Source organism: Lactuca virosa, chromosome 1, assembly GCF_052849685.1.
Source record: "Lactuca virosa cultivar CGN04683 chromosome 1, Lactuca_virosa_CGN04683_v6, whole genome shotgun sequence".
In the NCBI taxonomy this organism is placed as follows: Eukaryota; Viridiplantae; Streptophyta; class Magnoliopsida; order Asterales; family Asteraceae; genus Lactuca; species Lactuca virosa.
In genome coordinates, this window is record NC_136426.1 from 76717521 (window position 1) to 76789609 (window position 72089).

At 36.0% G+C, this 72089-nt stretch overlaps 2 protein-coding genes across 2 annotated transcripts; both read right to left on the minus strand.

Annotated features, from left to right (window-relative positions):
- Positions 1 to 17886: 17886 nt before the first annotated feature.
- Positions 17887 to 21971, minus strand: LOC145115366 (protein FAR-RED IMPAIRED RESPONSE 1-like). Its single transcript, XM_079051644.1, has 6 exons — positions 21833 to 21971; positions 20438 to 21245; positions 20102 to 20363; positions 18603 to 18830; positions 18315 to 18500; positions 17887 to 18198 (listed from the first exon to the last, which is right to left on the minus strand). Exons 1-6 carry the CDS (start codon positions 21969 to 21971, stop codon positions 17887 to 17889), a joined length of 1935 nt encoding a protein of 644 aa, XP_078907770.1.
- A 2114-nt stretch (positions 21972 to 24085) lies between these two features.
- On the minus strand, positions 24086 to 50154 carry LOC145115372 (protein FAR1-RELATED SEQUENCE 5-like). Its single transcript, XM_079051658.1, has 3 exons — positions 49915 to 50154; positions 24194 to 26461; positions 24086 to 24112 (listed from the first exon to the last, which is right to left on the minus strand). Exons 1-3 carry the CDS (start codon positions 50152 to 50154, stop codon positions 24086 to 24088), a joined length of 2535 nt encoding a protein of 844 aa, XP_078907784.1.
- Positions 50155 to 72089: the final 21935 nt, after the last annotated feature.

The window sequence follows — 72089 nt, forward strand, 5'->3', positions numbered from 1 at the left end:
AATTATCATGCAAAGTTGAATTCCAAGGTTATATTCCTATCTAGCATACATGGGGAACATTTTTAACTTGAATGAAAGATAGAATAACTTACCTTGTTGTTGATTATGATCCTTGAAACCTTGTGAGCCTAGCACCCCAAGTGTGATGCCTCAAATGCTTCACACAACACCAAATGCAAAGGATTAAACTTTGAGAGAATCTTACACTTGCAAAATCGGCTCTAGCCCTCTTGTTTCTTAGTGTCGCCGATTTTGGAGAGAACACCTTTGTTTATATAGTGTGTTGCATTAGGTAAACCCTAATGTAACATGACTCTTCATTTCATGATCCATGGGTTAACTCCATGGAGCATCCATGGAGCATCCTATGGGTGGAACCCAACTTGATAATCCATGGAGCCTCTTAGCCCACTATATAAGATATGGAAGATTTACATAATCTACCCATATATTTAATTAGTTATCTTTTGATCACTTAATTAATTCTAAATTAATTCTTGATCAAACTAATTAAATAATATTATTAATATATTAGAACTTATAATATATTAATAAACCATAAGTGTTATTTCTCTTATTTTAGTTTATCCAATTGCATGGTGTCATGCAACCCAAATGGACCATGTCGTGTCGGGTCAAGTACATACCAGAAATAGTTATGGACTTAGACACCTTATCCAACAGTCTCCCACTTGGATAAGTCTAATAACTATAACTGCAATACTTCAGGAACCGATCGGCAATCGTAGCTCTTTCAAGGTCTCTCGGAATTAAGAAGATAATGATACGCCATTTAAGATAAGTGATCATATAATCCTCTGTTCTAGATATCAGCCGGACAAATACATGGAACAATGTCTTACTTATTGTCCAGCAGTTTGTTTCCCGATTTCCGATTTGTTTGACAAAGAACTTAATTGAACACATCAACTTAGTTCTGACCGGGCCCGGTACATAGGTCAAAACAAAATCATCGAGGGGCCCAGATATCCGCTTCTAATCCAAGAAGGAACAGATAAACTTCGACATCGAGTTACCAATGCGTTTTCGTACAATCAATGCATAACCAACTCATAAGTAACAAATCATATATCTAGGTTTGAAGACTTATATGATATTACCGTCTCACGATCACTCGAGATAAATTCCATGAAGTGATTCCAGTGAGCGTGGGTTGAGTCCAATGCTCAGAACTTATGAGCACTCATGAGTGTTGTAGCCATGTCCAACAACTTAGAACTCTGCAACCAATCATAACAGTCTTGATTCATACCTACTTCCGACATATGACCGACTGTGGTGGTTCGAATAATATGATATACCAAACATAATTATTCTGGAAGTCAAAACATGCAAAAGAAATATAGTAAACGATCGACAAGAAATAGCAACACTTTACTCATAAATAAAACACCTTTATTCATCATCTGATGTCAATTACACTTTACAAATTTCAAGGGTATCTAACTACTAAATCTAATATCATCCTTCAGCCCTATGCTCCGAGCATGCTGGAGATGCTTAACACGAGTCAGTCCCTTCGTGAGGGGATCTACTGGATTCTCATCCGATGATACCCTCTTTGCCATGATGAGTCCTTCTTCTATTCGATGTCTGATGAAATGGTATTTTCTGTCGATGTGTCTGGATCTCCCGTGATCCCTTGGTTCCTTGGCTAAGGCAACTGCACTTTCACTATCACAGAAAATTTCCATTGGCTCTTTAATAGCTGGTACAACTCCAAGGTCTCCAATGAAGTTCTTCAGCCATATCGCCTCCTTTGCTGCCTCGCTAGCTGCTATATACTCTGATTCGCAAGTTGAATCAGCCACTGTCTCTTGCTTGGAACTCTTCCAAGAAATTGCTCCTCCGTTTAAGGTAAAGACCCAGCCTGACTGAGAGCAGAAATTATCCCTATCAGTCTGAAAGCTAGCATCACTATACCCTACAACTCTCAAGTCTTCACTCCCACCGAGGGTAAGGACCCAGTCCTTAGTCCTCCGTAGGTACTTGAGGATATTCTTTACCGCAGTCCAGTGTGCCTTGCCAGGGTTCCCCTGATACCTGTTAACCATGCTCAAAGCAAAGGCTACATCAGGTCGAGTACACGTCATAGCATACATGATCGATCCTACAGCCGAAGCATAAGGTATTCGACTCATTTCTGCTATCTCAGCCTCAGTACTAGGGCTTTGTGTCTTACTCAATCTGGCGTTACTCTGGATGGGTAACTCTCCTTTCTTGGAGTCCTGCATGCCGAATCTCTTCAGCACCTTATCCAAGTAGGTACTCTGACTAAGTCCAATTAGTCTTTTACTCCGGTCTCTCAAGATCCTTATCCCTAGAATATATGCAGCTTCTCCTAGGTCCTTCATAGAGAAACACTTCCCAAGCCAGGACTTAACTTTCTGCAGAGTTGGGATGTCATTTCCTATGAGTAGTATGTCATCCACATACAATACCAAAAAGCTAACTATACTCCCACTAGCCTTGACATATACACAAGATTCATCTTCACTCCTAGAAAAGCCAAATTCTTTGCCTTTCTCATCAAAGCAAAGATTCCATCTGCGAGGTGCTTGCTTTAACCCATAAATGGATTTCTCAAGCTTACACACTCTATTAGGGTACTCTGTATTGACAAAACCCTCTGGCTGACTCATGTAAACATCCTCAGCCAACTTTCCATTAAGGAAAGCGGTTTTGACATCCATTTGCCATATTTCATAGTCATGAAATGCGGCTATGGCTAACAGAACCCTAATAGACTTAATCTTGGCCACTGGAGAAAAGGTCTCATCATAATCAACTCCCAGAGTTTGTGAGAAGCCCTTTGCAACCAGTCGTGCCTTATAAGTGTGTACATTACCATCCATGTCGGTCTTCTTCTTGAAGATCCATTTGCTCCCTACAGTCTTACGACCCGGTACATTCTCAACCAAGTTCCAAACTTGATTGTCATACATGGACTGTATCTCGCTGTCCATTGCCTCTTTCCACTTGGCTGACTCAGGGCCTGCCATGGCTTCCGCGTAACTGTTAGGTTCATCCAGACCTATCAGTGTCTCATCACTGATAAGTGTATCACCTTCCGCAGTAATATGGAATCCATAGTAATGCTCAGGTGCATTCCTAACCCTTGTGGAACGCCTCAGAGGTACATACTTGTCAATTGGCTCAACAGGAGTTTCCTCCTCAAGTTGAGTGCTAGGGTTTGAAGTTCCTTCACCACTTGACTCTTGAATTTCTTCAAGGTCAACTTGCCTCCCACTGTCTCCTTGGCTTATGAACTCTCTCTCTCGAAAGACAGCCGTCCTAGCTACAAAGACCACATTCTCACTAGGTCTGTAGAAGAGGTAACCAAAGGATTTCTGTGGGTAGCCGATGAAAATACACCTCTCGCTTCGAGGTTCGAGCTTATCATGAGTCTCGCGTCTCACGAAAGCCTCGCAACCCCAAATCTTGATGTGGTCTAGTTTGGGTACTTTACCAGTCCACATCTCATGAGGATTTTTGACAACTTTCTTTGTGGGAACTAGATTAAGGATATGGGCGGCAGTCTCTAAGGCATACCCCCAAAATGAGATTGGTAGCGAAGCTCGACTCATCATGGAACGAACCATATCCAACAAGGTTCGATTACGCCTCTCAGCTACACCATTCAACTGCGGTGTCCTGGGGGGTGTCAATTGTGAGACAATCCTACATTCCCTAAGATAGTCGAGGAACTCTGAACTAAGATACTCACCACCTCGATCGGATCGAAGCATCTTAATGTTCCTGCCCAATTGATTCTCGATTTCCTGTTTAAATTCTTTAAACCTTTCAAAAGTCTCTGACTTATGCTTGATTAAGTAGACATATCCATATCTACTGTAATCATCAGTAAAAGTCAAATAATAACGATTAGCATCCCTTGTGGCATGTTTGAAGGGTCCACACACATCCGTGTGTATAAGATCCAACAAACCTTCACCCCTCTCACAAGAACCTGTGAAGGGTGACTTTGTCATTTTTCCAAGTAAGCATGATTCGCAACTATCATCTGACTTTAGGTCAAATGACTCCAAGACTCCATCCTTTTAGAGTTGGCCTATGTGTTTCTTGCTTATATGTCCAAGACGACAATGCCATAATGATGCTTTATCCAAGTTATTATTATTAACAGAATCAATACACAAAACATTATTTCCTAAGTTATCAACCACAGATACAGTTTCATACACGCCATCACAAGGTAATGCTTTAAAATAAAGAACATTATTAAAGAAAGCATTAATCGAACCAACTTCATTATCAAATGAAAAGGTGAAACCTTGTTTATACAATGCATGAAAGGAAATAATGTTTCTTGCCATTTCTGGCGAATAACAAAATTTATTCAAATCTAAACTAAACCCACTACTTAGCGATAAAGTATAAACTCCAATCTTGGTGACAGGTAAAGCTTTCCTATTCCCCATGATTAAGTTTATTCTTCCATGCTCCACATTCTCACTTCTTCTTAGTCCCTGCAAATCAGAACAGATATGAATACCACAACCGGTATCAAGGACCCAAGAGTTAGAATGGGGTGAGTTATTAGATAAGATAGTGTAAATACCTGCATGGTTGGGTTTAACTTTCCCATCCTTCACATCTTGCTGGTACTTTGGGCAGTTCCGCTTCCAATGTGACTTTTCATGGCAATAGAAGCATTCAGCCTCTTTAGGGTCAGAAGAAGGAGTGACGAAACCTTTCTTGGTTCCACTTGAAGAAGAGCCATCAAGGGTCCTAGCCTTGGTACCCTTCGAAGAGCTCTTCCTCTTCTTCCCTCGACCTTTCCCGATTTCCAAAACTGGGGCGGAGTTTGGAGTAGGAGTGTTAACAACCGACTTACCCTTAAGACCTGTTTCTGCGGTCTTGAGGAGTCCCTGAAGTTTGCTGAGTGTGACCTCTTCCTTATTCATGTGATATGTCATGCGGAATTGATCATAGCACGATGGTAAGGAGTGCAAAATGATATCTATTGCAAGCTCCTCAGGGAAGTTCACATTAAGCTTCAGCAACCGATCCACATACCTTTGCATTTTCTGCATGTGGCTCGTGACGGATTCTCCGTCCTTCATCATGGTTGTTATGATAGAGCATATGATTTCATACCTCTCTTGTCGTGCACTTTGATGGTATCTTTCCATCAGATCTTGGTGCATTTCAAAAGGGTAGAAGTCCTCATAGGACTTTTTGGAGTTCCGCTGTCATGGTGGCCAACATGATGCATGCCACTTTTGTAGCATCCCTTTCATGTGCCCGGAAGTCAGCGATCTCCTGGGGAGTTGCAGTGGTCTCATCAATCTCCTTAAGCTCCTTATCAAGGACATATTCTTTGTCCTCGTAGCGGGTAATCATCCTGATATTTCTGATCCATTCATTGAAGTTGGATCCATCAAAAGTGACTTTCCCACACAAGTTCATAAGGGTAAAGGAGCCATTAGGATTAGAGCCAGAAGCAGCATTGTTTGAAGACATCTGAAAGAAGAGGACAAGATTAGTTTAGATATTAAGAGAGTCCTTAATAAAACACCCAAATGTAATATTAAGGCTAGGATCCAATCACAATATATTATAACTTAGAAGAGGTATGTCGTAATCCAAGCTATAACATATTTGAAAGGTAGGTGAATGACGATTCACCAATTTCCACCATGAACGAAATATAAATATTAGGTTTTTAATTGGTTCTTAGAAATTCCTAGATTCTTTTGAGATTCAATGAACTTTTCAAAGGCATGTTTCAATCTCGAGTGTGCCCTCCAAGTTTTGTGACTGGGATACCGAGGATCACAAAACGAGGTGTGAAGTAACCATGCAAATCACTTGGTGCCCTCAAAGTTTATCACTCAATCGATGTGCCGGTAAACCACACACGCTCCACCGATGCTATGGTAAACCTTAAGTCACCCTTTACCTACCTTGTTAAGTCCAAGTTAGTGTGTCGGTTAACCACACACGCTCCACCAACGACTTAAACAAAGTGTAAAGTGTAATTTCATGGATTAGCACCTTATTCACATTTTTCCTAAAGTAACTAAAATTGGGAATTTAATAAAAGCATTTAGTTACTTTATAATATTCATCATACTTTTAATGAGAATTTATAAGTCCTTGTCCTACCCGTTCGGCTAACGACCCTCCACCGATCAAGGAAGCGGTGGGTGAGAGTGGACACCCATTAAGTTTCCATTTTATAGGCAACAACCTTATACCCCCCTTATAGACCGGCTTCGTGAATGAGGCGTACTAGCGGTAAGACGACTTGATCTTATATATATATATATATATATATATATATATATATATATATATATATATATATATATATTAGTAACTTATAATATTATAAAGTATAAGGGTTGAATTTTAACTTTTAAAATTCTAAGGGTTGGAACTAAAGTTTTAATCAAGACTTTACTTGTTCCAAAACTTGAGGGCAAGTTTTGTAAACTTCAAAAAATTTTCATTTCTTATAACTTATGAATTAATTGAGTAATAAAAATGAAGTCTCTTCATTTTTATAACTCTTGTGTTCTTTTAATGGCTTTAATAAAAGTGAGACTTTTGGTTTTCCATAACTTGAGAACAAGTTATGGACTCCATTAAAACACATTATGATCATGAATTAAACTACCATGAAGGTTACAAACAATTCCTATGATCATCTAATCTTCATAAGTTCAAGAACATGAATATGAACACTTTCAAGAATCAAAAATTACACTTAAAAAAAACTTGTAATTTTGATAATTGCCATTGTAAATGGATTAGCATAAACATTACACCATCTAAAACAAGTTTTAAAACATCAAAACAATTTAGGGTAATGTTTCTAGTCCATTTCCAGCAACAAATGTGCAAACTTTCATACGAGCAGAAAACAGAAAAACGATTTTTTTCAAGCAGTTTGCACAAAAAAAAAAAACAAACAAACCTGGCTTTGATACCACTGATGGGTTTTGAGCATTCTAACACTTCCTAAGTGTACATGCAACCCTAATAACCTTGGATCTATGTTTGTCTAATTATCATGCAAAGTTGAATTCCAAGGTTATATTCCTATCTAGCATACATGGGGAACATTTTTAACTTGAATGAAAGATAGAATAACTTACCTTGTTGTTGATTATGATCCTTGAAACCTTGTGAGCCTAGCATCCCAAGTGTGATGCCTCAAATGCTTCACACAACACCAAATGCAAAGGATTAAACTTTGAGAGAATCTTACACTTGCAAAATCGGCTCTAGCCCTCTTGTTTCTTAGTGTCGCCGATTTTGGAGAGAACACCTTTGTTTATATAGTGTGTTGCATTAGGTAAACCCTAATGTAACATGACTCTTCATTTCATGATCCATGGGTTAACTCCATGGAGCATCCATGGAGCATCCTATGGGTGGAACCCAACTTGATAATCCATGGAGCCTCTTAGCCCACTATATAAGATATGGAAGATTTACATAATCTACCCATATATTTAATTAGTTATCTTTTGATCACTTAATTAATTCTAAATTAATTCTTGATCAAACTAATTAAATAATATTATTAATATATTAGAACTTATAATATATTAATAAACCATAAGTGTTATTTCTCTCATTTTAGTTTATCCAATTGCATGGTGTCATGCAACCCAAATGGACCATGTCGTGTCGGGTCAAGTACATACCAGAAATAGTTATGGACTTAGACACCTTATCCAACAATATGGCCTCCACCCCAGCCTCCATCACCTCCAAACCCTAATCTCGAAACCCTAATCAACCTTGAGTGATCTTGAGCTATTTCTTGCCATTTTTGTGATTTAAAGCTAGAAGAAGGAAGCAAGGACTTGGAGTTGCAGAAGGAAGGCTGAATATCCAGAGCTAGGGACTCATTTCTGTCTTGATAGAGGTATAAAGCTTATACCTTGGCTTCTATTCACTTAGATCTTCATTTGAGCTTGTATATTGTCACTTTTGGGCCATTTCCAAGGTCATTCCAGGATTTGAACTCTTGGGGATGTAAGGACTTTAGATCTGGGCACTCTTGAGCTTTAGGAGCTCAAAGTTGCCACCTTTATTCAGCCATGGCCCTATTCCATGACTTAGACCTCCATTTTAGCTTGTGGTGGGTGTTTTATCTTCATAACACCATGCATGCACGTAAAGTTAGAAACTTTACGTGTAATGCTAGTCAAAGGAGTCCAGATCTATGAGTTGGAAGCTTTGGAATTGATTAGAATTGACTGTATGGATTTGGCATATGGTTGACACGACGAGTTGTTCTTGTGACTTGGCGAGTCGGGTCGTGGACCCCTCACTCCTTTTCTGGTTTGAGTGAAACCGTTGAGTCTAGGAGATGACTTAGTAAGTTGGGCAAGATTAGGACTCGGAAACTGAAGAACTCGACGAGTTAATATGTTTTGTCCCGATGTTATGACAGGAAGAACTCGACGAGTTTGGGAAGGGACTCGACGAGTTGACTCGGTTGACCACGAGTCTGAGTAGTACATGAACTCGCCGAGTTAGGAGATAACTCGACGAGTTGGGTTGACTGGGAGTTGATCTTGACTTTGACTTTGACCAGGAAGTTGACTTTGACCAAGGGTAAAATGGTCATTTTACCCTGAGCAGGATTTTTGACTAAATATTATTGTGATATTGATAGTCGGGGAGTCGTTGGAGCAGCTATCAGATATTCCTCACCGCGAGTTTTTGCAGACAGCTTTGCAAGGTGAGTTTCCTTCAGTAGGAACAGATCTACGGTACCAAGGTCGGCCCGTATATGTGATATGATAGTAGATGAGTGTGGGCGGGGCCCGAATCTTATAGCAGCCGAGTGTGGGCGGGGCCCAAATGTCGTAGTATTATTTGAGTATAGTTATGTGACTGTTTGCTAGGAGTAGATATACTTGTTGTCTGTGTGATACTTGTATGTATGTTATAGAGCGGAGTGTGGGCGGGGCCCGAATCTCCTAGACAGCGGAGTGTGGGCGGGGCCCAAATCTCCTAGATAGTAGAGTGTGGGAGGGTTCCGAATCTCCTAGACAGCGGAGTGTGGACGGTGCCCGAATCTCCAAGACAGCGGAGTGTGGCGGGGACCGAATCTCCATGAGAGTGGGCGGGGCCCGTATCTCTTAGTTGTATGTTATATGTATGGTATGTGGTTGTTGGGGAGACTCACTAAGCTTCGTGCTTACAATTTTCAGTTTTGGTTTCAGGTACTTCCACTAGCAAGGGGAAGGGCTCGAGATGATCGCATGACACACACCACAGCTTCAGCCTGGGATGTTTAAACTCTGGTATTTTTCTCATCTGATTTTGATATAGTATTTGACATGATGTTTTGACAGATATGATTTGTGATTTATTATGATATTGATGGATTATGGTTTTTCGTAAATGATTTTAAAAAGAAATTTCTGGTCTATATTTTTGGGATGTTTCAATTAATAATTATTTAAATTGACATAGGACCTACCCAAGACCTTACACCCCATGGTATTCTTTTGTTGCGAAATTCGTCTCTCACTCTCGTCCCTCTGTCTCTAGAACTCACTCCCACCGAAAGCTTCATTGGAGAGCTATAAACCAACACCACCATTATCACCATCACCATCACCATCACCATCACCATCACCATCACCATCACCGGAGAAATACCATTGATGCCCTGAGACCACTTCATCTTTTATCTCTCATCTCATTGTTTTAGTCTCCCTCGTTCATCTCTTATCTTGTTGAAAACATTGTCACCCCTCAAGCCACCACTCTCCCTTTGTTACCTACACATCGCCACTGAAACCTATAGAACCAACAGACCGACGAGAGAGAACATCAAAATGGCAAGCAACAGAGAGATAAGAAAAAGATCGAGACATTTCTAGAGTTCTTATTCATGTCCATATCTCAAAAAGACTGATAACTTTCTTGAAACCCACAAAACCAACAAATCGACAAGAGAGATTTAAGGTTGAATTTTGGATTTTAGGTTTTGGTTTCTAGATGGACAAGGTAATTTTTGGTTTTGAATGGTTTATTTTGAGCTCCCGATTTCTAGTCTTTTTAAGAAAAATGCTTCAATGGATTTTTTTAGGGTTTAATGTCAGTGTTTGTTGGTGATTGTCGATTGGGGTGATGATATTTCCGGTGAGTTTTCCGATGAAAATTGAGGGTTTGACTATTGGTAATCGAAGATTTTATGGGTGATTATTTGTGCTCGGCGGCGGTCCCATGGAGGAACGATATGGAGAAAATGCGTAGGAATTCTTTGCTCGTTGAAGTTATCAGCTCACCGAAGCTGATAAATGAGAGGGTGGTGGTCGTTTCTAAGGTTGAAGACGTAAGAAGACAAATGGGTGGAGGGGTGGGACCTATATTTCATTGCAAATTAAGTTAATTTATTTTTTTAGTTGATAAATAATAAAAATAATAATAATAAACTGAAAAAGAGAATATAAAGGGCAATATATATTTTTATGTCTTCGAAGGACTAAAAACACAATAAAGTTATACCATAAAGACGGTCCAAACACAAAAAAAATATTAGAGGCCAAACATGTAATTTTGTTTAAACCACTAAGGATAATTTCAATAATTTACTCTTAACTTTATAAAAATTACTTTATGTATTAATCCTTTACCAATATATTCATTTATGAAATATATGTTAATTTAGACGTTTGATCGAGATATATATATATATATATATATATATATATATATATATATATATATATATATATATATATATATATATATATATATATATATATATAGGTTTAGGTTATATGGAAAACAAAAAACCCTAAAAATCATAAAAATGCATAAAAAAAATACTTAGAGATCACAAAACTTTTTTTTGAATTTTTTTATAAAAAATCGCAGCTTTTTTTTTAAAATTCGCTGAAAAAAAAATAAAAAATCATTTTTTTTTCAAATTTTTTTTCAGCGAATTTATTTAAAAACCTGCCATTTTTTCATAAAAAATGTCAAAAAAAAGTTTTGTGATCTCTAGGTATTTTTTTTTATGCATTTTTATGATTTTTGGGATTTTTTAAGGGTTTTTTTGTTTTCCAAATAACCCTTCCCTATATATATATATATATATATATATATATATATATATATATATATATATATATATATATATATATATATGTTGGTTCCTTTGAGATAAAAAAAAATTAGAGATTGTGAGATATGTATATAACCGTTTGATGTGTTTATGTTTGTTTCTGAAACTATGCGGTGACATATTTGTAATTATATTGGTAACTTATTAAACTTACGCCGTTAATTTACGATTGTGGGGCTGTTGTTGTAATTTTACAAAGATTGATATGAATTTTGCAGGCTACGATACTGTAACCGCCTATTGTTTTCTTTTCTTTCTCGATCAAAGCCTCATTTCGAACTCTCAGGAAACCCTCTTTTTCTTTCTTTATCGTATTTTGCCCTAGTTTTCGTTTCTTACCTGTTATTGAGAAATCAGTAACTGTCTTCAAGAGAAAATATAAACGAAGTCGCATCTTCGTTAATCGAAATGAAAGGTTAGAATGCGAGTTATTTTTCATTTTATTGATAATGCATGTTTTTATTAATTAGTTAATTGTAGTTTTATGTTGATAATGGTGTTTTTTTGTTTTGATTCAGTAGGTTTTTCGTCATTTTAACTTGATTTTGATGATTGTCTCGTTTAGAGTTGATATGTTTTTTATTATGTTTGTTTGTGGTGGTTTTTGATGTAAGTTTTTGTTTATATTTTCACAGATAAGGATTTCAAAAGAAACTATGTTCGAAAAAAAATTCAAAAATCAAAAAAATATCGAATGCGGTAGAAGTGTTGTTATTTCCGAAGGTACAGTTCAAAAAAAATCATATATGATTAGAAGTAGAAATAAACATATAACTTAATGTTTGAAGTTATTTGTTGTAATCAAAACTGATTTTTTTAATTTTCCAGTGTATTGAACATAACATTTAGTTATATGTTTATTTCTAATTCTAATCATAGATGATTTTGTACGTTTGTTTATAATCATTGGTAAATAGTAATGATAAATGTATTTTTATGTATCAAACAGGAATATAAAGTTATTTTTGTAATCATAACTAATTTTGTGGTTCTTTTAAGTGGATTGTATATAACATTTAGTTGTATTTTTATTTATTGTTCTAATCATAAATGATTTTATACGTCTGTTTATAATCATTAGTGAATAGTAATGATAAATGTATGTTTTATTTTTTACTAACACTATGTTTCTAATGAAAATTGTAGTTAAAAAAGGGAATGTAGATAGCTCAAGGAAGACACAGTCATCTTCCAAAAGAGAAAAGGCGAATGAGGTGTCGCAAACACGTTCAAAGACATCCAAAAAAACAGTTATTGAACAACCAAAAGTGAAGTTGAGGGTTAAGGTCAAAACTGTAAGTAAGAAACGTGAACTATCTGATGAAGATGATTCAGATTTTCAGAGTCGTCCTGGATCTTCAAAGAAACCAAAGAGAGAAACTAAAGTTTTGAATAAAGATAAAAAAGTTGTTGTTATAAAAGAATTTCCTTCATTGAAGAATAGATGTTCACCCGGGTCATTGTTGGGTGTTATTCAAGGTTTAAGTAGAGAACAGAAGGATTGTATTAGGGCTATGGGATTTGGGAGTTTGTTAGGGATGAAGATGATTGACGTACCGTTGAAGATTGTTTATTATGTTCTTGATCATTTTAATTTTGAATCTTTGAATGTGGAGTTTGATAATTGTGAAGTTAGTGTTGATAGTAAGTCTGTTCAAGAGATGTTAGGATTACCATCTGGTGGCTCATTACTTTCAAACATGGATTACATTTCGGAGAATAATGAAGAGAGCTGTATGTTTGAGTGGAAGAAACAGTATGAAAATATTGATAAATTGAGATTAAACAGCTAAAGAATGAACTTGTTTAAACTAGTGCTGCGGATGATAACTTCAAAATCAATTTTTTGGTTCTTTTTATTAATACTTTCCGTGAGTCTACAAGCATGGGTAAATGTAATCTGAATCCATTGTATTTAATCAGAAGAGATACTGATTTAAGTAGCATTGACTGGTGCGATTACATTGTGGATTGTTTGGTAAGGACGAAGAAGGTTTACAACCCAGAGAAAGAATCTTCTTTCTTTTATGGACCAGCAGCATACCTTATGGTACGTGAGTTATTTTTTGATATTTATTATTCTTTTTAGTTGTAAAAATATGTTTGTTTTTATAATAAATCATATATGATTTTATTACATATAATCATATATGATTATGTAGTATAATTTTTGTTTAATTATATATTACACATCAAAATCATATATGATGTTATATATGTTATGATGTTATATATGTTTTTTCTAGTTGTTGTATGTGGATACTTTCAAGTTTGATCATTTGCAAGTCACACGTAAACGTCCAACTATTTTTTATTGGACGTCAGAGAAGATAAGGTTTCTTGAGGATATTTTACAAGAGAGTGGAGGATTTGGATGTGGACATGTTAATGAAGCATATGTTGAAGAAGAATTTCAAGAATCTGAGTATAATGAGGAGGAATCTGGTGGTGATGAGGTTGAATCTGATGGTGAAGAGGATTTATGTGATGAGGATGAAGAAGATTTTGATGTTAATAAAGTTAGTGATGTGGAGGTAATTCTATAGTTTTATTCATTTATGATTTAATTAGTTTATTCATTTATGACTTTTTATGTTTAAGTATTTTAGTTGTAAGTATCTTTTTTCTTATGTAGGTGTATGAAAGTAAAATTTCATGTATGTATCAGAAGATGGAGGATTTGAAAAAGGATCTTGTTGTAAAGATAGATGAGGGAGTGTTGAAGTTTCCTCAAAGTCAAAATTTGAAAATTTGGAAATTATTATTTCCTGTTGAAGATTTAAGCACAGAAAGTTTTGATTTCAATTATGTTTCACAAAAATATAAAGAACCGATATTAACACCTGGTTTTGTTCAATTTAATGATGAAGATTATGGGAATGATTTTCTTACTGATGATGAAAATGTTGAAGATTATGATCAAGGGAAATGTTCTGGTGGTCAGGGGGATGGAAGTGGTCCACATGAGGGCAATATTGGTACAAATCATGTTGAAGGTAAAGGTGATGATGATGAAGATGATGAACAAGGAAATGGAGGTGGATGTGATAAAGAAGAGGCCATGAATTTAAATTTTGTTGTCGAAAATGTTACTAAGAGTGTGGGTCTAATTGATAGTCAGGAAGGTGTATCTTTTAGTCAATTTATTTGCGATCCAGTTGTTCAAAGTTTTCTTAAAACTTTGGATCAAGGTAGGCATATTTTATTATTATATATATTTTAATCATATATGATTTTAATTTTTTATAATTGAATTTTATTGGTACTGATGGTTGTTTAAATCAGAAACTAGTTCAAGATGATGTGAATTTGAATTTGACTAGTATTGATGATGGTAAGTATTTATTTATGTATTTTTAATACATAAAATATATATAAATATGTTATATAGATGATTCATTTATGATTTTAATAATTTAGGGACTGTAAATTTGGGTGAGGATGATCATAAAAATAAAGATGGAGGTAATTTGTTTATAATTATTGTTTATTCATATATAATTGTGTTTATAATTATTGTTCATTCATATATGATTTTTATAATTTTATTGGGCAGAAAAGTTGAAGATTGTTCAAATAAAAACAAGGATTCAAATGAGACTCGATCATTGAAAAATGATATTGTTCCAAGTTTTAGTCTTGGATTTAGTCAAGATTCTGAAGGTTCCAAGAAGTCATCTCAAAGTCAAATTTCTTCTGAACGGATGACAAAGAAAAAGATTAAGGATAGAGTTATTTTGGGAAAACCAAGTGTTGGTCCAGAGCGTGTTATTCCAAATGTTGATGTTATTGATGCTAGTCCAGTTTCTTTTGCACCCCCTTTGGGTACATTAGAAGGACCATCAAAACCTGTTTCTGGCAAACCTAAAGATATAAATGAAGAAGCAACATCAGTAGTGGATATCAAAGGAAAGAGACAAATGAAGTTTTCTTATGTTTATAAGTCACCATTTAAGGAAAGGTTAATTGATTTTAAACCTAGTTTGACACAATTAGAAAATGTTGTTTGTGAATGGCTTTTCAATCTTCAATGAAATCCAGGGTAATTTTTTTAATATAATTTTTTATTTCTATAATTATAATTTTTTATTTTAAATAACATTTAATTAAATATATACAGGGATATTGTATTGCTTATGGAAATAGATATTATTGGTTTTAGAGCGAATTATGAAAGTCTTTTAAAAAAAACCCATTTGCATGTTAGTGTTCTTGATTCATGGTCTCATATACTAAATCAGCAAGAGAAATTCAGAGATGTTGTTAATTCTCCACTCAGATTGTTCATGAATTTTGACACTGTAAGTTTTTATTTTATTCTTTGCTTTTCATATGGTGATAATCATTAATAATTTTTTTATTAAATATTTACATGTTATTATATAATCATTTATGATTTTCTTATATTACAGACTTTGTCATTTGAATATACTCATTTGAATGAAACTGCCAAAATATAAAGTTTTCAAGGACAACTTCTCTCGCAGTGTTTCTGGTGATAGAGACTTGAAGGTTTTGAAGGATGTTGATATGGTATATTTATTTTTTTATACATTTATATATATATATATATATATATATATATATATATATATATATATATATATCTATTAATATTTTATTTATAATATTATACATGTTGATGTTAGGTATTTTTCCCGATTTTGAGGCATAAGCACATATATCTTATTGTTATGAATCTGAAGAAACGTGCTTTTGAGGTTATCGATAATGGTGCAGATGATGCTGATTTCGATGATAAGTATGGTGCAGTTTTTAAACCACTTGTAAGTTTCAAATGATATTTATTCTTTAGATTTGAAATCATATATGATATGTTTTATAATTATTATACTTATATTTTTCTGACTTGAAATCATATATGATTTTCAGAAAAAGTGTTTTTTGAAGTATCTAAAAGAGATCGATCATGTTAAAGCAAATGAAATGGCTGATAAAAATGTTACTCCAGTAAGATTGACAATACCATGGAGGACAGTTTATAACAAAGTGGATTGTGGAGTTTTTGCTATGAGACATATAGAGAGTTATTTTGGAGAAAAATGTTCTAAATGGAAATGTGGTCTTCCAAACGAAGGCGGTTCTCAAGAAAAAATTCTGGAAAAGTTGAGAATGAAATATGCAGCAGCAATTTTAACTTCTGAGATTAATACAAAGCGTGATGATGTGTTGAAAGCTGCATATGAGTATCAAAAAGTTGATCAAAAGATTCATGGTAAGCATTCATATGATGCTCAATGGAATATAGAAAGAAGGCTGTCAAATTTTTTTTGATTGAATATTTTCTTATTGATGATGTTATAAGAACAAGTTTGTTTATGTTGTGTATGTTATGGATATTGTGAAGAATGTTTGTTTTTATGATGATGGAAAACATGGTGATAGAAAACAAGTCAATATGTATTTTGGTGGATTTTATTATGTAAGTTTGTTTGTGTGAATTATGTTATTGAATGTTAATCATAAGCGATTATGTTATATTTTTATATGTAATTTATGTTTTTAGTATTGATTATATGTTGCTTATATGTAATCATTAGTGATTGTATCGATTATTTTTTTTATGTTTTTGTAATCATAAATGATTATATTTGTTGTACAACACATTATAATTTATTATATCTTTTTCTTGATATGTGAGCTTATCTTTACTGCATGGAATACATCACCATGCAGAATCTTATCTTTGTAATATTTTATTTTTATTTTTTAGTGTTTGTATTGAAGAATCTTTTCTTTATAAATGAAAACTGATTTGCACAACCGTATATTGTATTTTTGATAAGTGATTATGTTTGTATAAAGGGGGTAGCCTCGTGCTAATTTTGCTATATCTAATAACATGTTCCCCATTTTTTCAAGATTCTTGTTCTTTTATTTGTAGCTAGATTTTCATACAGATTGTAGCTGACTCCAAGAACGCCTCTTCCACCATTACTTAAAAAGTTTATCTTCATTGAACATATCAGATCTTTACTAGAAGTCTTTGAAGTAGAGGAATGTTGTTCATTTAAAGAATATTTCTTTTTAATGAACAACATTTCTCTACATCAGATATGTAGTAAAGATTTGTTATGTTAAATGGAGATAATCTTTCTAAGTAATGGTGGAAGAGTTCTTGGAGTCAGCTACAATCTGTATGAAAATCTAGCTAGGAATATGAAGAACAAGAATCTTGGAAAATGGGGAACGTGATATTTGAGACTTGTGAAATTGTTTGTTATTGAAGATTTTATCATGTTTGATGTTATTCTATTATGATGAATATTGTTATCTTTAGATTTTTTATGAGCAGTGTTGTATATTTGTTAGGAACGATGTTGTTGTATATGGTTATATGTAATGGTTAGATGTTTTTTATGTGTAATCATATTTTTAATCACTTATGATTAAACAAAACATATGAAGTAGTATTACATAATATTTTATGATTATACAGATGAATATTGTATATGGTTATGTGTAATGATTACATGTATTGAATAATAGTTATATGTAATCTTAAATGCTTGTAGTAACATTTAATAAAAGTTTAATCATGAATGAATATATTATCAAATCAAAGAAAGAATTATCAAAGTAGATTAAATCCAATAGACAAAATCATAGTAAATTCTGTTTTATAAAAAGAGTAAAGTGTACTAAACAAAAAGTATATTATTTTGAAAAAAAAAATTTATGACTTATTCATTACTGATTAAAGCAGTAAATATCTATGTAGCTTTTGATGATTGTTCTGCTGCAAGTTTGATTGGGCATGTCCGCAAGTTATGAGGAGCCCTTTCTCCACCTCCTGAGCATCTTCTTGTTTGCTTGTTTGAATTTTTATACGCGATTTCTGCTGCACTTTGAATTCTACTTTTCTTTCCGCATCCTTTATTGCTTTGAACATTTGGAACATTGATGTCAATGTCTTTTGGAATAGATATGCCCATAAGCTTTTCTACCTCTTCAACATCTGTCCTATTCTTCTGCAATTCATTTGTAGGATCGTTTTCATATTCCTTCAGCAAGCTTTCTGTTTTCTTAACAAACAAATCCATTTTTTCTTTATTTTTTCTTACATATTCCAAACATGCTTCAAAGTTGTAGTATGTTTGATTGACGATCTGTTAATTTCACTGTCTCCTGTATCATATACATGTCTACCAAAATTATTATTCCTTGATATCACATCCTTTCTCCAACGATTCTCAACGTACTGTTCAGGTATCTCCTTAATTCCATGTTTCATGAGTATGTTGAATGCATGTCTGCACAAAGTCCCAAAGCGGTTGAAGTGTTTACAAGTACATTTTACATCATTGGTTGGAAGTTTTATTTCTACCTGTTGAAAAGCGGTTAAAGCATTAAGTGTTTTATAATCATAACTGAATATTTTTTTATATTATGTGCTGATTCAAAAAAATTTAAAATAAGAATATATTACCTCAAATTCTGTTTTTAGATCACTGTTTTTGTTCAGTTGTTCCACTTTGTATAACTCCCATCCATTTTTTGTTCGAAGATGTTCGTATTGGCAGTACCAGGAACCTTTATAGATTTCTTTATGTACTTCATAAAACAATGTACTTGTATAAACTTTTGCATCATGTTTTTCTATTGGTCGTGGTGAAATAAATTTATATACCGCCTTCTTTGTTTGATGATCAAGCTCCTGTTATGTATTTATTTGTTTTTGAATTGCTGTGTCATAGTTCATCATGAAATGTAAAAGTAAATTTCCATATTGAGAGTAAGTGTTGAAGAAGGAATTCATGCTTTCTGATCTTGAAGTGGTTTTCATCAATCCAGACATTCTTGTGTCACTGAAGTATGCAGGTATCCATTTGTCACGTAATTCAAACATATCATTAAACCATCTTTTATCTTCCATATTGAATTCATTAATAATCAAATCTCATTTCTTTTCAAATTCATCAGGTTTGATTTTTACTTTTCCAAACAAGCTTGTTAAATCTTTTCTTGAAGTCTTTGTTTTTAAATAAATCGTCAGTAACCTATGAATGAACAACTTTGCTTATATAAGTATAAATTATATACCTATTTGGATATATCATATATGATTAATCATATATGGTTACAATACATATATGATATATGATTAATCATACATGATATATCCTACATTACAGTAATCATATATGATTAATCATATATGATTTGTGTAATGTAGGATATATCATGTATGATTAATCATATATCATATATGTACTGTAACCATATATGATTAATCATATATGATATATGGGTAATCATATATGATTAATCATATATGATTACTGTAATGTAGGATATATCATGTATGATTAATCATATATGATTAATCATATATCATATATGTACTGTAATCATATATGATTAATCATATATGATTAATCATATATGATAATCATATATGATTATATAATCATATATGATTAATCATATATCATATATGATTAATCATATATCATATATGTAGGATTAATCATATATCATATATGTACTGTAATCATATATGATATATGAGTAATCATATATGATTACTGTAATGTATGATTAATCATATATGATTAATCATATATCATATATGTACTGTAATCATATATGGTTATATATGATTAATCATATATGATCATATAATCATATATGATTATATAATCATATATGATTAATCATATATCATATATGTATGATTAATCATATATCATATATGTATGATTAATCATATATGGTTAATCATATATCATATATGATTACATAGTATGTAATCATATATGTTTATATAGTAAGTATGGTATCTGATAATTCATATTATTAGAATAGTTAATCATATATGATTAATCATATATGGTTATATAGTATGATATCTGATAAGTCATATATGAATCATCTGTCATAATACTATATAATCATATATGATTATATAATGTATTTTTATTATACCTTTGCTTGCAGTTTTTTCATTATGTGCCACATGCATAGTCTGTGTCTTGAATTTGGTAAGACAGATTTCACTGCTTGTTTTATTGTTGCATCTTGATCAGTTAGAACAATTTTTGGTGCTTTCCCTTCATGAGCTCTAAGAAAAGCTTTAAGCAGCCATTCATACGACTCAATTGTCTCTCTACTCAGCAACCCAACACCAACAGTAATTGATTTCTTGTGGTGGTCAACTGCTGTGAATGGAACAAATACCATTTTATACCTATATAAAGAAAATGTGTTTAGTACAATCATATTTGATTAATAGTATGTTTGAATTTATATACATTAACTTACTTGTTTGTTCTAAAAGTTGCATCAAAAGATATAACTTCTCCAAACTCTGCATAAAAATCCTTTTCTCTTTCATCTGCCCAAAACATAGCAGCCAACAGATCTCCATCACGTAGGAACTCAAATGAATAATTTGGGTAATGATCTCTACGATCATTCATTTTGTTTATCATTATTTGAGCATCCTTGTAACATAAGATTCTATTTACTCCTCTCCTCAAGTTTTTGTAGTATGTTACCTTCGCCCCTACATATTCATATCCTCCTTTCAAAACTGCTCGTATTTTGTGAGCCATTGTGGGACCAATTTTAGCTTTTGATGCACGTACTACATACTCTTTTTCAGAATATGACATCTTTCTTGCCTTTTTCGTATAAGGTCTTTCCTCAATACTTTCCAGTGGGTGGTTGTGCATTTCAAAGAATTTCTTAACTTTGTAATCTGTTGTTCCATAAACATTTTCAAATATAATCTTTGCTGTACACCCAGTAATTATCTTGTTTGAATTTGGTTTCCTCTTGACAGAACTTGTAGCCAACGTATCACAAGGTTTTGGTTTATCCTTGCCACCCCTATTGCATATAACATATTTTTCTTTTATTATTTGGCTATTGTATTTTGATTGGCTACTTATTCTTGTATGAAAACCTGCCATTTCTGCATAATCCGTATACATTTTTACTGCCAAATTTAGTGATTTGAAAACACTGTTTACAACTGGTACAAATTCTGTAGGGACATCTAGTTTATATTCAGATTCTTCAATTATGTTACTGCAATATGATTCATTTGTTGAATTGGAACCTTCACCTGATAAAAGAAGGGTATCACAAATATGTTATTATATAATTTTATGTTGTAATAATCATATGTGGTTAACGATATGTATTTATATTTTAGTATAAAAAATCATATATGATTTTAGATATTAATATATTATTAGATGTTAAATCATATGTATTTGTACATTGTATTATATGATTGATCATATAATATACTGTATAATCATAAATGATTATACGTATTAATTTATAAATAATCATACTTGATATTGTTTAATCATGTATGATTAATCATATATATTTGTAGTTTGTAATATATGATTAATCATATTTTATGATGTATAATCATATATGATTATTCATCCAAATATAATATTAATATAGATTTCAATTTTAAAACATATATGATAAATCATAATTACAAACTATAAATACATATGATTAATCATAGATATGAACAGTCATATATGATTCTTCATCCTTATATGATTAAATCACATATTGTAGTGTATAATCATATATGATTTTTCATAATTCATATTGTATAATAAAATAATCAGAATGAAGTGTAGAAACTGTAATGTAATATGGAGTATTAAATCGAATTAGTTGTACCTTCAATACGAATCGTATTTTGAAGTTCTTCGGAAGTGAAAGAAATTGAATTGATTTGTTCGCCGTTACGAGATGAATTGATTTCAACTATAATAGTATCAGTTGCGATCGACTTGTCAATTTCTTTTGGATTCGACATCATTTATGAAAATTGATTTTGATTCAATTTTCCAATGCTTTGTTTATGATTGCGAGGTGCTTTTTTCTTCGATTTGAGGATTGTATCTCGTATTTATGAGGATATGAACTGATGCTCTGTTTCGATCGTTTTTTTCGATTTGAAGATTGCGATTAATTTGATAACAGATTCAGTAAAAATAGGATATTTTTTATTATATTGAATAATTGTTGAAGATTGGATGATATGATTACGTGACTGATACTGAAAATCGATGATTTAACGATATGATGATTTTTAGAGAAGGAAGGTGTCCGCTTTCTGAACATTAATTTGAAGTTTACTGTTATACCCCTTAATCATTTAACAGTTGACATTAGTTGACGTTAAGTTCCATTGACTGATATTTAATCTCACAATCTCTAATTTTTTATTAATCTCAAGGGAACCATCCCCTATATATATATATATATATATATATATATATATATATATATATATATATATATATATATATATATATATATATATATATATATATATGGGAAAAGTGAATATACCCTTAAGGGTATATAAGGTTAGATACCCAATGCTTAAAACTACGTAGTTTTGATTGGTAGTTTAATTTAATTGAAAAAAATAACAATTTCCTTAAACACTATTGTTTCCTTATTGAAAAAAAATAACAACTAAAAGTCGATCCCTATTGCTTCCATAATCTCCTATTACCTTTAGCCGGTTGTGAATTTTTTTCCCGTAGGTTGCCGTCATAACTTTAGGATTTGAATAGTATTTTATTGTTTTATTTTTTCTCCCACATGATGTATGCATATTAGGCTATATATAGTCTTTATTAAGATGAATACAAAGTAATTAAGATGAATACAAAGTAATGGAGTCTTTTGTTCTCACTTTTCACAGTTAACTCATTTGTGGATAAAAGTTATTTCTTTTTTTTTCTCTGTGAAGTCGTATTTGAGAAGCACATCAACACAGTTTATTTATTTTTGGTCCTCTTTGCTCTACAAATGCTTGATCGATTCTTTCTCCATCTTTTTTTTTATTTCCTTTTTTTAAAACTATAGTTTGATGTAGTCAAACACATGTAATAGTTGAAAGTTAGGATCAGTAACATCAACTATGAATTCAACTTCATCAACTCAATAAATTAAGCAATTGTAGTCCCCTGCCATGGACAGGGGCAAAATCGTCCAACAAGGCAAGATTGTTCTTATGTGTTTAACTTTAATTTTTGTCTTGTAATTGGTATTTTTCTAATTATATTATTTGGTTTTTTAATCGTACAACAGGAACGTGTTTTTATACACCATGAGCTTGCCCATTTGGTTCACAGTGCTGGTAATCTTGACACTCAATTTCACTTTTGATTTTCAAATTCATTATGCTTGGTTGTGAAACTGATTTTATACAGGCAAGCAAGAACAACTGTGTCCTAATTCTTTATTTCATAACAGGTGGAGGTAGTAAATTACCAAATAGCCATCTTGCTGTACCTCTGGTTATTGGACATGCTCCATTGAGACACAAACTTAATATTTTAATCATGCTACTCAGCTACTGTTACAGATCCAATCAATAGTTACATACTTCTATTAAGATATTAAACATTGCGATTTTTATGAAAAAAAAAGTACTGATTTTTATTCATTTATTTTTCCAGACAATTCATGCAGGTTTTGGAGAGAGCTATTTATCATCTGTTTTGTTTGAGAAGTTGAGGAAAGAAGTAGAAGAAATGCAACCAATTTCAGTTGATGATTTGTTAAAAGACAATAAGCAATGTAATATTTATGTTTCCCAAACTGATAAACTCAATACCATTTATCATGAATTTCCAGTTTCTTATAAAAAACATGCCAAACAGCCAATGATTGAGGTCCATGTGGGTGAGAAAATCAGAAAAGACATAATTAAGAAGCATCAATAATAACACAAATCATAAACAATCAACAAATTTCATTGGAAAACATTAAAATTGTTAAGAAACATCAATAATTTCCAGATTACTCATACATTGTTTGTGTCTAAAACATGAAAAAGGTGCAGTTAACCAAAAAAAAATGTTATGAAGTATCTAGTTTTTCTTTTGCCCACAGAAACAACACATCTCATCATTATGTCTCTTGCAACGATTCATCTGCCTGATATATGAAAAAAATAAAAAATTGTTAATATAATCATTAGAGTTCGTTTTTTAATCATTAAATTATTATTATAATTACCTTTCTTTTTGAACAACTAGTAGCATAATGACCCAATCCTTGACAGTAAGAGCATGTTCGTTTTTTAGGGGCTTCTAAAGAAGACTTGATTCTGCTTGCAAGTTTAGGACGCCCTTTTGTAGTAGTTGGACCAAGAGGATCCCGGATAGATAACTGTGGCATCATATCTACTTGCGAAACTCCCATACAAGAACTTTGAGATGCATTCTCTAAAGGCATAGATTTTTTTCGATTGACTTGATCATCTAAAAGACTTATCAATATCGTATTGAGTTTTTGTATCTCCGAAGGAGAGTCCCTTGCTTGTTCAATTAGTTTAGTCAAATTCGAACGAACACAAAATAATGTGTAGGCACTAACTCCATTTTCATTATTTATTTCTCCGAGTCCGATACTAACACTACCCAGTTTGTACCTAGCTTCAAGGGTCCATCGCGGTAAAATATACTGACTCGGCAGTTCTTGAACATGCTTCTTCTTCATCACATATAAGCTATGTTTGCATAAAATCCCATTTGTCTCATACATACAACACGAACATGTGACGCTGACTTGATTTAAAGAACGAAAGGAAACAATACGCCAATATTTTTTATCAACATCCAATTGCCCAACTCTATATGTGCTTTCTTCTGTAGTTTTTGTTAGAGTCTCATGAGTCAAATTGGTAATAGCTTCGGTCCATTCTTTTTTGAAAGTATCAAACATCTTTCTAGTATAACATTGACCTGCTTTTGCTTCGATTGGATGCACTGAAGAAAGAACCGGCCTCGAGTTCATAGTCTTGAAGTCTTCATCTTCTTCGGCAGCCCTTCGTGACTCAATTGCCTTGTCGTATTGCACAACGAATTCATTCAACATGGTCCTCGAGTTAACAAAACCATCAAAAAATGAATTTATACTTTCACTCCGCCCGGTTGTGGTCATACCAGCAAAGAAAATATCCTTCAAGAAGGGTTTAGCCCAATGTATACGTTGGTTATACATGTCACTAATCCAACAATTGCTTTCCAGTTCATACTTAATACGCATATCTTCCCATATTGCTTCAAATTGTTCAATGCTGTCACTATTTACCCATTGTCTGTGTGTTTCTTGAAAATCACTGTAACGGGAAACATACGATCGAAGGTGCTCAGTTTCATGCTTCCTGATATGCCATGAACAAAAACGATGTCGAGTCTTTGGAAACACTTTTTTTATTGTATTGTCCATAGCTTTGTCTTGATCGGTAATAATTGTCTTCGGATACTTGCCAAACATACATTTGAGAAAATGTTCAAATAACCATTCAAATGTCTCTTCCTTTTCGTTTTCAAGCAATGCTCCACCAAAAAGTATAGATTGTCCATGATGATTCACCCCAGTAAAAGGAGCAAAAGGCATCTTGAATTTGTTAGTCATATAAGTGACATCAAACACAACAACATCTTTGAATTTTGTATAGGCATCTCTTGATCTACCATCAACCCAAAAGATATTTCTAGGATACCCATCATCAGACAAATCCACGGCAAAATATTGGTCACTGTCAACTAACGTTTTATCTTGAAAATGTTTTATAAGTCCATAGAACTCCTTTCCTCTATGTTGTTTTCGATGCTCAGATAAGACATCAGCACATTGCTTTGAAGTTACATCAGCTACATTTGAGGTTTTCATTGTATTAACAGCCTTTTTAATTTGAGAAGGTTTCAACCCTGCTTGACCAAATTGCACCATAAGAGATTTACCTTCTATTGAACGATGAAAATTGCTATGAGATCGATGCTTCATCACCTTCGTAGGTGTCATGGTCAAGTCGTGATTGTGTGTGTCATTAAACGAGTCCACCAACCACTTCCCATCCTCCTGTCTTGTTATTCGAAGTTTTGCTTGGCATCCTGTTCTAACATCTCTACGACGTTTTTTCTCATTTTCACTTGAAGCATTTTTGTCCATCCGTTTGAAACCTTCTTTGTTGCATACATATATCTTCCGAAAAGGCTCATTTGTTTTAGGATTTTTAACTGTGTCATCTCTACGTATTCCAAAGCCATGCAAAAAAGAATAATCATTATAAAATGTATAGGCATCATCGGGTGTATCAAAAACTTTTCCCAGTATCCTTTCATCATTAACATCATCTTCGTCAAATTCAATGTTCACTCCGAAATCGTTAAGTTCTTCAGATTCATATGTTGCTTCTACAAAATCATTTGTATCAACATTTTCATTTATATACGGTTCTATAGCCTGATCAGATGCTTCTGTTTCAAACATCATAACCTGCACAAAACCACACGTAAAAGACAATAAGAACTTGACCCTATTAATACCATTCCAGTAACTTTTTAGAGATGGTCTAACATTTTCATTATATCAAAAGCAATAAATTATACTAAATTTGATCAAACAGCATGGATAATAATAGAGCATATGAAATAAAAATTTCCGTTGATAAACAATCGGAACTAGAAAACATATGCAAAATTAATACTTAAAAGTGAAATCAATGGTAAATTGTGAATTGCTTTGCCTATGAATTTGAACGAGAAAATTAACACCAAAATTTTTCGACTAATATGATACACCAAAAAATTAACACCAAATTTTATCTATAAATTGTTTTGCCTATGAATTTCGATTTCTTTGTAATCGTTTTTGAAGAATCTGAAATTTTACATTAAATAGTTAAATACCGTCATCACAATAAAAATATAAAATTTTTATATAAATTGGTTAAAGATTTAGAAAGGTGTAAATTACATAATTTATGACTAAATCCTTTTGATAATGATTTATGTAACTAATAAAAGAATAAAAAAACACTTGCAATATATATATATATATATATATATATATATATATATATATATATATATATATATACATTGGATGAACCATGCGAGAGAATTTAAGAATACTATATTCAAGAACTTAAATACTTAAATTGATAACAATAACTGATTAACAATGAATTGAATTTTATAATAAAGAAAAAGATAATGAATGAAGTAGCACGAACCTGTGATGCAAGAATGACGGCAACCTACGGGAAAAAAATTCACAACCGGCTAAAGGTAATAGGCGATTATGGAAGCAATAGGGATCGACTTTTACTTTTAGTTGTTATTTTTTTTCAATAAGGAAACAATAGTGTTTAAGGAAATTGTTATTTTTTTCAATTAAATTAAACCACCAATCAAAACTACATAGTTTTAAGCATTGGGTACCTAACCTTATATACCCTTAAAGGTATATTCACTTTTCCATATATATATATATATATATATATATATATATATATATATATATATATATATATATAGAGGAGAAACGCAAACAACTAGGCACTATGATGTACATTTTGATTTGCCACCCAGATATGAGACACATCCATGTCTAAAATACTTATTTAGGATTAGGTGGACCAAATAATCTTTAACCCTATGATATTCTCTTACTTTTCAAATGAAAATTCAGCTTATTAATATATTTGGTAAGCTTTTGACAGTATTATTAAAATCAAGTACACAGAAAAGAAAAAAATATATGATGTTAAGTTGGACGAGCATAAAGTCTCTTGGGTTAGATAGAAGAAAGTTATGGCCAACAAGAAAGACGTAAGTTTTGGTGTTGGTAGCTTTTCCACTTTAAATCGGACGTTTTTGTTAACCGGAGGTGACGATTTTATCATCACGGAGACCCTTTGTGGATTTTAGTCATTAAGGACCCGTTTGATATACATCTTTCCAGCTTCAAACAGATTTTTGTGGCTGAATGGACCGGAAAAACTGTTTGACATGCACAAAAAAATGGGTCTTTCCCGATAAGATATGTTTTTCTCAGAAAGCTCCAAAATCATATCTTTCTGGCTGAATAGGCTGGAAATACAATTATACCACAAACTCTGTCCCTTTCTTTCTTGGATTATTAATTTCTTTTAAATAATTTTTTTATTAGATTATTATATATTAATAAATATTATTTTTAATATGCAATATTTATGTATTAATTAATATTATTTTATTGGATTATTAGTTTCTTTTAGATATTTTTTTATTTTCTTTTTATGGATTAATTCTTTTATTGGATTATTATATATTAATAAATATTATTTATAACTATATAATATTAATATATTAATAAATATTATTTTATTGGATTATTAATTTCTTTTAGTTAATTTTTTTAATTCATTTTTATTGGATTAATTCTTTTTATAGACAACACCATCATCATCCTAATATATTTTAAAAAAATCATTCATCTCACCACTATCGGATATAAACCAGGTTAAGAATCACATGTTGAGTTACAAAAAAAGTTAAAATTGCTACAAAGAATAACAACGTAACATCACTTTGAAAAAAAAATAAACTAAAAACAACTTAATCGACATTCTATTTGGATTTTTAAATGATTATTGTGTAATTTTTCATTTTGTATGACAATTTATATGTTTTTATAATTATTCAGCAACTTCATCCATCATAATATAGAACAGCAGGATAATATTGTCATTTTTCATCATTCGGCACAGTCAATCAGATATATTATCAAACAATATGGTTTCTTTCTCAGTCAGAAAACTTTCCCATACAACACTTTCCCAGACAGCATTTTCCTGGACAGAAACTATCAAACGGGGTCTATGTCTCTTTCGTGGTACGAATGGTCTTATCGGTCAGCAAGTTACTAGAGTCGGTCAAAACAGTCATTGGCGTTATATCGTTTGGGTATTTGTTAAGCTCCGAGATAGAGATCTTGATCTTAAAGTTTTTTGTAAGATTAAGGTTGGGAATGGGCAAACTACTAAGTTTTGGTATGATATGATATTGATAGGTCACATGGAGATATTCCTCTTAATCTTCAATTTCCAAGAATTTTAGCTATGAATTTGCAAAAAGATAGTTTGGTTTCAGAAATATATAGTAATATTTATATGTGGAATTATTTATTTATTTATTTTTTTTTTTGCAAAGAGAACAAAGTGGGGACTTGGAGGATGACCGGTGATCGAGTTTGGTTGAGATAATTCAGAATTCTGACGTCACACACACACACACACACACACACACATATATATATATATATATATATATATATATATATATATATATATATATATATATATATATATATATATAGAGAGAGAGAGAGAGAGAGCTAGGTTCAAACGTGGATTGACATCTATTGTACGGACGTGTGGAAAATGCAATTCTGTGAGAATGACAAAGAAAATATGTTGTTTGATAATATGAATACGTTTAATCTTACATAAGTATTGTCATTATCACACATTCTCACTAATTAAATCGTCTATAAGGTTATTATAGACTTATTATTATTATTCTCATTCTGTTGGAATGTTGTCACAACGTTTATTGAGTCGTATTCTGTAAGAATTAAATGAGTGAAAAACAATGTGTGAGAACAAAAATGAATAATAATTAGTCAGAATTCATGAAAATGAAGATATTTGTGTGAGGTTGAACGTATTCGCATTACTAAACAACTTATTTTGTTAGTAATTCTCATAGAATAGCACTGTCCGCACGTCTGCACAATAGTTGTTCATCTACATTATAACCTAGCATGATATATATATATATATATATATATATATATATATATATATATATATATATATATATATATATATATATATATATATATATATATATATATATAGACACACACACACACAAGTTTTTTTGAGAACAAAAAAAAATGTAAGAACTTGAAAACTATTAATCCAAAACGTCATTTTTTTTCAAAATCAAAACCACAAATATTAACGAAATGTAGCGTCTAAGCCATATCTAAGCTCAAAAAACAGATTTGACAATTTTTTTTGGCTGCTAATTCGTTTATTTACTGTTGATTCATATATATGCATATGCATGCATATATATATATATATATATATATATATATATATATATATATATATATATATCAATCAGCAGTCATATGGACTGTGGACGCATGATTATCCGAAGTTTTGTAACTGCGAACGTGTAGTTTTTAGCTACGGATTTGGAGTTCGCAAGTTCTCACGTTTTTTAGTTCTCACAATAACTTAGCTATATATATATATATATATATATATATATATATATATATATATATATATATATATATATATATATGGTTAAGCCATATCTAGGCTTAAAAAAGATTTGGCTGTAGTGACTAAAGAACATGGTTTGGCATGCGGAATTAAAGATTGCACAATGAACATGGTGATTTGGGTGTTCAAGAGATGTATTGAATATGTATGGTGTTACAAAAAGGGATCTAGATCTAGTCTACATAAATAACACACACTTACACACTCAACTTTCACACCTCTCAAGCACACCTCTACAAGTGGACTAAACCCACCTTATATAGAGGTGTTTACATGTCTCTCTCTCACTCTCTATCTCATGTCAAAAGGCTAATGTACCACATGCAAGTGGGTTTTACAAAAGTCAACACATTACAAAGTCAAACATGGATAACTTTGCACCCCAACATTCTCCCCCTCAAAGTTAGGAATGGATGACCCACTTCAAATCTTCCAAAATCAAGCAACTACGCGATCCGAGCCTCAAGGGTGACACATGTCGAAATGAACTTCAAATCTTCAATTCTTCCATGATTCTTCAATTTGGGCTCTATGATGTGAGACCATACAAACCGAGCATCAACGAATGATCACGAGCTTCTCAAACTCCAAATTGATCACCCAAAAGTTGAGCATAAAAACACACCCCGAAAATCTTCAATAAAACCAAACCCATTTCAAAACGAAATCACTTCCAAACTTCCTATTGCATCATTTCGTGTACTTCAAAAATTCAAGGTCACTTCGGTCTTCAAATCCGCGTAATACGAAAAATTCAAGTTCGAATCGCAGAGACACTCGTGTACTCGAAAGAATCAGTTTCATGAACCACCTAAATATGAAAGAGAGTAAAACTTCATTCTACAGCTTAATTCCTAAAAGTTTGACCTAAGGTCAAACTAGTTAAATAATAACCGTTAGTTGGTCAAAGCCAAACGATCAACGGCCAAATGGTCAATGTCAATGGTCAACAACAGGTGCACCGTGGCCAAGACCAGACGTTTATCCCCAACTACACGACAAAATAGTCGTGAAACCCGTTAGAGGCACGTCGTGAAATGATGTGTCACACCCTATGGCTTGACAACCTCTTCTTATTAAACACTTATTCTCTTAATTCAGAAGGTCATAACCCCAGATCTGGATCTTCTAAGTGACTTAATGGATAAAGTTTCCAACTTTATCCATTTCCGTGGCTCACTCATGCCAAAACTCAAACCTTAACTCTCTAGAGGCGCAAAATGGCCAAGAACTTGTCCATGGATCCAATGAAGCCTATCCACTTATCTTTTTCTACACTGAAATGTACAAAAGACTACTCAAATCCATTCTAAGGTTCTGGAGTTGCTCAAACTCTAAGCGTAAATAGACCAAAATCCCACCCAAAACTAGATCTAAGCGTAAATAAGAATAAAGCAGTGAACTTTAGGACTTATAATGCTTGAGAGAGGACTATAATGCTGAAACTTCAGCTGGAAATGATTCTCCAAGCACCACAAGCTATCTTCTTCACCAAGGATCTCTCAAAACACCAAAAATCTCACAAGGCGGCACAAAGAGGGCTAGGGTTTAATCTGAAAGGTGGAGGATGGTGATAGATAGCACCCTAAAATTTTAGTGCTTTTATATAGGACCCAAAACCCAAAAAACCAGGGTTGCATTTTCCATGTAAGGTGCGTATCACTCCCACCAAAACCCTTCTTTTTTCAAAACACACAAAAAAAATACTAAGCGATTAAATTACATACCGAGAATCGAGTGTTACAATATATATATATATATATATATATATATATATATATATATATATACACACACACACACACACATAAGTTATTTTGAGAACCAATATTTTCATGAAAACCTGAGAACTCCTAATACGACCAACATTTTTCAAAACCAACACCACCATTGGACTCTTAAAGTTGCGTCTAAGAGGGTGTTTGATATTTCATTTAAAAACAACTTATTGACTTAATGGCTTTTTGAAAAGTCAATAAGTCAAAAAAGTGTTCGGCAATATGAAAATTACTTTTAAAATAATTTTCCATCAACCCTTCAAAAAGGAGATTTCAATAAGTTAGGATTTCTAACTTTTCAAAACTCCTTATAACTTTTTGGGTTGTAAAAGACAAATTTCATATAAAAGGTTTATAAGCTAAGACAAACACTTTCTAAAAAAAACAACTTATCGACTTATAGACTTTTCTCACCACAAAAACTAATCCAAACATTTTTTAAAAAAACTCATTTTATCACCAGCATAAGTCAATAAGTCTTTTTGCCTAAAAATCTTTTTGATGTTCAAAATGAAATCACAAACACCCTCTAAGCCAAATAAGGACTAAAAAAAGATTTGACATTTTTTTTAAATGTGCATACATGTGTATATATGCATATTTTGTATTTATTTTTCAAAAATTTTCAAAACCAACATAACCACATGACTCTTATGAAAGCTTTTAAAAGAATTACAACTTGAAAAATGTAAAAAAAACATAAAAAATGAAAACTATAAATGTATGTATACACATTTTTGATGCGTATTCAGATGTGCATATATGCACATTTCAACAAAAAAAAGTTTGTCGGATTTTTATATTTATTAGCCTAGATCTTGCTTATTCGCAACATTTGGAGTCCATTGGTAGTGTTGGTTTCGAAAAATGTTGTCCGGATTAGGAATTCTGAGGTTTTCTCACAAATATTGGTTCTCAAAATAACTTCTCTATATATATATATATATATATATATATATATATATATATATATATATATATATATATATATATATATATATATATATATATATATATATATATATCAGTGTTGCAGAAATTGGCATTGGCGGCCGATTAACCGGCGATTAATCGTTTGGTGGCCTTAAACCGATTACGATTAGGGTGCTTGGCGGAAATTGGTCAAAATCGGTCAAACTCGGGCTTGGCGGTCATAGGCAGGAAATATTTAAAAGGATTAGCTATGAGGATGATCAATCTTGTCAAATTCGTAGTTTGGGAATAGTGCTCATAAACGAAAGGAAAGATCATGCCTTTGATAAAGCTCTTCCGAGTTACTCCAAATATTGCATTCTAAACTGTTAGAAAGAGCAATTATCAAGTGTACGTTGTAAACAAACATATTGAAGTAAAATGGAATTTCCTTGAGTTAGAAGTTAACTAGGGTTAGTCAACTAGCTGACATGTACATATAATCATTTAATTATGATTTTAATATGAACAACTTGGAATGTCCATTAAGGAGTTGTGTAGCATGTTGAGGCTTCCTTTTGGAACTAACATGGCTAATCATCGAAACTCAAACTTCAAAGCACTCCTATATATTTACTATGATGAATAGAAGTTTCCAGAAGAAGAAACCCAACTGCCCATGTGTAACGTGCCAATATTTAAGACCAAAAATTTCATTTTTATAATAATAAAACCATCATCCAAAATGTTTCATAAAAACCATAATGAAATCAGAGTATATTAATAATCCTCCAGTTACATCAGAGTCAAATAAAATGTGGAACAATGTGGTGTGTGCGGTGCGATCATCCCGAGCTCTTTCCCTTCGATCCGGAAGTACCTGAAACATAAACTAAAAACTGTAAGCACGAAGCTTAGTGAGTTCCCCAAAATACCCCATACCATACATACATATCAGTCAAGCATATTTGGGTGCTCACAATCCCTTCAGTCTCTTTCAACCGATATTGGGTATATTTCAACCCCTTCGGTCTCTTTCAACTGGTACTGGGTATATTTCAACCCCTTCGGTTTTTTTCAACCGGTACTGGGTATATTTCAAAACCTTCAGTCTCTTTCAACCGATATTGGGTATATTTCAACCCCTTCGGTCTCATTCAACCGGTATCGGGTCTATTTCACCCGCTACCACTACCACATAATATCATACCACAAGAGTCACAGAAACATCCAGAAAAAATAGGCATAACAAACAATTGTCATGAAGACAACCATCATACTACAAAAATAAACTAGTAAGCCAGCATTAGTGCCTTCGACCCACGGATACAATGAAAGAAACTCACATCTAACTGCTGGAAAACAGATAAATGCTCGGACTGCTGATCCAAAAAGTCACCACACTAAATAATCAATAAAACTCCAATTAACAACTGGGCCTTAAACTATAACTTATGAATCCCATTCATTTGTCCAAATCCTGGGGTAAAAGACCATTTTACCCTTTCCTCACTTTACCTAACAACCAAGGCCCATCCTGATGGCTCCAAAAGCCCAATATGGCCCAAATTGCTACATGAGGCCCAAAATCCATTATGGGCCTAAATCCCAAAAGGCACCAAGCCTAATAATGCCCCAAGGTCAAAAGAATATTGACCCAACATGGACCAAACCCTAAAAGTCAAAATATAGCCCAAAACACGAAAGTCAACAAAAGTTAAGCTGCTGAGTACCCCCGACGTACTCAGACTTACGCCTAGTGTACTCTCTTTGGGACTAGTACGCGCAGCGTACAAGCTGGATACGCCCAAGGTACTCCATAGACAACTAACCCTTCCGTTAAGCATTTAATCGGTTAAGCCACTAAGCCAAACCCTCAGATATGATCCTAAATGGTGTCTTAGCACATAAAGTTGGCGACTTTACACCCTTTCATGACTTAATGGGGCCCAAGACTAAAAAAGAACCATAAGAACAACTTTAACTCATGCATGGGGCAAGATGACTAATTAAGATTGAATTTTTGAACAAGGGACCTCAAAAATGCCAAGATCTACCATTCCTAGCTTCTGGAGTAGCTCATACTCACAAGCTTGGCTTAAAGGACCATAAAAAGCATAAAACAAGCCCTAACTAGATCTAGCCAAATGATCCATCAAGTTAAGAGCTTTATACCATAAATAGCTTGCAAATTTGATGAAGATTTTGGATCTTCAAGCTTCAAGTCAACCAAAGCTCCAATACAAGCTTCACCTCCTTCAAGGGTCCAAAAACAACTCAAGGTTACAATAATGACTCACAACCACTCAAATGAAGGCTAGGGTTTCGTTCTTAGGGTTTTGAGAGATGGAGGTTGGTCATAGGAAACCCCAAAGGCAACTTCAGGTGTTTAAATAGGGCACAAACCCTAAAAATTAGGAGTTTTCCCAGCTGAGCCTATGTCATGTTTACTGCCACGCACGCCCATTGTACACGGGTGCCTCCGTGATCATGCATCGAGCCAGTATGCCCAACGTACTCCTAGAGTACGCCGAACGTACTCAACTAGGGGCTAAAACCACCAATCCTCCGAAAGCCATAACTTCTTCGTTACAAGTCCGATTTCAATGTTCTTTATATCCACGGAAAGGTAATGAGAAGCTCTACAATTCTATTAACTCTACTTTGCCTTAAAACTTCCTGAGCTAAAATCCAAACTTCATAAAATGCCTAAACTATCACTTTACAGTTATACCCTTGGGCTCCAAAACACAAACTGAACTCTCAGATCACCTAATCTATATTATCCGCATCCAAGGGATCGAAATCTATCATTACCCAAGGTCCATAGCCTTATGATAACTAATCCTTGGGTCACGACCCCGAATTAGGAAACGAGTCGAAACAGGTTATTACACCATGGGTTAAAAGGTGACTAGTGCTGGTATACCTAATCTAGGGTCAAATGTCAAAGACAAAAGGAAGGCTTATTCTGAGACATGTTCTGATAACTATTCGTTTCCATAACAAGAAAGGACTAAGAAAGTATATATATATATATATATATATATATATATATAATTGAGGAGAAAGGACTAAAACATGGAGAAAGTAATTTAATTATAGATTTCGAGCCCATTCTACTATCCATAGGATCACAAGACAACTAGTTCTCTTATGTTTGGAGTTCAATCAGATCTATGAATTTATAATACCATTGGAAAGTTACTTTCAAACCTTTAGTATTTTACTGAGGATTAAGTACTGACATTTGCAAGAATGTGAAGTGACTAAAATGAAGTAAGAATACTAAAACATGGAGAAGATAATTTAATCGTGAATACCGAGCCCTTTCCACTATTCATAGGATCAGAAGACAACTCTTTTCCCAAATGTTTAGTCTATGGTCTTATAATTAAAATTGTTTATACTTTGTTTCATGCGATAGTTCTGACTTATTTAAATGTAGAGCATTCTAACATGTTAAAAGAAAGTCATGAAATCTATGAAGCAAGTATAGTATCAATAGTTAAAAGTTGATTCAAATATTTGAATAAAATGTATTATTATGTAAATATCTGTTGAAATTGTTTTAACTAATGGATCGTTTAGATTGACCATAATACGTACTGATTCAAATACATCCAAATAGTTTGGGTGAAGTGTATTTGTGGAATCGTAGTCTTGGATACATAAATGAGAAATGCATTACCAAGTATCCAGTTGGATCGGATTTTGGATATCATTTGACCTCAAGTCTTATGATAAATGAAAAACTTGTTTATTAAGATAGATGATGAATACATCACTAAGTGATGAGAATATCTGTTGGAATTAGTTTGCACTAATGGAACGTTCAGATTAACCATGATGAATGGTAAGACCAACTTCATATGAACGTGAGTTTGGAACCTTTTAAGGTGTTCAGATCTCTCACAAAACGAAGTTGTGAATCGACTGAGCAATAAGATGAGCTAGGATAGTGATCATCTCATTCAAAATGTTATCGATCATCCGGGGAATTATGAAAGATTTTAACGAACTATCTCCTCCCAGAACACTGCCACAAGGAGTGTTAGTTGGATAGAGAAAGCAACCATTCATTAATTTTTTACTAGATAAGTCGCAATATGTTTACTAACAATTCATGGATTGTACCATGAATAGTTTTATGAGAAGTCCTTTGGCCTTGTACTAACTTAGAAGGTTCTTGAAACACTCTATGCTATGTGAAGTGAGTTTCACACCTCGCGTGCACATATGTAAGTCTACGATAATGAGGCTTACGCTTGTTGTGAAGCGCTCGACAATCTAGAACTTGGAATAGAGATGTGTTATCTTATTGGAGAACCCATCAAGCATTTTGGATAATTGTTTAGCAACCTTTTGATAACAAAGTGTATGTCGCTTGAAGGTGAGTCTTCCAAGAGAGGGAGTTGATTTTTAAAAGGGTCGGTGGGAGATATACTGATCTTGATAAAATTCAAGAGTCAACCAACAAAGAACCTAAAGTTTGACATAACATTCAATTCAGGATTGATAGAGCTATTGAGGAAAATGACATATTTCCACCTTTTCCTTATAGATCTGATAGAGGACGTCATACACCTAGTTATATAAGAGTTTATATTATTGAGGTATATGAGTCAGTGGTAGATAGCAATCAGAGTTAGCAGTTATCGGAAGCTATAGTAGGCCCTAAAGGCTAAAAAAATGGAAGACATGGAAAGTGAGATTCTGTCCATGTATATGAAAACTTGGTAGATGAAGCATTTGGCCTTAACCATTAGGTATAAGTGAATCTTAAAGAAGAGACAAGCATGGATAATAACAGACACATAATCAAACCAAGATAGGTTGTGAAGGATGTACAAGCTTGAGAAGTTCATTTATGAATGAAACAAGCATCTCGTAATTGGAATCTTTGTTTCAATGAGAAAAGTTCAAGGAGTATGAATTTCGAAAAATAAGGATGAGCCATATGTTGGATTAGTGTCTAAGCCTGTAACTATATTTGGTAAGTACTTGACCCGGTTGTGCATGGTCCTTTTGGGTTGCCTTCACCATAGCAACTTGACAGGGTGATTTATAGAGAGAGAAGAGATTATTATATTAATATATTATGAGAATATTATATTGAAGGAATAATAATATTATTTAATTAATATTAGTCATAAATTAATTAGGAATTAATTTGGTGACTAAAAGAGGTTAATTGAATAAAAGGGCTTAAACTGTCAAATGTGTGATAGTTGAGTTTTGGGCTATGAATCCTTATAGATCTTAGGGTGGCCGAATTTAGGGTTAAGATATCCTTGAATTCGTCCAAGCCTCATATCTAGAAGGATCTTTGGATTGCTTAGGGCCTAAGTTATTCAATTAGGGTTACAGATGTAACCCTAGTAGCTCATAGTATAAATAGACCCTATGGGTCAGAGAAATCGGCCACCTGGTTGCATTGGTAACCCTAGAGCCGATTTCTACACCTCTCCTCTCTCTCCAAATCATCCTCTTGCTAGTTGGTGTTTGTAAACCATTAGAGGAGTGACAATTGTGACTCTAAGCTCCAAGAACAAGAAGATTCAAGCAAGCAACTTAAGGTATTCTTCTAGATCTGATTTCATATGTTATGATTCAATTGTTTACACTAGATCTAGAATTGTAAGCCTTGGATACATTGCATGTTCAATTAGAGAAACCTAGATCCAAGCATTAGGGTTTGTATGTGCACATAGAAAAGTTCTTATGGCTCAAACCCATCAGTGGTATCCGAGCTTAGATTGATTTCTATTGAATTGATTGTTTTTACATGAAAAAATCATTTTTTTGTTCCCATGACTGACAGACTCGGCGAGTCCCATTGTGGACTCGGCGAATAGGATGAACTCGGCGAGTCCATAATGGGACTCGGCGAGTCCAAGCGTCAGTCAGAGCAGATTTCGGGATTTCTTGTTGTTTTGCTTGAGGATACTTGCCTTAATTGTTTTGGGTCATTAAATTCCGAATTTTATCATATATTTGAGTATATATTTCACCAAACAAAAGATAATTACCATTTGATTGAATAATAATTTCCTTATATGATAATAATTGATTATTTGAATTTAAATTGGTAAATTATCTTGCAAGTAATATTGACTAGGTCAAATTTAGATAATCATTAAATTAATTAGTTGATTTATATTATTTGCTATTTGATCCTTTATGTTTTGAAAAGTTCAAAACTTGTCCTCAAGTTTTGAAATTTAAGTTTTGTAATTAAAAGTTTAATTTGAACTAATTAAATTTCAAACCTTAGAATTTTACAAGTTTTAAAATTCAACCCTATACTTATAATATTATAAGATTAATATATATATATATATATATATATATATATAACTTAAATGCTAGTCTTACCGTTAGTAGGCCTCATTCACGAAGCCAATCTATAAGGGGGGTATAAGGTCCTAATAAGGATCTTTACCAATTGTAAGGTCCTAATAAGGATCTTTACCAGTAGTCAAGCAACAAACAATCACGAATAGAAGAATAAGATGAAAAGAAATCGAGCTTGCACACGTTTATATTCAGAAAAACGTCAAGTACAACTCGATGGGACTCTCTGTAAACGCAATGGCATCAACAACCACACAAAGACCTACACCTCCACTATTTATACTGAACAAGACCGCAAACAGGGTTTACGACCGTAAACAGGGTTTACGGTCGTAAACATGTTTACGGCCGTAAACTCTGTTTACGGTCGTAAACACACTTACTGATCTAAAACACATAAACAACTCAATAACTGTGTTACAGACCCATACTGAACAAAATACAATGAAAGCCTAGACCAAACCATTTACTGGACCCTTCAAAGTAACTAAATGTTTTTACAAAATTCTCAATCTTAGTTACTTTAGGCAAAAGTGAATTGATGCAATTCCATGAAATTACACTTTGTACCATTGCTAAGACGTTAATGGAGCGCGTGTGGCTAACCGGCACATTAATTGGGTTCTAAGCAAAGGTGGCAAAGGGTGACTCATTGTTTGTTATAGTTCGATTGAGCGTGTGTGGTTAACCATCACATCGAATAGGTAACTGTAACAATAAGGGCACTATGTACATTTGCATGGTTATTCACACCCACTTTGTGATCCTCGGCATCCCAGTCACAAACGAGAGGGGCATATCGAGATTTAAACATGTCATTGAAAAGTTCAATGTATCTCAAAAGATCTAGGAGTCTTCAATACATTTAAAACTCAATGTATCTCAAAAGATCTAGAAGTCTTCAATGTATCTCAAAAGATCTAGGAGTCTTCAATACGACATCCCTCTTCTAATTTGTGAATAATGTTGTTGGTTCCTAGCCCTAAATTTTCATTTGGGTGATTAATTTGGGAAATTCATTTCTAATCAACTTTGTTCTTTTTCCTTTTCAGATATCGAACGCAAACAACAACGCTTCTGGGTCAAACTCCTCTGGTTCATTCTCACTCATGAACTTGTGTGGGAAAGTGATCTTCGATGGGACCAATTTCAGTAATTGGATCCGCAACATTCGCATGGTCACTCGCTACAAGGACAAAGAGTATGTCCTCATCGAGAAGCTTAAGGAGATTGATATTGAAACTGCTAATGCCGATGAGATCGCGGCCTACGAGGCCCACGAGCGTGATGCCACGAAAGTCCATTGCATCATGCTCGCGACTATGTCTGCTGAACTCCAAAAGTCCTATGAGGACAAGTACCCATATGAGATGCATCAGGATCTGCTGGAACGCTATCACCAGTGCGCTAGGCAAGAGAGGTATGAGATCATCACTTCGATGATCACTACCAAAATGGGTAATGGAGAGTCCCTTACTGCCCATCTGCAAAAGATGCAGATATATGTTGATCGCCTGCTGAAGTTAAATGTGAACTTCGATGAAGAGCTAGCAATCGACATTATCCTTCACTCATTGCCTTCCTGCTATAGCCAGTTCCGCATGACCTACCATATGAATAAGGAGGAGGTCTCCTTGAGCAAGCTTCAGGGCTTGTTGAGGACTGCTGAGAGCAACCTCAAGGATAAATCTGTTGCATCACCTCCCACTCCAGCTGCTGCCCATGTCTTGGCAATAGGTCAAGGGAAGGGTAAGAAGAGGAAGGCCTCCTCAAGGGGCCACCACAAGGGAAAGTCTCAAGATGGCACCTCTTCTAGTGGAACCAAAGTTGGTTCTGCCAAACCCAACTCAAACCCCAAGGAGGCAGAGTGCCACCACTGCCACAAGATAGGGCATTGGAAGAGAAGCTGCCCAGAATATCTGCAGGCCATCAAGGATGGAAAGATCAAGCCATATTTCGCAGGTATTTACACAATTAAATCTAATAGTTTATCACATGCTACTTCTTGTGTTCTTGATACAGGATGTGGTTTTCACATATGTTCTGATTTGCAGGGACTAAAAGGAAATAGGGATGTGGAGCGTGGAAGGATGAATCTGATCATGGGAAACAGAAGATCGTCGCCTGTGACCAAGATTGAAGTTTATTCCTTAGTGCTTAGTAATGGTTTTGATTTAAATTTGAACAATTGTTGCTATTCGCCAGATATGGCTAGAAACATCATTTCATTTCATGGTTTATATAAACAAGGTTTTAGATAATGAAAAAGGTTCTATTTATGCTTATTTTAATAATGTTTTATATTTTGAAGCATTGCCTTGTAATGGAATATATGAAACTGTGATGGTTGTAGACAATTTAGGAAATGATGTGTTGTGTGTGGATTATTCTAATAGTATGGATAAAGCATGCTTGTGGCATTGTCGTCTGGGACATGTCAACAAGAAACGCATAGCCCAACTCCAAAAGGATGAAGTGTTGGAGTCATTCGACCTTAGGGACGATGACGTGTGCGAGTCTTGTTTACTTGGAAAGATAACCAAGTCACCCTTCACTGGCACTTGTGCAAGGGGTGAGGGTTTATTGGATCTCATACATACAGATGTATGTGGACCCTTTAGATCCACCACGAGGGATGCGAATCGCTTCTATGTGACTTTCACAGATGATTATAGCAGATATGGGTATATCTACTTAATCAAGCGCAAGTCAGAAACCTTTGAAAAGTTCAAAGAGTTTAAACAAGAAGTGGAGAATCAGTTGGGCAGGAAAATCAAGATGCTTCGATCTGATCGAGGTGGAGAGTACCTAAGTCTTGAGTTCCACGACTACCTCAAGGAATGTGGAATAGTTTCACAATTGACGCCACCTAGGACACCACAATTAAATGGTGTAGTTGACAGGCGTAATCGAACCTTGCTAGACATGGTTCGTTCCATGATGAGTCGTGCTTCACTACCTATCTCATTCTGGGGGCATGCCTTAGAGACTGCCGCCCATATCCTTAACTTAGTACCCACAAAGAAGGTTGCCAAAACACCTCACGAGATGTGGACAGGGAAGGCTTCCTCATTATCACATATCAAGGTTTGGGGTTGCGAGGCTTTCGTAAGACGAGATACTCATGACAAGCTCGAACGTCGTAGTGAGCGATGTATTTTCATCGGCTACCCACATAAATCCTTTGGATATCTCTTCTACAGACCGAGTGACAATGTAGTCTTCGTTGCGAGGAGAGGGGTTTTCCTAGAGCGAGAACTCATAAGCCAAGGACACAGTGGGAGGCAGATCGATCTTGAAGAGCTTCAAGAGTCGAGCGATGAAGGAACCTCTAACACTGGCACTCAACCCGAGGAGGAAACTCCAGTTGAACCGATTGACGAGTCCTTACCTCTTAGACGTTCCGAAAGAGTTAGTGTTCCACCCCAGTTTTATGGTTTTCATATTACTATGGAAGGGGATACGTTCATTAGTGATAGTACACTACTGAATATGGACGAGCCTAACAGCTATAAGGAAGCCATGGCAGGCCCAGAGTCTGCGAAGTGGAAAGAGGCTATGGATAGCGAGATCCAATCCATGTATGACAACCAAGTTTGGAATTTGGTTGACAATGTACCAGGTCGTAAGGCGGTCGGGTGCAAGTGGATCTTTAAGAAGAAGACTTACGTGGATGAGAACGTGCAAACTTATAAGGCGTGATTGGTTGCGAAGGGTTTCACTCAAACTCCTGGAGTTGACTACGACGAAACCTTCTCACCAGTTGCGAAGATTAAGTCTATCAGGGTGATGCTGGCCATTGTTGCATTTCATGACTATGAAATATGGCAGATGGATGTCAAAACCGCTTTCCTTAATGGGAACGTGGCTAAGGATGTTTACATGGCTCAGCCAGATGGTTTTGTCAATGCGAAGCATCCCAATAGAGTGTGTAAACTTGAGAAGTCTATTTATGGACTTAAGCAAGCGTCTCGCAGTTGGAATCTTTGTTTCGACGAGAAGGTCAAAGAGTTTGGTTTCCTGCGAAGCGAAGATGACTCTTGTGTATATGTCAAAGCCAGTGGGAGTGTAGTAAGCTTCCTCGTATTGTATGTCGATGACATACTACTCATAGAAAACGACATCCCGACACTGCAGGAGGTGAAGTCCTGGCTCGGGAAGTGCTTCGCTATGAAGGACCTCGGAGAGGCTTCCTATATTTTGGGAATAAGGATAGTGAGAGACAGAAGTAAGAGACTAATAGGACTTAGTAAGAATACTTACTTGGACAAGGTACTAAAATGTTTTAGTATGGAGAATTCAAAGAAAGGGGAGTTACCAATACAGAGTAATGCCAAGTTGAGTAAGACTCAGAGTCCGAGTACTGAAGTCGAGATAGCAGAGATGAGCCGAGTACCATACGCTTCCGCAGTTGGCTCAATCATGTATGTTATGACTTGTACTCGCCCTGATGTGGCCTTCGCTTTGAGCATGGTCAGCAGATATCAGGGGAACCCTGGCAGAGCGCATTGGATCGCAGTCAAGAATATTCTTAAGTACCTTCGGAGGACTAAGGAATGGTTTCTAGTCCTCGGTGGGAGTGATGACTTAAAAGTGCGAGGTACAGTGACGCCAGTTTTCAGACCGACAGGGACAATTACCGTTCGCAGTCGGGCTGGGTCTTTACCCTCAATGGAGGAGCAGTAACTTGGAAGAGTTCCAAGCAGGAAACTGTAGCTGATTCAACGTGCAAATCAGAGTACATTGCAGCAAGCGAAGCGTTAAAGGATGCAATATGGTTGAAGAACTTCATTGGAGACCTTGGAGTTGTGCCAGTCATAAAGGAGCCCATGGAGATTTTCTGTGATAATGAAGGAGCGGTTGCCTTAACCAAGGAACCAAGAGATCACGGTAGATCTCGACATATCGACAGAAAATATCACTTTATTAGACATCGGGTGGAAGAAGGACTCCTCATTGTGAAGAGGGTATCGTCAGAAGATAACCCATCAGATCCACTTACGAAGGGACTGAGCAGGGTTAAGCACTTGCAGCACGCTAGGAGCATTGGGCTGAAGGACGATATTAGTTTAGATTAGATAGTTTGGAAACGTGTAATAGATAAGTTGTTATTAACATTCGATGATTAAATAAAATAGTATTATTTATTAGTAAAGTTACTATCTTATGTTAATCATTTACCAATTGTTTCAATTTTGCATGTTTTGACTTCCTGAATAATTAAGTTATTTGAATTATTCGAACGGTCCACAGTCGTTCATATGTTGGAAGTAGATATGAATGAAGACTGTCATGAATAGGTGTGTAGATTGTCTAAAGTGTATTAGACATAGCAAATGTTTGCTACAACATTCATGAGTGCTTATGAACTTGATTTGAGCATTGGAATAAACCCACACTTGCTGGAATCACATCATGGAATTTATCACGAGTGATCGCAAGATGGTAATATCATATGGTCTTAAAACCTAGATATATGGTTTATTGTTTGTTAATTGGTTGTGCATTGATAATGCATAAACGCATCAGTAACTTGATGTTACAAAACGCATTGTTGTGTATGATTTGATTAATGGATATTAAATGCATATAAGTCGAAGTTTATCTGTTCCTTTTATCCTAAGAGGGTAAAAGCGATATCAGGGCCCCTCGATGATTTGATTTGACTTATGTGATGGGCCCAGTCAGGACTGAATTGATGTGTTCAATTAAGTTCTATGTCAAATGAATCTGAGATCGAGAAACCAATTGCTGGACAATAAGTATGACAATGTTCCATGTGATTGTCCGCACGATATCTAGAACAGAGGATTATACGATCCCTTATTTGAAGGACAGGTTACTGATAAAATCAGAGTTTGACAGCGTCTTTGAGAGCTACGATTGCTAATCAGATTGTGCTTGCATTTATAGTTACTGGACTTATCCAAGTGGGAGACTGTTGGATTAGTGTCTAAGCTTGTAACTATATTTGGTAAGTACTTGACCCGGTTGTGCATGGTCCTTTTGGGTTGCCTTCACCATAGCAACTTGACAGGGTGACTTATAGAGAGAGAAGAGATTATTATATAAATATATTATGAGAATAATATATTAAAGGAATAATAATATTATTTAATTAATATTAGTCATAAATTAATTAGGAATTCATTTGGTGACTAAAAGTGGTTAATTCAATAAAAGGGCTTAAACTGTCAAATGTGTGATAGTTGAGTTTTGGGCTATGAATCCTTGTAGATCTTAGGGTGGCCGAATTTAGGGTTAAGATATCCTTGAATTCGTCCAAGCCTCATATCTAGAAGGATCTTTGGATTGCTTAGGGCCTAAGTTATTCAATTAGGGTTAAGGATGTAACCCTAGTAGCTCATAGTATAAATAGACCCTATGGGTGAGGGAAATCGACCACCTGGTTGCATTGGTAACCCTAGAGCTGATTTCTACACCTCTCCTCTCTCTCCAAATCATCCTCTTGCTAGTTGGTGTTTGTAAGCCATTAGAGGAGTGACAATTGTGACTCTAAGCTCCAAGAACAAGAAGATTCAAGCAAGCAACTTAAGGTATTCTTCTAGATCTGATTTCATATGTTATGATTCAATTGTTTACACTAGATCTAGCATTGTAAGCCTTGGATACATTGCATGTTCATTTAGAGAAACCTAGATCCAAGCATTAGGGTTTGCATGTGCACATAGAAAAGTTCTTATGGCTCAAACCATCAGTGGTATCAGAGCTTAGATTGATTTCTATTAAATTGATGCTTTAATTGATTGTTTTTACATGAAAAAATCATTTTTTTGTGCCCCTGACTGACAGACTCGGCGAGTCCCATTATGGACTCGGCGAGTAGGATGAACTCGGCGAGTCCATAATGGGACTCGGCGAGTCCGAGCGTCAGTCAGAGCAGATTTCGGGATTTCTTGATGTTTTGCTTGAGGATACTTGCCTTAATTGTTTTGGGTCATTAAATTCCAGAATTTTATCATATATTTGAGTATATCTTTGACCAAACAAAAGATAATTACCATTTGATTGAATAATAATTTCCTTATATGATAATAATTGATTATTTGAATTTAAATTGGTAAATTATCTTGCAAGTAATATTGACTAGGTCAAATTTAGATAATCATTAAATTAATTAGTTGATTTATATTATTTGCTATTTGATCCTCTATGTTTTGAAAAGTTGAAAACTTGTCCTCAAGTTTTGAAATTTAAGTTTTGTAATTAAAAGTTTAATTTGAACTAATTAAATTTCAAACCTTAGAATTTTACAAGTTTTAAAATTCAACCCTATACTTATAATATTATAAGATTAATATATATATATATATATATATATATATATATATATATATATATATATATATATATATATATATATATATATATAACTTAAATGCTAGTCTTACCGTTAGTAGGCCTCATTCACGAAGCCAATCTATAAGGGGGGTATAAGGTTATGGCCTATAAAATGGCCGTTTCATGGGTGTCCATTCTCACCCACCGCTTCCTTGATTGGTGGAGGGTCGTTAGCCGAACTGGTAGGATCGGGCAAACCATTCCTCATTAAAAGTATAATGAATGTATATTAAGTATGTAAGGTCCTAATAAGGATCTTTACCAGTAGTCAAGCAACAAACAATCACAAATAGAAGAATAAGATGAAAAGAAATCGAGCTTGCACACGTTTATATTCAGAAAAACGTCAGGTACAACTCGATGGGACTCTCTGTAAACGCAATGGCATCAACAACCACACAAAGACCTACACCTCCACTATTTATACTGAATTGGACTGCAAACGGGGTTTACGATCGTAAACAGGGTTTACGGTCGTAAACATGTTTACGGTCGTAAACTCTGTTTACGGTCGTAAACACACTTACTGATCTAAAACACATAAACAACTCAATAACTGTGACTCATACTGAACAAAATACAATGAAAGCCTAGACCAAACTATTTACTGGACCCTTCAATCTCCCCCTTGGTTTGGTGCTAGCTTGGACTCAGCTTTTGTCGACCACCAGCACATCGGATTTTACCAAAGCTCCGTTCCACATCTCCTTCTCGATAATTTCGGCCACCATCGAAGTGTACTCCTTTGCAACGGGCTCAAAAATGTCTTCAGCCACCTTGATCTGATGAATAGAGAGCTGATGAATGTTCCACTTACCAAATTGAAGCAAATCCCTCTTGTCATACAAGCGGATACAATCGTCTTTAAGCTTGATGACAGCAGCAGCAGCAGATTCATCAAACACCCAGTATTGCATGGATACGAGAGATCCATCTGGATAATTTTGAAGAACGGGAACCTGCTTTACTTGAGCAGTAGCGGGCCACATCACTGATCGAAGTGGCTGACTTGTTTTGGGATCAATGACGCTATGATAAATCTTGATAATAGACTCTGCAGTCTTCATTGAAGGGAAACCCTTAGCTACTTGATCTTCCAAAAATGATTTGAACTGAGTTGCCCTGGGATTGTTTGATGGATTTGAGAAAGGAGCTTTAGACAGCTCCGTAAGATCAATCCTAGTAAAGGAATGAAAATAATGAGCTTCTTTGTATAATTCAGTATTGCCGCTCTTTCTTCTCACCATAAACATATTCATTGAGTCATGGAATCCCCACGAGATGATTCCTGACCTATCACCATAAACATCTCTGAAATGATGTTCGCCCAGATCCGTAACAGTGATCTTTTGTTGATCCCAGGGGGAATTATGTTCTGAGCTCCTTTTGAATAAAAGTTGACCCTTTTCAGCTGACTTGGCCAATTTAGCGCGTTTTAATGCCATTACACTTGGAGCCTGAGCCAGTTCTTTTTCAAAACGATCAACAATGGTGGTTGCTCTTTTAGGGTTAGGAACTATGGGAGCATCTTGGTTGGGAAGATAGATCTGCGGCTCGTCAACGGATGACTCGAATTCATCGCCAAATTTATCTTCCAGCTTCTTCTTCAAATCGTAGTAGCTGGCGGTCAGTAGGCCGAAATGCGTCTGAAGGTCAGTAATTTGCTTCGACTTCAGATCTTTGTCTTCGATAAGTTCGGCCACTTGAATATTGAGCTTTGTATTCTCAGTCTGAAGGTCTGCGACCTTGATATCAAGCTCAATATTTCTCTGATCCAGATCAACATTTTTCTGATTAAGAGCATCGATCTCTTTCTGGAGTCCAAGAAGTGAAGGATTCTCTTCTCCTGAGCTGCCACCCCCAATAGAAATTCCTTTGCCATGTGAGGGAGGCGTTGTGAGTTGTTCTCTGGCCAAAAACCTGGCTAACCTAACCGAGGCAGCATCATGCTCTGGCCTGGGAGGAGAGAAATCCATGGGGAATGAAGATCCACCAGCTTCATAGAAGGTACTAGGACCTTCATTGATAGGTTCAGATGAGAGTATAACTGGAGTTGTTGTTGGTTGAGCTGTAAAACTTTGAAGTGCACTAGAATCAGTAAATCCATGTCTAGGGTCGAGTCTTCGCCTTTTACTTGAAGGAGGAGAGGCTAGGGTGGCTGGGTGATCACTTTCCAACGGCGCAGAAGTAGGTAAAACAACATCAAGGGGAGGAATCCCTGACGCTGTCACCATAGGAATTGCTATTTCCGCCGATGGATTGGTAGGAGGAGGTGTGGCTTCGAGAACGTCTTCTTTTTCCCTTGTCTCTGTTGCTAGAGGAGCAACTTCATCGACATTGTCAAGCAATGTATTGAGGTTCATCCTGGTCATAAAATCTTCATTACTCCCAAAATTGAGAGGGATTTCATCGTTGTCGAATCCTGTGAGGTTGAGGTCTTCGTATAAATCAGTTTCCGTTCCAGACCCCTCATGGTAATCTCCTTGCACCGGAGTAGATGTCAATTCGTGTTCCTCAGCTACTTGAGCATTAGCAGCTGGAGCTTCTTCTTCATCATGATCTGAGACTGTGATGACATCCTCAGAAACAACTCTCTCAGAGGAAGTGGGCTCTGAAGACATCTTGTCCGAAGTCCCATGAGACTCGGAAGATTCATTGATTTCAGCGAATTTTCCAAACTTCTCGAGAGGATGTAAGCCCTGGAAAATGACTTTGCCCTTTCGATTTTGCTTGATTAGACCAACCGTGTGTGGGCCTAGTGACTTTATATCCAGCTTGTCACCGTCTTTGATCATTTCCGGGAATTGGTTGTCGATGAACACCTGAATAAATCTCGGGTATAACAAGAATGCATCTCTGGTTCCCCGGGATATAGCATTTATGTTCACCAAAAACTCATCTAGAATGAACTTCGAGAAGTTGAATTTTAAGCCAGCAGCCAATGAAACGATTGCCCCTGTGTTCCGAAGAGAGATTTCATCAGCTCCTGATCTCCTCCCCGATATGCAGCTCACGAACACGTGTGCCAAAAATCTCCAGTAGGGAGGCAAAAGCTTCTTCACCGTGGGAGGGTAGATGCCCTCATATCCCATCCTTCTGAGAATCCTTTGAACATCATCAATCCCAATTTCAGTAGGAAAATCGGGTTGATCATTGATCAACAATGTGTCTCTGATATATTGCTCGGTGATTACGATCTTGCATCCTTTGACCATAGCTTTAACAACAAATGCACCATTTTCTTTTGATATCTTGGCCGCCTGCCAGAACTCCCGGACAATGTTCTGATAAATAACGGGATTCACAGTGATAGCACAGGACAGACAACACTCTCTTAATCTGTAGATCATTGATTTGAATTCTCCATGAGCGACCGGAGGTTCATCCAACACAATCGCCAGGTTGTGCATGTCTGCAAACTTGAGATTCGCCATTGATATGCACTAAACAGGCCAAGTAAGAAAACAAAGTATTTAACAATTTAAAGCTTTAAGTTTTCTTAATTAACCTTAAAAATTAGTTTGATCACAAAAAATTTGAGTTTACGGTCAAAATTAGTCAACATTGAGTTTACGGTCAAAGTGGGTCAAACTGGGTTTACGGTCCAAACTGGTCAACTGACCGTAAACTGAGTTTACGGTTGTAAGCTCAGAGGAGTTTACGGTCGTAAAGCCAAAGTGAGTTTACGGTCGTAAGGCCAAAAAGGGTTTACGGTCGTAAGGCCAAATTGAGTTTACGGTTCTTGAATCTCCCAAAACCGTAAACCCTCCCAGAATGCCGACTAACACTAAAACCCAGATTACTCCTCCAGTTTTGATCAATTCGATGAACAAGTAGCATATCCCCAGTCGATTTTAGCATACCTTCGAAGTAGACTAGTTGATTTCGCAAAAACTCACAGAAATTTTTTCGAGGAGAGAGAGTAGAGAGAGAAAGGAGGCTTGCGGCTGTAAACAGGGAGAGGTAGAAGAGGGAAGGATTTACGGTAGTAAGCTTTTCCTTATATACTCCCTTAACTTTTACCTGTCTCCCACATAGTGTAAGGCCCAGTCCAAATTCCAATTAAATTTTTCAAAAATAAACCTTTTGAGGATATTAAAATAAAAGTAAAATTAAAATTAAACTAAAAATAAAAAAAATAAACTAATTTCTAAAATTTAAGAATTAAAATGTTTAAAAATTAAAATTTTGACAATTATTAAAAATAAAATAAAAATAAAATAAAATAAAAATAAGAATAAACACAGACAAGAATTTATCTTAGAATTCACTGAAAATTTTTCTTGTGATACTGGGATCAAAGTTGTTGGACAGCCTTAATCCACTTGTCGGTACCTTTCATCTTCACATCTTTGTCTGGTCGATCGCCGGTATTGTGGTCCACTTAAACACGAAAAATTGTGACAGATTTAGGACATACTATTAGTTGCAAGACAGGGTGATCCTAAGTTCCTAGATACTATATCTGATCCTAAGTTCCTAGATACTATATCTTAAGGACCATTCAGCTGACGACGATCAAAGATATTGTTGTCCACCTAAATTGATCAGCGAGATCTACAGACAATCTGTAAGTGTTCAGTTTTAGTTGTATCAGAACGTGTTTCCCGCTTCCTGATATGCTCAAGTAATCAAGGACTTCCAGAATACTCCTTACATCGGGTGAGCAGACAATTATTAAGAGAGAAGATAGATTTAGAATGCATATGCTATACACCTAGGTCGGATCTCTTCCAATCTCGCAGAGGGTGAAACATATGACTAACTGAAGTTTTAGAGGGATTGAGAAGTAGAATGGTGCATATACTGTGTACCAGGTCAGATTGTGAGTCACGCAAAGGAGACAGTATATGACTAACAGATAGAAAGAATTGCATAGATAGAGGATGCAGAGAAATAGAGTTGCATATGTTACATTCCAGGTCGGATCTTTCGATCACGCAGATGAGGCAACATATGACTAACAGATAGAAAGAAAGAATATAACCTTCTACAGACCTAATTTATCGGAATTCACCAGTCGCTCCATCAATACCGGAATTAAGGACAAAATCCGCACATCGAGGAAAAGTTAATCCACGGTTCCAAGTACAAGTTCTTTAATGTGACCAGTAGATTCCCATATATATCTCCCTGCTCAATCTATCCGAGCGTCGTATTGTCAGGCTAAACGGATTTAACTAGGTCAAGATTTGTCAAGTCTAAGAATTTCTTAAGTTCAACTCTGCCTAGTCAAGTCCATTTAAAATCTTTCGTGCCTACCGGCGCATCAAACCAGAGCATAGACCCTTCAACTTTGGGTACGTTACGCAGACTCAGATTTCCTGTTATTACTTGATAATATCACTTCCCAGTACTATATCAACAAGCAAAACTGTAAACGACAATATTTTTGATTTTTCTGAATTTTTAATGTTTTTGGATTTTTGAATGTTTTCTGAAAAAAATAAAACAGAAATAACACTATGTTTGGAATTTTTAATTTTCTAATTTTTTTGTTTGGTTTTTGTTTATTTCTCCCCTTAAATTTGTGCATGGGAGAGAATGAAATGACTGAAATGCGCAAATTTAATCTAAGCCTAAAAAAAATTTAATCCTCAAAACGAATCATTTTCAAAAATCCCACAAGCACATCGAATCGAGCTTTGTTAAAAGGCTTGGTGAACAGATCCGCCACATTATTAGCAGTGGGAACCTGTTCTAGCCGGATGAGCGAGCGCTCATAACAATCTCTGATAAAATGAATTTTGATATCAATGTGCTTGGTTTTGGAATGTTGGACCGGATTCTTAGTGATTTGGATTGCAGCCTCATTATCACAGTGAATTGGGGTTTCTAGATAATTCAAACCATAGTCCAACAGCTGATGTTGGATCCATATAACTTGAGAACAGCAGGCAGATGCAGCAACGTATTCCGCTTCAGCTGTTGAGGTAGAGACGGTATGTTGTTTCTTGCACTGCCACGATACCAGCCTATCACCAAGGAATTGGCACCCTCCTGATGTTGATTTCCTGTCAAGCTCACAGCCTCCATAATTACTGTCAGCAAAAGCATATAAATCAAATTCAGAATTCTTCGGATACCAAAGACCCAATTTTGGGCTGCCTTTGATATACCGAAAAATTCTTTTGACAGCAATAAGATGTGAAAGTTTAGGATTAGCCTGATAGCGAGTGCATTGACAAACTGCAAACATGATGTCGGGACGACTTGCAGTAAGATACATCAACGATCCGATCATCGATCTATAGTGAGTTCGATCTACGGATTCACCATCAATATCTGGATTCAGCAGGGGTCTTTCAGCCATTGGTGTCGATGCAGGTTTTGCGTCTTCAAACCCGAACTTCTCAAGAATATCCTCCACATACTTAGCTTAATGTAGCAGGATTCCGTTTGAATTTTGTTTGACCTGAAGCCCCAGAAACATGGTCATTTCACCCAGTGAACTCATCTCAAACCGCTTCTTCATCACGCCTTCGAATTCTTTGCAAAGCTGTGGACTGGTAGACCCGAAGATAATATCGTCAACGTAGATCTGAACTAGTATCTGATCATTACCAACATGCTTGATGAATAAAGTTTGATCAATTGTGCCGCGAGAGTATCCATGCTTGAGCAAGTGCTTTGTTAGAGTCGCATACCATGCTCGAGGAGCTTGATGTAACCCATACAATGCCTTGTCCAACTTGTAGACACGATTAGGAAACTTTGAGTTAACAAACCCAGGGGGTTGATCAACATAAATTTCTTCCTTCACCTTGCCATACAAGAAGTCAGTCTTGACATCCATTTGGTAGACCGTGAAGTTCATGTAGGAGGCATACGCGAGAAAGATACGAATGGCTTCCAACCGAGCAACTGGCGCATAAACCTCAGTATAGTCAATACCCTCAACTTGTCGAAACCCGTGAACCACCAACCTTGCTTTATTGCGCACTATTATACAAGAATCGTCTTGCTTGTTACGATAGACCCAACGCGTGTCGAGAGACCTTTTGCCCTTTGGTAACTCAACCAACTTCCAAACCCCGAGCTTTTCAAACTGATTTAGCTCTTCATGCATCGCATCTACCCAGCTGGGCTCATTCAAAGCCATTTCAACGTTTTTGGGCTCTATTTGAGATATAAAGCAAGAATAGAGACATGCATTGACATCTCCACTCTGACTTCTGGTTTTAACTCCGTCACCCAGCTGGCCAATGACGTTATCGATTGGATGATCGCGTTGAATTCTTGAAGGAATGTCTTGGCTGATATCATTGAGTGAAAAAGGAAGAGTGTGGATGTTGAAATCTCCATCATTTGCTGGTTGATCCATATGTGATGAATCTGCTACAAACTCATTTGCAATTTCTTCAGGAAAGAGTAGTTCCATAAAAGTTGAAGTGGTAGCGGAAGCATCTCTAGACATGAACTCTCTTTCAATAGGGGTAAGAGGTGTAGCATCAGCATCAGGAGTTCTATCTTGAACTTTAGACTCTGGACTAGTAGGTTGATCAGATGACTCCCCCTCAGGTGGAGCAGAAGGCTCCCCTTCAGATGGAGCAGAGGACTCCCCCTCAACCGTTGGAGGTCTGTAGACAACTTTTTCGTCTTCGTCTTCGTCAGGAACAATCTTCGAACCAGAAGATGATCCATTTGAGCCATCTGAAGACACATTTAAGGATTTGAAAAGCGATGTGTAATCAAATAGCCAGTCAGGACCCACTCGAGCGTCTGTTTCATTCTCCTCCAACCAGCGCACATCATAGGATTCGACAATCTGCTTAGTCTTTTTGTTGTAAACCCTATAAGCGGTGCGCGCAGCATACCCTACAAAGTAACAATCATCGGCTTTGGCATTGAATTTAGGGTTGGACTCCAAGTGAAGAAGGGTGCAAGGGCAGCCAAATACACGGAAATGGCTAACTGAAGGCTTGTGTCCATAGAGAATCTCGTACGGTGTCTTCATCTGAGCTTTGTTGATTAGAACACGATTCTGCACGTAGCAAGCAGTGTTAATCGCCTCGGCCCAAAAGAAAACAGGTATTTTGGAATCACAAAGCATTGTCCTTGAAGCATCTTTTAAAGTTTTGTTTCTCCTTTCAGCAACACCGTTTTGTTGAGGCGTGTGAGTAGAGCTGTATTGATGCACAATCCCCTTTTCTATGCAAAAGTGGTCAAGAACGGCATTCTTGAACTCAGTTCCATTGTCAGTACGAAGCGCCTTCACCTGGTTGTTGGTTTTTTTCTCAATCATCACCACGAACTTCTTTATCAGATCAGCAACCCCCGCTTTGTTGGAAAGGAAGAAGACCCACATGAACCGAGAGAAATCATCGATTACAACAAGACAGTACGAGCTTTTGTTGATGCTCAGGACGTTGACCGGACCAAATAAGTCCATATGTAATAATTGGAGCACCTGACGGATTGAGTTGACTTGCTTAGGTAGGTGTGGTTTTCTATGATGTTTTCCTTGGGCACAGGACACACACTTCTCAAATGTAATGAAGTCTCTGACAGGTAAGCCTCATACCATCTCATTCTTGGCAAGGCGATTCAGGTTTTTCGCGTTAGCATGGCCGAGCCGTCGGTGCCACAACATTGCGTTTTGTTCGGAGACTTTTGAGAATAGGCAAGTGACTTGTTCAGGTAGGTTACTGTTCATGTCAATAATGTAAGCATTCCCATCCCGCTTAGATTTGACGAGAATCCACTCTTCCGGGATGACAATGCATGGCTTGAGAATCATACATTCTTTATCGGTAAAATGGGTAGAATAGCCTTTGTCGCAGATTTGGGAAACACTCAACAAGCTGTGCTTTAACTCGGGAGCGAAGTTGACATTCTCAAAGCTTAGCACTCCATTTGTAACAGTTCCTCTTTGTGTGATCTTGCCACCATCTCTGCCCGCGAAGGAAACATACCCCCCATTAAAAGATTAAATTTTGCTCAATTGGGAGATGTCTCCTGTCATATGCCGGGAGCAGCCGCTGTCGACGTACCAAGGACGGACGACATTCCTCCGCAACTGTCCCTGTAAAATGAGCGAGATCATTTAGATTTGGGAACCTAGGTCATTACTGTCCTGGGTTTCCTTTTCGCTTTCTCTGATTTATCCTTTAATGTTTTCAAATTAGAATCCTCATTCCTAATCACTTCAGAGGATGGTAATGATGGATTGGAAATTGATTTGGGCATCCAATGATATTTATGTTTTAAAACATTCTCAGGTGGTTTTGAAATAGGTTTCTTATGAGTTTGAAATGAGCCTCTGGATGTTCTACCAGAAGTGGTTGAAGATCCAGAATTGCCTTTTGACGAAACCGATCTTGGCGGAGCCTTGTTCGGTTTTGGCAAACTATTTGGAGATTTGTTATTAAAAACCTTTTTATTCTTTTGAAAAATAGCCCTTTTTCTGCTTTGATCATCTTCCCAATCATCATTTCGAGAACGAGCTCTTGAGGATTTTCTAATTAAAGACCTTCCTCGAGATTCGTTCTCTCCTCTTGGTGACATATAGTTTACAAAGATCCTATTTTGACAATTCCTAGCTATATGACCACCAACGCCACAATTAAAACAAATATGTTTATTATTTGAACTTGTACTACATTTCTCAGATTTGTTTTCTTGACAGACACTCTTACTCTTCTCAGAAGAACATGCATGAGAAATAGGTTGTGAGATAAGTGAGGGTGTCTCAGATGATGTGACTTGTGGAATTGATGGTTTTTCATGAGAATCACAAGCATCAGAATTACCAAACAGTTCATCAAACATATCAAAGAAATTAAATTCAACAGTAGCAGAAGTAGAAACATCACACAAAACATTATCAGTCTTAACATCAGAATCACAAACAGAAATAGAAATATCAGAATTAGGAACAGAAACAGAAACAGAAACACCAACTACATGCTTCACCTGATCTAAGGGTTGATCTGCAGAGGAAGTAGAAGCGTCAGTACTTTCAACATTTATAAATCCTCCTGAAACGAAACTAGATGGCTTGCCATAAACCATGAAAGATTCATTGGCAATCTCATCTTTGGATAGGGGTTGATACTGATATGTATGATTATAAGGAGGAGGTACACTATCATATCCTAAGCCCTTTTGTTGGTTTCGTTTGAATTGCATGCAGTGATCAATCATGTTGGCAACTACCTCGCTTGATCCATCAAATTTTCTAAAATCAAAATTTGCAGTTTCAAATTGTCTTTTTAATGTATCAAGCTCGGTAATTAACTCATCATTTTGTCTTTTAACATAATCATACAGTTCACATTTCTCACTGTATTCTGCCTGAATTCTTCTAAAATCTTTTATTTTAGTTTCTAACTGGGCCTTAAGAGGCTTTTGTCCTTTCCTAAGTTGGTAGCCCTCATATCTAAGGTCCTCTACTTCTCTATGTAATAACTGAATTTCATCATGAAGAAGTTTAACATATTCATTACATGCATGTGAACAAGATGATAGATTTACCTCGCTTTTCTTGGGCTCGGAAGAAGTAGACACCATTAGAGCAAGCTGCAGCTCCATCATCTCTGCTTCAGGATCAGCTGCATCATTCTTCAAGGAAGCATCATAAATCTGAGCTAGGTGAGCATTTTCTGGCCCTGACATATTCAAAGCCTGAATCTGGTCCTCCCAGTCAAAAGACTGAGCGACCATAGCAGTTTCACCATTGGCCGCATCACCTGCACAGTTGTTTCCCACTGCAACCATCGTCATTTTGTTGTTCTTCCTACGATCAGGCTTTGGACAATCACGAGCAAAATGACCCGGCTCGTGGCAGTTGAAACAACGCATCATGCCCTTGTTGAAACCCACCTTCTTATCTGCATTCATGCCCCAGTTGCTCTTCCCCGTCTTCTTAGCAAACTGCTTGGCCCTGAAAACAGCCATAGCAATCTGCCATGTGATGTCCATCTCTTCCACGTTCTCAGGATGAATCTGATCCAGGTCAGCAAATGATAGCTAAGGTGGAAGCTCTCCAGCTACAAAAGCATTGTAGCAGTTAACCAGCCCAGTAGCTAGAGCCAGATTTTCATCAGTATCCTTTGTGTTTGAAGAAGATGCTACAACTGGCACATTTGGATGGGGAACAGCTTGTGGAGTGACAAATGACTGATTTTGTGAATGAGGGATGGATGATGCAGTAGCAAGAGTCTGAATTTGAGGTTGTTGAGCAGCAAAAGCTTGACCTGAGGAAGACATGATTGATGAGAGAGCATTGTTGGATGAGATTCCAAGATTTGCAGTAGAGTACGAGTTCACATGGTTTATCTCTCTCTGCTTGTCATCAATATCACAAGCTTTTATGATCGCCATGATTTCAGCAAGAGTGAGGCGATTTAAATCCTTGGTCGTCTTGATTACAGCAACATTCATGTCCCATGATCTAGGAAGAGCATTCAGAAGTTTCTTGTTAATCTCTGACTTGGTCAGAAAAATCCCAGATATGCTCATGTCAGTGGTGAGAGTTGTGAACCGTTGCAGCTGAGCCTCAAGAGTCTCTCCTGGAATGTAGTTGAACATATTGAACTTTTGTCTCAACATGTCCTGGCGACTCGCTTTCATATCTTCATTGCCCTCATATACCTCAATTAGGGCTTCCCACAAATCCTTAGCTGAAGTGTATTCTCTAAAATCTTGAGCAATATCAGGAGATAATGCCATGGTTAAAGTGGCTAAAGCCCTTTCCTGCTCTTCAACTTTCTCAAACTCCTCATCAGTGTAGTTCTTAACAGCCTTGTCAATTACCTGTCCTCCAACTGTAACAGTGATTCTGACAGTTCCTCTAAGAATGCTTCTCCAGACTTTGAAATCCTTCATTTTAATATATTTTTCAATTCTATATTTCCATTCTGGAAAACCATCTGCAGACATAAATCTTGGAATACGCGTAGTGGTGCCCATGACTGTGTCCAGTTCGTGAAAATGATTTTGACTTTGAGATTCCATTTGAAATTGAAGCAAATTAAAGTCACAAAGTGTTTACGGTTGATGATGTTTACGACCGTAAACTGAGTTTACGGTTGAAGGGTTTACGACCGTAAACTTGGTTTACAGTTAGGACGATTACGACCGTAAACTGTGTTTACGGTTGAGCAGTTTACGGTTTATGTGATTACAGTTTATGTGATTATGGTTTATGTGTTTACGGTTAATGAAACTTGATTTACGGTTTTTGAAGATTCAAAGTTTACGGTTCTTCAAGATCTAGATTTTACAACTGTAAATAGGGTTTACGGTTGGCAACAAACTCCCAGAAAGCCTTCAGAAACACGTTTTTGCAGAAGATTCAATTCCCTTAACCACAAAAACACTAAAACCAGGCTCGAACAATAAGAATATCGGATTAAACAGCCCAAAAATCGATTGAATGAAGCTTTAACACCGGTTTCTGCTCTGATACCAATTGTAAGGTCCTAATAAGGATCTTTACCAGTAGTCAAGCAACAAACAATCACGAATAGAAGAATAAGATGAAAAGAAATCGAGCTTGCACACGTTTATATTCAGAAAAACGTCAGGTACAACTCGATGGGACTCTCTGTAAACGCAATGGCATCAACAACCACATAAAGACCTACACCTCCACTATTTATACTGAATTGGACCGCAAACGGGGTTTACGACCGTAAACAGGGTTTACGGTCGTAAACATGTTTACGGCCGTAAACTCTGTTTACGGTCGTAAACACACTTACTGATCTAAAACACATAAACAACTCAATAACTGTGTTACAGACTCATACTGAACAAAATACAATGAAAGCCTAGACCAAACCATTTACTGGACCCTTCAAAGTAACTAAATGTTTTTACAAAATTCCCAATCTTAGTTACTTTAGGCAAAAGTGAATTGATGCAATTCCATGAAATTACACTTTGTACCATTGCTAAGACGTTAATGGAGCGCGTGTGGCTAACCGGCACATTAATTGGGTTCTAAGCTGTCACACCCCGCTAAAGCGGAAACGCAAGGTATGACAGCGACAAAGGTTTCATTGCAAAAGATAAAGATACATCACCATAGCAATATTTAAAAGTTTACAACCCATAGCTTAAACAAAACAAAGTACAAGTTTTTCCAAAATGACATTGTTCAAAATATAACTTCATAAAATAACTTCCACACGATGCAGCATGCTCTATGATGATGAATCTCTATATCCACTTACTAATTATTTCCTGAAAAAGCATGTAAAACGAGCGTCAACTATGAAAATAGTTGGTGAGTTCACAGGTTTATAAAATCAAGATTTGGTATAAGACTTTTCATAAATACAAGTACATTGCTTTAATGAGAACAAAGTTCATTGCTATAATGAGAAACAAAGTTGATTGCTAAAATTGATAAACGAGTTTATTGCCATAATAGATAACAAGTTTATTGCTATAATGTGTAACGAGTTTGTATGTGTATGAGCAAACAATGAGTCTCAACCAAACCTATGACTGAAACCCTATCAAGATCTATGCTTATCGTTCCATAGATGAATATGGTATCATGCACTCCAGGAATAGGGCGAGTGAGGAGTTGTCAATTCCTAATAGCGCTATCCATAATGACCATTGGCTCAAAGAGTTAATGGTTAGAGATAAGGGAAGGGCCTTAGTACGATAAGTTCTCATGTTCCGTGTTGCATAGACATACATAGAGAGACATAGCAATAAAATAGCAATCATGTTTGATACAAATCAATTTAAATACAACATTAAAATAATAGTTTTTCGGGACATGCTTTTCCACCCCAAAACATAAAAACTGAAAATAGGGGAGTGCGTGAATACTCACAACGTTTCGAGTAGGTACAAGTGGTACTTCGGAATGCACCAACGTCTTACTACCGGGATCCTACGACATCAAACACACACTAGTGAGTTTCCATGTCGAAATCTAATGCTAATATACTAAATTCTACATATAGTGAAATGCCAATTTATGTTTTTAATATTGGATTTTATATTAATTGGTTACACTTTTTCTGAAATGATGAAATTCTACAAGTCATGCGATAAATACAACTTTGGGATATTAATTTTCCAGATTTAGTAATATAAATTTAAGGGTGTTTCAACACATTTAAAGGTGTTTTAAATTCCTAAAAATGTAAGATATTATCAAATAGTTTCCAAAAATTGTCAAACCTTGTATTTTTCATTCTAAATACAATAGAGGTTTTCCAGAAAATTTTCCTTGAATTTTTGATATGGTTAACTATTTTCCAAATTTTTAAGCCTTCATAACAACATAAATTCACGAAAAATAGCATTCAAAGGATAAAAATTCTCAAACTTTTTATTTTACTGTTATTACACATTACTAAGCTGGGAAAAATATAAAAATGGATTTCCAAGCTGTTTAATTATATTTTACGATTTTTGAGCATTTATTCCAATAAATATTGAAATAAATAGAAAACAGTTTCCAAAATTACCCAAACTTTTTATTTAACTGTTATTATACATAACTAGGCTGGGAAAAATATAAAAGATGTTTTTCAGTGGGTATTTCTATTTTTCTTTGTTTTATCCCCTTAAATAACCATTAATTGAAGAATAAATAACAAACAGTTAAAATAAATTACCAAAAATTTTTGTAACATCATTTACAGTGTAAGTAATCTGAAAAAATGCCAAAAGTGGTTTTTATATTGTATAATCTGGTTTTGGGTATTTATGTGAATTTAAGTGTAATTAACTTTAGAAATTAAGAGAAAAATAGTTTGCAGTGGAGAAAAATCCTTAAACTTTTTATGTAACCTCCTACTGTAAAACATGATGTTCTGGTAAATTTTCATGAATTTTGGATAATCAGAACTATTTTTCCTATTTTTAAACCATTATAATTACCAAAAATTGGGAAAAATAGCAAAGCATGATGAAAAATGTTGAAATTATTTTTCTGAGTCATCCATCACAGGTGAGGTATGAGAAAATTGTTAGATAAAATTTTCACACTCTCTAAAGTGGTTTTGTGATTTATTATATCCTAACAAAAAGAAAATCGGAAATCATACCAAACAGCAACAAAAATTAATGAAATTTAGTGAGGGGTCATTATCCATCATAAGGGTCATTCATGAATTTGTTCCGGATTTATTGACCTCTGGAAGTATTTTATGTGATTTATGCCCTTGGTTTCTAGCAATAATTTTAATAAATCAAAGAAATAATAAAAGCTTTTGGTATTTTACAGATTATCAAATGCATGTGAGGGCTTTCAAAAGGAAAAATGTTCGAAATTTATTCAGAAGGGAAATAGGGGTATTGAACCCAAACAAGATAAGAAATGTTGCATGCAATGGTGCATGAGATGTAAATGTGGCTGAAGTTCATGAATTTGTGAAGCACATTCTGTGGGGTTTTAAGCCACGAAATTTCAGCCATCATTCACTGGATATGTTAAGTTTCTAAAGTATTTTTCCCCAGATTTATGGTTGGGTTTAAGGCCATTGATCATGCAAGGCAAAAATGGTGATCATAGAAAAAGAGCTGTTTGCGCAACCATTTTGTAAAAATTGCCAAAAATCGGATATTTAATATTTTACAGTAAGACCAGTTGGGTTTGAAAGTTAACTCATGGATCTATCCAATGCAAAAAGAATATCATGATTTGGTTAAGGAATTACCGAGATATGCTCGTTCAAAGCTGAATAAAGTAATCTAGCAGATTGCATGTTTGCTTTGAGTGCATCCTTCGGACATTTTGACAAGAACATCATGCATGCCTTTGATAAGGTCCGATTTCTAGCACATGCATGGAGTGAATGAGCATACAAGATGTACTAGAAATGGTTTAAATGCTTTTGACCATGCAAGAACACAAAAGAAATGGAGAAGAAGATGTAATACTTGTTTTTGAAGTCACATGAACATATGTGCATCATTTTCACTCTTTGCATGGGTTTGATCCCGGATTTTCACCATTTCAAACACATGCATTGTGTTATGGTGAGAATCTACAAAACACAAGGGAAAAATAAAGATTTCTAGCCATGGAAAGGCATAGAATCCGAAAAGAAGAGAAAACTAAGAAGAAGAGGTAGTAGAATCATGAAATTATGGAAGAAGATGTTGTTGTTTACCTTGGTTTTGATCTTGAGGGAAGTAAGAACACATTCAAAGTCTTCAAAATCTCGAAATTTGGCAGAGAAATGAGAGAAATTTCGTGAGTTAGAGAGAGAGAGGAAGAGAGTTTGTGTGTTAGGAGGGTGGAGTGTGAGAGAGTGAAGAGAGAAGAGGTAGAGTGAAGGTTTAAGTCTAATGATTGAGTTTTGGGAAGAGAGAGTGCATGGGGAGGGGAGAATGGCAGGCTCTATCATGCATTAGGCCTCCTCTCTCCTAATTTCAAATTTTATAAAATTCCCTCCAATAATTTTATAAAAACCCTAATTTTTATAAAAATATTTATTAAGCAATTCTTGATTTATTTGTAAAAATCTTGTTTTTAACTAATAAATTATGATTATTGCATGATAATTTAATTTCTATTTCAATGATTATAATCCATAATTTGATTAATAAAAATTTGATATTAGAAAGTTTATAGCCAAATTTTATAAAGTTTTTAAGCTTTATGATTTATAAATTTGGATTTTTAGCTCTCTTAGGGTTTTTGGAATATTGTTTGATATTCATCATCATAATGAAGTATAATTAGAATATTTTAATTTATTTTTAGGGTTTTATACCCTTTTTCAATTATAACAAAGCTTGAAAGTTTCATTCAAATTATAGCATTGGCATTTCCTATTGTAGTTAAGCAGCTTACTAGAATCGTAAGTGTCAAGTATATTAGTCCTAGGTCTTAGATGGATCCTAGTTTATGTAAGATTTTGACTTAATTTATACTACTAGGTCATGGCATGATGTGCATGAATGGTTATTATAAAGATGCATGAGTCCGAGAATGACCTGAATTGACAGTTGTCACATAAGCAAAGGTGGCAAAGGGTGACTCATTGTTTGTTATAGTTCGATGGAGCGTGTGTGGTTAACCATCACATCGAATAGGTAACTGTAACAATAAGGGCACTATGTACATTTGCATGGTTATTCACACCCACTTTGTGATCCTCGGCATCCCAGTCACAAACGAGAGGGGCATATCGAGATTTAAACATGTCATTGAAAAGTTCAATGTATCTCAAAAGATCTAGGAGTCTTCAATATATCTCAAAAGATCTAGGAGTCTTCAATACGACATCCCTCTTCTAATTTGTGAATAATGTTGTTGGTTCCTAGCCCTAATTTTTCATTTGGGTGATTAATTTGGGAAATTCATTTCTAATCAACTTTGTTCTTTTTCCTTTTCAGATGTCGAACGCAAACAACAACGCTTCTAGGTCAAACTCCTCTGGTTCATTCTCACTCATGAACTTGTGTGGGAAAGTGATCTTCGATGGGACCAATTTCAGTAATTGGATCCGCAACATTCGCATGGTCACTCGCTACGAGGACAAAGAGTATGTCCTCGTCGAGAAGCTTAAGGAGATTGATATTGAAACTGCTAATGCCGATGAGATCGCGGCCTACGAGGCCCACGAGCGTGATGCCACGAAAGTCCATTGCATCATGCCCGCGACTATGTCTGCTGAACTCCAAAAGTCCTCTGAGGACAAGTACCCCTATGAGATGCTTCAGGATCTGCTGGAACGCTATCACCAGAGCGCTAGGCAAGAGAGGTATGAGATCATCACTTCGATGATCACTACCAAAATGGGTAATGGAGAGTCCCTTACTGCCCATCTGTAAAAGATGCAGAGATATGTTGATCGCCTGCTGAAGTTAAATGTGAACTTCGATGAAGAGCTAGCAATCGACATTATCCTTCACTCATTGCCTTCCTGCTATAGCCATTTCCGCATGACCTACCATATGAATAAGGAGGAGGTCTCCTTGAGCAAGCTTCAGGGCTTGTTGAGGACTGCTGAGAGCAACCTCAAGGATAACTCTGTTGCATCACCTCCCACTCCAGCTGCTGCCCCTGTCTTGGCAATAGGGCAAGGGAAGGGTAAGAAGAGGAAGGCCTCCTCAAGGGGCCACCACAAGGGAAAGTCTCAAGATGGCACCTCTTCTAGTGGAATCAAAGTTGGTTCTGCCAAACCCAACTCAAACCCCAAGGAGGCAGAGTGCCACCACTGCCACAAGATAGGGCATTGGAAGAGAAGCTGCCCAGAATATCTGCAGGCCATCAAGGATGGAAAGATCAAGCCATCTTTCGCAGGTATTTACACAATTAAATCTAATAGTTTATCACATGCTACTTCTTGGGTTCTTGATACAGGATGTGGTTTTCACATATGTTCTGATTTGCAGGGACTAAAAGGAAATAGGGATGTGGAGCGTGGAAGGATGAATCTGATCATGGGAAACAGAAGATCGTCGCGTGTGACCAAGATTGGAGTTTATTCCTTAGTGCTTAGTAATGGTTTAGATTTAAATTTGAATAATTGTTGCTATTCTCCAGATATGGCTAGAAACATCATTTCATTTCATGGTTTATATAAACAAGGTTTTAGATAATGAAAAGGGTTCTATTTATGCTTATTTTAATAATGTTTTATATTTTGAAGCATTGCCTTGTAATGGAATATATGAAACTGTGATGGTTGTAGACAATTTAGGAAATGATGTGTTGTGTGTGGATTATTCCAATAGTATGGATAAAGCATGCTTGTGGCATTGTCGTATGGGACATGTCAACAAGAAACGCATAGCCCAACTCCAAAAGGATAGAGTGTTGGAGTCATTCGACTTTAGGGACGATGACGTGTACGAGTCTTGTTTACTTGGAAAGATCACCAAGTCACCCTTCACTGGCACTTGTGCAAGGGGTGAGGGTTTATTGGATCTCATACATACAGATGTATGTGGACCCTTTAGATCCACCACGAGGGATGCGAATCGCTTCTATGTGACTTTCACAGATGATTATAGCAGATATGGGTATATCTACTTAATCAAGCACAAGTCAGAAACCTTTGAAAAGTTCAAAGAGTTTAAACAAGAAGTGGAGAATCAGTTGGGCAGGAAAATCAAGATGCTTCGATCTGATCGAGGTGGAGAGTACCTAAGTCTTGAGTTCCACGACTACCTCAAGGAATGTGGAATAGTTTCACAATTGACTCCACCTAGGACACCACAATTAAATGGTGTAGCTGAGAGGCGTAATCGAACCTTGCTAGACATGGTTCGTTCCATGATGAGTCGTGCTTCACTACCTATCTCATTCTGGGGGTATGCCTTAGAGACTGCCGCCCATATCCTTAACTTAGTACCCACAAAGAAGGTTGCCAAAACACCTCACGAGATGTGGATAGGGAAGGCTCCCTCGTTGGCACATATCAAGGTTTGGGGTTGCGAGGATTTCGTAAGACGAGATACTCACGACAAGCTCGAACCTCGTAGTGAGCGATGTATTTTCATCGGCTACCCACAGAAATCCTTTGGATATCTCTTCTACAGACCGAGTGACGATGTAGTCTTCGTTGCGAGGAGAGGGGTTTTCCTAGAGCGAGAACTCATAAGCCAAGGACACAGTGGGAGGCAGATCGATCTTGAAGAGCTTCAAGAGTCGAGCGATGAAGGAACCTCTAACACTGGCACTCAACCCGAGGAGGAAACTCCAGTTGAACCGATTGACGAGTCCTTACCTCTTAGACGTTCCGAAAGAGTTAGTGTTCCACCCCAGTTTTATGGTTTTCATATTACTATGGAAGGGGATACGTTCATTAGTGATAGTACACTAGTGAATATGGACGAGCCTAACAGCTATAAGGAAGCCATGGCAGGCCCAGAGTCTGCGAAGTGGAAAGAGGCTATGGATAGCGAGATCCAATCCATATATGACAACCAAGTTTGGAATTTGGTTGACAATGTACCAGGTCGTAAGACGGTCGGGTGCAAGTGGATCTTCAAGAAGAAGACTGACGTGGATGGGAACGTTCACACTTATAAGGCGCGATTGGTTGCGAAGGGTTGCACACTTATAAGTGTTAATTTGATTTGGCGATTATTAAGTGGAGATCTTAATATATGATGGAGATTAGGGGTGAGCATGGTGCTGTTCGGTGCAATTTTAGGCTTAAACCGAACCGAAAAACTGTAACTTCGGTTTTTGAAATTTAGAAACCGCATGGTTCGGTTTTTTTACGGTTTCTTGCGGTTTGGTTTGTTTGCGGTTTTTTTCACCAATTGTTCTTGACCCAAAAAAACCGGCCAGTTCAATAAAAACCGAACCAAACCAATCAATAAAAACCGAACCAAACCAGTTAGGTCCAACCATCAAAAAATCGGATTTTATGAAGAAAAAAAAAACATTTTAGTTGCAAATGCCAAGTTCTACAAATGCTTATACAAGGCTTGGCGTGGCTAGGCTGGAGCAAATCTTGCAAGCTTTTCAACCCCATTACATAAAACATGAATAAAAGTCGCTTCTTCTTTAATAGAGAAAACAAACGTTGTAACTCTTTTTAACATTAGGCGATGTGGGATACAAGGCTTTCAAAGTTATTACCCTTTACTGTTATTTGCTCTTCTCATTTTGCTGAAAAATTTCACTGCTAATATTTAAAGAAATTATGGGCTGACAATTTAAAAGAACAAAAACCTATTATTTAATGATTGTTCCTTATAAAAGAAATAATACCAATAGAGTGCATATTGAGACAAATGGTTAATAAATCGAAAGATACATACAAATAAATTGTTAATGACTGTTATATATATATATATATATATATATATATATATATATATATATATATATATATATATATGTGTGTGTGTGTGTGTGTGTGTGTGTGTATGTGGTGTTGTTCGGTTTTTGCAAGACTAGAAACCGCACCGCACCAAAAATCTTCGGTTTTTGCCAAGTTAAAAACCGCACTATCGATTTTCATTTCGGTTTTGGTTTTTTGGTTTTGGTTTATGCGGATTTTTCGGTTTTTTCGGTTTTTTCGGTTTGCGGTTCGGTTTTTGCTCACCCCTAATGGAGATCAACATTTCAATTAGCCTATTACTGTGTTCTCCTTTTGCATGTTTGGAACCCACTTCCTGAGTATTAATTTACTCAAACGGCCACATTCGGTCATACTCGTGGAAGTAAGTAGTGATTCAAAACTGTCACGAGTATTGGTGGATTGTCCATAGCATAGAGATTGAGCTAACACTCAAGAGTACTTAATATAGATTTAAGTATTGGACCAACCTGAGCTTAGAGATTACTTCATGGATCCAGTCACGAGTAATTCTAAGACGATAATATCTTCTATTCTTCAAACCTAGTGTAACATCCTGATGTTGAGGTAATTTTAATTTTAACCCTGTGTATGAAGAAATATTTTATTTTGACCCTTGGGCTTGAGAAAGTTTGCAAGAATGGCCCATAGTGGCATTTTGGTGATTTTGGCCAGATGCCTAGTACGCTGGGCGTACGTTGTGTATGTTGGGCGTACTAGGGTGGACCTTAGTACGCCAAGCGTACACCGCGTACGCAGGGAGTACGTGAACAAACCCTAAATTTTAGGGTTTGGTCCATATATAAGCATCATTATTACCTCATTTCTCATTCCCTCATCAGCCTCCATCTGAGAAAACGTTCCTTTAGCTAACCCTAAGTGAGAAGAGTGCGTTTTGAGCTTATCTTTGTGTTTTGTGGTATTCTTGTAGAAGAAGAAGGTGATAGGAAGACCTTAGAGCTTGGAAGCAACTTATATATGAGATTCTCTCTTTGCTAGCAATCTCCAGTAGGTAAAAAGCTCCTTGCTTGATCATCTTATCTTGTAGATCTATCCATTCTTCATTTAGGGCATTTTTGGTCCTAAGTATGGTGATTCTTGAGCATGGCATGCTCTCAACCAAATAAGTCGTCCTTTTCAGAGAAAATGAGGGGTCTTGAGTCATAAAAATGTGTTCTTGATGCTTAGTTTTTTGTCATGCATGCTCTAAAAGGTCTTAAGGTGTTAAGAAGTTGGGATTTCATGTATTAAGAACTTAAGGGGCATGCAAAGTCATAAAGTTGGAAACTTTATGACTCTTAGTGGTATTTTGGCCTTGGATCTGAAATTTAGACATGAGAGCTTAATACATTAAGCTCTAATTGAGGAAAGAAGACTTTGAGCGTACATCGCGCGTACGTGGTCAACCTCGCAACTCCGGTAAAGGAACTGAGTACGCCCAACGTAGGAGCTGAGTAGCTCCCGCATACTCGGCTGAGTGGACCAAGTTGACTCCTTGACCCATCAATTTTGACTTTAACCAGGGTTGACCAAGTTTGACTTAAGGGTATTTTGAGATATAGTTAAGCCTTGGTCTCTATCTGTTGAATACGTGACCTATAGAGCCGGTATACGGAGCAATGTATTGTTCAGTTATTCATCAGACTGTGAGGTGAGTTTTCCTCACTGTGCCTATGGGTCGAAGGCACCAATGTCGTTCCCTTTAGTTATGTGTCATGGTATATAGGATGTTACTATACGGTAGTGATCTATAGATATGTCTTCTAGTCTGTTAACTGGTTATATGATTATCTGTTGTTGGATATATGTTATTTGTTATGTATATGTCGACATGGTATGGTGGGATTGAGACTGTACTGCTTTGTGCTATCGGTCAACAGACCGGGGCATTCCAATTGAAAGGTTGTGGGCCAGTGCATTCCAACCAGGAGGTTGTGGGCCAGGAGTAATCCAACCAAGAGGTTGTGGACCCGTTATGTATGGGGCAAGCCAACCGAAAGGTTATGGGTCGGGGCATTCCAACCGAAAGGTTGTGGGACGGGGGTAATCCAACCAGGAGGTTGTGGACCCATTATATGTTTGATTATATGTTGTGTGGTGGTACTTTGGGGGAACTCACTAAGCTTTGGCTTACTGTTTTTAGTTTATCGTTTCAGGTACTTCAGAGTATCGTGGAAAGGCAAAGGCATGATCGTACATAGCTTCCTGTTTTATGTTATTGGGTAGTGGGGAAAACTCTTATTTGAAATAATGCTTTTGAAACAATGACTATTTTTGTAAACAATGTTGATGAATGGTTGGTTTTAAAAAATTTAAATTATTGTGATTTTTGAGTGTTACAAGTTGGTATCAGAGCCTTGGTTTGAGAGAAATGGATAAGCATTCGTGTGAATCCAGACTCAAACTAGGGAACTGCAAATGTTTTTAACCTAATTTTCAAAAGTAAACAACGTAAGGATGTGATGTGTACGATCAGTTGGAGCAAGAAAGTATACCCCAAATTACCCATACTGTTATTTGCTATTATGTTTATGATAGAACAACATGCTAGTGATAAGCTGGGGATCTTCAAGAATTTCATGATATAATTGCCTAATAATTGATGCCTGATAGCCTAGGGTTTCTTTCTGGTATGGAATTGATATCATTACTGTAGTTGCTTAGTGTATGCATCATAGTTGTATATAACTAAGATTCTATAGCCTGAGAATGTTTGGTTTAGCCTTATTTCCTGTTCTTGTTTGATGAAGGGCTTTGGGTAGAATCAGGTATTCAATTGTCTAAAGGATCCAGTGTTATGTATGATTAGCATACACGAGTGTTGCAGGGTTGGTGGAAGTTTCATGGATGAGTTATGTGGGGTTAGCCGGCCAGTTGATAAATGTCTAACCTTTCTCTAGGAAGTGAGAATAGGATGTATGTGTATTCTAGTGTGTGTTGTTAGGGTTGTGGTGATGATCTTCTGCGACAAATATGGGTGGGTGTGGAAGGTAGTATGGGCTCGTACTACTGGAAGCACAGGACCCGTACGCGTAGCAGGGAAGTCACAACCCCTAGGGTTTTGTTTTATATAATAACTCATGTGGTATGAAATGCGCCTCATTTGATATTTCCTGGTTTATTTTCAGTATGGTGGTTACGAGGAGATTCGAGTCAGGAGATGGATCGAGTGGCTAGGATAGGCTAAGGCTGACTAAGGACCAGGTTAGGGAGAGGATTCATGTTGAGATTGTTTCTATTGTCCGGGGCAGATAACGGAGTTGTTTGGGTCTATCAAGACCGCCATGATGGAGTTATTTGATGACCGATACGCTACACTTTCTGAGGTTGTTGTTGATGCAGCTACCGCGACCGTTGCTACTGTGGGGATTGGTGCAGGGAGAGCCTTCCAGTACTAGGACTTTGAAAATACGAAACCCCCGATGTTTGATGGGGTTCAGGGTCTAATTATTTCTATGAAATGGTTGTCAGATGTTGAGGGGTGTTTATTTACATGCTCATGCCCTGCTGACCAGAAGGTCAAGTATGCTCTAAACCTTCTCTGGTCAGGGGCAAAGGACTGGTGGTGGTTGGTGACTAGCTTGTACACTCCGGAGCAGAGGGCTGCCGTGTATTAGGAGCAGTTCTCTTAGATGTTCCGCTCGAGATATGTTCCATTGGTGGAGCGGGAGAGGATGGCTCGGGAGTATTTAGATCTGAGACATAGAATTGAGTCAATGATTAATATCACCAAGATGTTTACGGAGAGAGCTATGTTTTGTCCTGAGTTTGCTGCTTTTGAGCAGGCTCAGATGACCCAGTTTATGAGCATGCTAAAGACGGATATCTGCCAGTTCATATCCACACATCATTATGGTACACTTATGGAGCTACAGGAGGTCAAGAGGAGGCGGGAGATTGGGATGGAGCTTCAGGTGAGAGAGCAAAGGCAAGCTCCGATTCAAACACAACCTATGGCAAAGCGGTTCAAGCCCGCTGATTCAAGGTCTGGAGGGCAGAGGGGTCGTACTTGTGGTAAGTGAGGCAATGTTCATGAGGGTTTTTTTGATCTTCATCTGGTTGTGACAAGTGTGGCAAGGAGGAGCATTACACCAAGTAGTGCCGTCAGCAGGCTCCAGTACCGAGCATCGGGATTTGCTATCATTGTGACCAGGTGGCCCATATGAAGGCCTAGTGCCTATTTCTTACTGCTAGACTGGCATAGGCTCCAACACCGACTACTCTGAGGATCACTGATGGGAGTCAGGGAGGGCGGATCCCCCGATGGCTCGAGGTCGCGCTTTTCAGCTCATGGTAGAGGAGGCTAGGGCAGCGCCAGACATCGTTATTGGTATGTTTCTATTTATCATTATGTTGATTATTTTATGGTATGCTGATGTTTATGTTTCTAATACGTACATTTGTAGTGAATTCTTTGGCTTCTTGTGTTATTCGACTCGGACGTGAGTCGGTCCTTTGTAGCCTAGTCTTTTAGTAGGGATTTCGATATGACCCTTAGCAAGTTGGAGTGTCCGTTGCGGGTTTCTATCGCCAACGAACATGGAATTTCTACATCTAGAGTGTATCAGGTTTGTGTGTTTGAATATTTTCGAGGTACCTTATCCGATTGATTTGATGCCCAT

Coding starts and splice junctions, on each gene's coding strand:
- LOC145115372 (XM_079051658.1), bottom strand. CDS start 50,154: ATGGCGAATCTCAAGTTTGCAGACATGCACAACCTGGCGATTGTGTTG. Junction 26,462..49,914: donor TGGTCAAAGGATGCAAGATC/GTAATCACCGAG, acceptor GGTTTTGTGCAG/GTTATGATGTTTGAAACAGA. Junction 24,113..24,193: donor CTAGTTGTTCAAAAAGAAAG/GTAATTATAATA, acceptor TTCATATATCAG/GCAGATGAATCGTTGCAAGA.
- LOC145115366 (XM_079051644.1), bottom strand. CDS start 21,971: ATGTCGAATCCAAAAGAAATTGACAAGTCGATCGCAACTGATACTATT. Junction 21,246..21,832: donor AAATACGATTCGTATTGAAG/GTACAACTAATT, acceptor TTCTTTTATCAG/GTGAAGGTTCCAATTCAACA. Junction 20,364..20,437: donor GCAACTTTTAGAACAAACAA/GTAAGTTAATGT, acceptor TTCTTTATATAG/GTATAAAATGGTATTTGTTC.